The following is a 67,025-nucleotide window of genomic DNA, read 5'->3' on the forward strand; positions in this document are numbered from 1 at the left end:
GATTCTTTCGGTTGCATTTGTTACAATGCATCTCCCTGCAGGCTCCATTATGATGGAATTTGCACTTGTTGCATTTTGGAAGGTTTCCAGCATATGGTCTCCTGGTTGCTGGTGTAATAGGGGTCGTGGTCGCATGAAAAGCAACAACACGTTGCTCCCTTGAGAACCCTTGAGTGTGTTGTCCCTTTCTCTTACCTTCAGACCTCAGCTTCCTGCTCTTAAGCTTGGGGTTTGGAGTTCCTTGACAGGTTGTCACTTGTTGGTTTCCATGTTTGTTCCTTTGGCTGGAGTTGTCAATGCTATTCCTGCCTCCATTAGGGTTGTTTGCATTGATCTGTGCCATGGCAGCGGTTACTGCTGCCATTACAGCAGCTTGAAATGTAGCAGAGTCCATCTGCAAGAGTGGTGTCTCGCGGGTGCGCTTGTTATTCTTGCGGGATGGCATTTTCCTGATTCACGTTGATAACCCAGATCGTAAGTAATGATCGTCATTCCTGGTTGTACTCTATAAATTTTGCATCTTGTTGTATAATTCTTACTGCCTCCATCTACATCCCTATGATGTATTTGCGGTAATAGGTGATCACAGATTTGGCACGATTGTTACGTCTATCCTTAGATTATATGGGTTGTTTTAGTTTCGAGATCCTTAAGTATCTAGTGGTTTCGAGGGTTCGCTTGTGCATATAATTGAGTCTTTGCAGTAATATGAAATCAATATAGCACATAATTATTTCAGGGGTAAGTACCATCTCAGTACACGAAAGGGAGTCATGTCGGATAGTAGGGGAAAAAGAAAAGGCTGATCCTAATTGTGGCGAGAAGTGTCTGGTAGTGGTGCTGATGAAGTGGATGCACCTCGGAGACGAGCTACTTGTTGTTCGGTAGCTTGTAATCGTACTTCTCACACTAACTGTCTCGCTCAGGAGTCTCAGTTCACTTCCAATGTTTGCCTCTCATCTCCCAATAGCAAACCGCATTTGTTCCGTTTGATTTGGGGTGTCCTGAGCTTGGTTATCAATACCTCGGGTGTGTCGGACCACGACTAGGAGGGCCCGGTCAGCTGGTCCTCTGTGGCTAAAATTAAAGAGACCTCAGCTCTTACTGTAGTGTAGTCGTATTCCCTACTGGTGACTCTATCCCCAAATATCGGGTGCCCTGGCTTTACATGGAGGGTTGATGTCATTGGATTCTACATCCGTGTCGTCATCGTCATTGCCCTCCGGCTCTTCCTTTTTGAGGTCCACTTATTGACTTGGCGGGTTCACCTACGAGTTCTACTTCGTGTTCCTACTGTGGTTCTTTCTCTGGGTCGTGCCACCCTACTATTCTTTGACTAGGGAGATAGGGTTTCCTGGCTAATGATACTCGTCTACAGCGTATTGCACGAAGGACTATAAATACTAAAATCAAATAGCATACCTATTACTCCTATAATTCTACAACTATTGCATAGATTTAGTTGAGGTTCCTTTCTTGGAGATTAAGGGGTATGTTTTTAGATTCCCTAGCTATCACGATTTCTTCAAGACATGTGATGGTTGTACCTTGGAGGGGATGTAGTTGATCAGGCTACATCCGCTCCTTGATACAACTAAGAACAATCCTGAATTAACCGAGATACTAGCTTTATCTTGTTTGGTTCGGTGTTAGGTTCCTGTTCCTAATACAATCAAGGGTGTTTTATTGTTATGTTTTACTTGTTTTGTTCAGAGTTATGTTAGTCCTTCTTTTGGTTTATAGTTGCATATCAATGTATGGTTCGATATGCTAGTTCACTATAAACAATGCTCTGATACCAACCTGTCACACCCCCGAACCAGACGGCGGAAACGTCCGGGAGCTGTTGTGACTCAATTGAATACCATCACAATGAATATACATGAAACATAACATCATTCATCACCAACATTTGAATATTACAACTGATAGTGTTTACATCCATTACATTGTCTCAAAACATTACATTCTCAAAAGTAGATTGTTCGATACTAATTAACACACAGCAAAACATCATTGAGTACAATTCTTCCTTCACTTTATCTGTTACCTGAGAATACAAGTATTTTGAAAAACGTCAACATATGAAATGTTGGTGAGTTCATAAGCGGTATTTGAAAAACAATGTTTTGTATCGTTTTGAAAACCACCAGAAAATCCGATATTTTCTGAAAAGAGCTTTTGAAAACATTTGTGAAGATCCATAGGTATGCTTGTTTGTTTCTATAGTTGTAAGAAAAATGTTCATCAAAATTGTGTACGTTTTGAAAATCGTGTGTATTGAAAAACCCTAGGAAAACCCGATGTTTTCCTAATTCCTTGGATTCCATGAAGTTAAAATAAAACCATTGCAGCGCGCGAAGTCATTAAGTCCAAGCGACGTTGGATTATTTTTACGCATGATTAAATTGCTATAAACACGCGTTACACAAACGACCCATTTATAACTATACTAACAATCCCGTAGGCGTCGTTCGTACTAATCACGTTATCCAACCGCCCTGACTTCTTGTAGTCCCACATCCGAAGAGAAAAAGGGCACGAAGACCACGATGACTCCATTAACCGGTTGGGGATAAAAAAAAAGGTACGAGGGGTCCTTGACCCGCCTCGCATAAAATACCGACTTTACTAGCAATACCATAGGACCCTTGGGGACCAATAGTATATAAGCCATTGAAAGTCCTTTTACGCTGTGTCAGATCATGTAAGACCCAACAACTTGTAAGGTAGAAGTCTTCGGGCCTTAAGATCAGGTCATTGGGCTAGCTAGGCCCAACAAACAAGATTTTACACTTCGGGGCCCAAAGATGGTGCGTAGACGTCTGTGCACTCTCACGTGTATATTGAATTACCAAATGTTTTCGTGTATGAATCGAGTTATTGTCGTGTTAGTATTTTCGGATTGTTATTGATTCGAGACCGAATCAATTCGTTTAACAACGATTTTTGGTATTGTTGTGTATGGTATTACGTAGGTAGTCGCAGTTCCAATATTTGATCAAGTTGCGTGCATTGAATTAGCCTTGAAAGTTTTCTGTTTTCAGCCCCTCATTGTTTGTAAAATTTACTCTTTTCAACCCTCTAATTAAATAATTTTTCCGGTTTGGTCCTTAAATCATTTTTCTTGACATTTTACACCAAAAATTATTGAAATTAATATTTTCAGCATATTTTTCATTGAAAATAGTTTAAGTCCCTGAAATTGCAGTTTTCTCGGTTATAGCCCCTCTTTTTCGCAGTTTTTACAATTTTGGCCCAAATTGGAAATTTTTTGCAACTTTGGTCCTTTTTAAATTGGAAAAGCATTTTAAACCTTTGAAAAGTACTTGGAACCTTAGTAGTCCACTGTTTTACAGAAAAACACAGTTTTGGCCCTCCAAAACAGAAAATTTCGCATAATGGGCCCTATTGGGCCGAAATTGTCATTTTTAGCCCATTAAGCTTGAAATTTATATTTTTAATCCTCCAAATGAGTATATTTTCAGAAAATATTTCATTGAAACTATTTTGACACTCCTCATCCATCAGAATTCGTGATATGACATTTTGGGCCCTTTAACTTTATATTTTTTATCATTTTATGTCCAAAAATTGAGTTTTTAGTCCAAATAAAATGTTATTAAGCCATTTAGCTATTTTTCTTGGAACACTTTGTATGTAGAAATATACTTGATGCTAGTATCATTAATCATAAAGTATATCTCGGTTTTTAGGGGTTTTAAGGCTAGATCCAACATTATAACACACAAAAACACACATATAAGCATAGAAATCATACAAGGCATACAAAACATATATAGATCTACACTTTCACTTGTATTCCCCCCCCCCCCCCCCCCACAAAACTCATAAAAACAGAAAATAGGGGGTATGAAGCTCACCTTGGAGTTGATGGTTCGTTTTTGGATGAAGAAAGTGAGAGATTTCGGCCTAGCTTGCTTCTTGAGAGGATCCTCAAAACTATGATGTTTCTAGTAGGATAATCAAGAGATTTGTGATGTTTCTAGGAGGATTTGATCATAGATGAATTTATACAACTTGAGGGTGAAGTAACTTACCTAGCATGTGAGTTTGATGAACTTTCTTGTGCACACACACCCACTCACGGGTTTTTAGAGAAAATGGAGGAGTTCTTGAGGTTTTTGGGAGTGAAAGGAAACATGAATGATTTTTGGTGAGGGAGAATGGCCTTAGGCCGAGATTAAGAAGGGAGAGAGAAAGGAGATATTTTTTTGCATGGAAACATGGGAAATACATAGATACATGATGTGTATTAGACTTGGTTATCCTCCATACAATAATGAGGTGTCATGTTTAGATTAGTTTGGTCCTCCTTGTTAAGATATTTATTTATTTTTACACACTTGGGCCGAAATGGAGTAATCATGGAGGAGTTTGGGCCTTATCTTGGTCCTTACTCGAAATTATGAAGCCCAAAAATAAATTTTCGGCCCATTGGGGCAAATGAAATCTTTTATGGCCCAATAAGGCTCATTAGAGATAAGATGGATTATTTTAGGCCCACATGGCCCAAAATGCTAAAGTTTTATGAATGTGGTCTATTTAGAGCCCAATTAGGGTTTCTAGTCCCAAGATATTCAAGTTGAAGGTTTATTGGTCCATTAGGCCCAATAAGAGAATCCTAGTCCATAGTGAACTTGAATCGGGATGTCTAGGGTTTTCAACTCTTATTTGAGCTTATGAAATATATGTGGATGAGAATAGAGTATAGTATTCACTTAGAGTACAAGTTATTACCCTAGGTGAACGATTGCATGAGCGTAGAATTTCCTAGCAAAATTGCAAGTTGTGACAATCTGAGGGTATGGTTCGCTTTGAACCAGCTCCGCCTGGGAGCAAAGGATTGGTGGAAGTTCGTGACAACGAACTTCACTCTTGCAGAGATTTCAACAGTGAATTGGGAGAGGTTCACTACCATGTTCAGTGACGAGTATGTTCCCCCAGTGGAGAGGGAATGACTGAGTCAGGAGTTCTTGACCCTTAACCAGGGTAATGATTCAGTTGTTGTGGTCACCCAGAAGTTTCATGAAAGGGCGATGTTCTGCCCTGAGCAGGTGTCTACTGAGCAGGCACGGATGAGCCGATATTTGGGTATTCTGAGGAGGGACATTCGACGTACCGGACATTTGCTGAGCTCCAGGCAAATGCCCGGAAGAGGGAGATTGAGTTGGAGACTCAGGCCAGGGAGGAGGCCGAGTCTTAGAGGATGGATAGGCGGCCGACTCAGTCTCAGCTGGTAGCCAAGCAGACCAAGTCCGCCGATTCGAGGACGGGAGGCCAGAAGGGCCGCACTTGCGGAAAGTGCGGCAAGGGTCATGAGGGGGCCTGTCGATCGGGTGCTTGCTACAAATGTGGCAAGGAGTGGAATATCGCCAGGGATTGCCCCAAGGGATTTATGGTTTGCTTCCATATCAACCAGACCGGCCATCGGAAGGTCGAGTGTCCTCAGCTTCACCAGGGATGTGCGCCTGCTGCTAGGGTTACCGAGGCTCGACCGGCGAAGGCCGAGGCTCCAAAGGCTCGTGGGAGAGCTTTTCAATTGAATGCGGAGGAGGTCCGCGTGGCACCCGATGTCGTGGCTGGTATGTATTCTTTCATGTATTTACTTTCATGTTGAGATATTGTGCTTATATTATGATATGCGTAGGTACTTTTATTGTGAATTTTGTAGCTGCCTTGGTATTATTTGACTTGGGTGCGAGTCGGTCTGTTGTATCTTTGGCTTTTAGTCAGCACATCGGTATTGATCGGGAGGTGATGAGTTGACCCCTGAGGGTTTCCATAGCTGATGAGAAAGCAATATATGCCACCGAGGTGATTCGAGGATGTGTGCTCGAGATTTTTGGTGTCAAGTTCCCAATTGGTCTAGTTCCTATCGCGATGTGAGATGTCTGTGTCATCGTGGGCATGGACTGGTTGAGTAAGTTTGGAGCGGTTATTGACCGCAAGAGACAGCTGGTGACCATACGAGACCATAGTGGGGGAGTGCTTACTGTGTATGGCGAAGGGACCCGGTGTGGGTCAGCGTTTTGTTCGGCTGCCAGGGCGAGACAGAGTTTGCAACAAGGTTGTAGTGGATTCATAGCCTATGTGATGGACACACGAGTGGCCGCGGGGAGGCAAAGTTCGATTGACGAGGTCCCGATAGTTTGTGAGTTTCCGGATGTTTTTCCCGAGGAACTGTCGGGCGTGCCTCCGGAAAGACAAGTGCAGTTCCGTATCTATTTGGTTCCGGGAGCAGCACCTATCGCCAAGGTGCCTTATCGCCTCGTGCCGCCAGAGATGCAGGAGTTATCCTCGCAGCTTCAGGAGCTGTTGGGGAAGGGGTTTATTCGACCGAGTAGCTCACCTTGGGGAGCACCGATCCTTTTTGTCAAGAAGAACGATGGTTCACACTGGATGTGTATTGATTACCGGGAGTTGAAGTTTATGCATCCAAGAGATAAACAAAAAAAGGAGAGAGAAAAATCGTTATAAATTAAGCCAATAATATTTTTTATTAACTTTGTAGTGGCAAATTATGTGAATAATCTAAAACCTTCGTTCGGTGTTATACGCAAGAGTTTCAAAAGATAGTAAGTAGTTTTATTAACTAAGCCAACCAAATTTGAAGATTGTTGGATTCTAATTTAAGATCCATTCATTTGTAAGTGTTTAACCCCAAGTGATCACCACTAGCCTGTCTATTGGGGTTAAAACTTTTGAATTTTTTTTCGGTTTCATTATATGTTTTCTTTATTTGTTTTACAATGCATCTAACCCAACATGGATACCTAGATAAGCTAGTTGAAACACAAGAAGATGAGTTGAAAGAGTAATTTATTGATTGATTAAACACAACCTTCGAAATTGCAGACAAGAAGAAAGAAGTCAAATAAGATGGTATTGTTGAAATTAAAGAAAGATGCTACATGGGTCTAAGTCAAACCTTGTAAAAGCTGTTAATTCAAATTAGTGTATAGCCCATTTAGTCAATTTGATCCCCGTTGTTTGGCCCTTTTAGTTGTAATATATATATATATATATATATATATATATATATATATATATATATATATATATATATATATATATATATATATATATATATATATATATAGAGGATTACATAAAACTTGTAAAAATTGTATGATTGTATGACCGATTCTTGTCCATTAGATTAAAAAAATTAGTGGTTAAGATGACAATGACATTATGGTAATTAATAAGAAAGAATTTAATTATTTTATATTTTAAAATAAATGATATGGGTAAATATGACAATTTGCTCAACAACAATTTAAGAAATTACTATTAATAAAGGATTTCATTTCATAACCTCCATTCTTATTAAATCCTTTTTGCCGTTACCACAATTACTAATGCTTTTTATAAACGAAAAGTTCGAGTAGTTGTAGAAACATAACAAAAAATGGTTTGTTAATTTGTATTCTTTATGAATGCGACAATTATTATTTAAGAACGAAAATGTTAAAAATATTTCTCTAGTTTATATTCTTAATGAATTATGTATTCATGATCAACGTTTTGGTTATCGGTGACCATAATTAATCGTCACACAAAAAAGGGTTTTTGTTTTTATTCTTTAAGAATACAATATGAATATCTTGTTAGTAGCCATATTCTTTAAGAATCTAATAGTTAAAAATTGATTTTAATATGTGTTCTTAAAGAATTACATATGAATCTTGCAATTAATTGAAAATTTTTTAAAAGAATGACTAACTATAAATAGTTGAAAATGAGAATAAGATGATCATGTTTTACTTTGAATTCTTTAAGAATGACTAAAACTTATATGTAAGAATGTTCTTCAAAATAAAATGGTTGAAAATGACTTTTTTAATATGTATTCTTAAAGAATTAGGTTATATACAACCTTATTTAATGAATGAAATGATGAAGTAAATTATACATTATATAATTGGTCCACAATGATTAACCCAATCATATATAACAGTATTCTTCAAAATTAATTATATATGAATTTAAAATATATAATAATTAATTTAGTTAACTAAATTACTTTAACACCCTTATCATATATATATATATATATATATATATATATATATATATATATATATATAATAATAATAATAATATAAATAGTATGATACCTGATAATATTATAATTTAAATAGTAAATGATAAAACAAAATGAAGTCTTAAAAAATAAAACTTAAATCTTTAAGTATATTGTTGTTTATATTTTTTATTTATATACTTTTGTATTTATAAAAAAATGATACTAATTTTTATTTCATTTTATTTTTATAAAAATAAAGTCACCATCAGTTTTCTTATTGAACGAATGAATGAAGATTAAATCCTCATACATAATATATCAACAACATAAACATAAACGTAATAATAACGATAATTTCATTTTATCTTTTTTACAATCATATTCAACTCCTCGCTATATAGTTTATTTATTTATTTTAATTAAATCAGTTTTAGCATTAATGCCCACAAAACAACATAGGCTAAAATTCCTGAAATATTAAGAAAAAATCTAAAATTCCAATATTTATTGATTGCATAAATATTTTGTTGATGGATAGCATTAGGAACTTTAGTTTTAACATGTCATTAGGTTGTGAGTTGTGTTGATCCATGTATGAACCTCAATAAATTGATCACTCTAAACATCCCATAAAAAAATTCTTTAAAAACAAAATCACAAAACCATTACAGATTTTACACATTGAGATCCAGTTTGCTTAAAATCATATAACGTTACAATCAAATAAAACAAACCTCCAAAAACAACTAGTTATTAACATCTTACAAGATACCAAAAACCAGATATTCATTTTCATCTCAACATAAAGATGCTAACGTTTCTTTTGGCGCTTGCTGCTCTTATGATCACTCTCACTCTCACTCTCCGACTCTGACCCCGAACTAGAATCGGAACCGAAATCAGAATCAGAACTAGAATCAGAACCGGAACCGGAACCGGAATCCGATTACGACGCAGACTTTTGTTGCATAATAAGACGAGGCATGTTCTTGATATACTCCCTCAAATTCTCAGTAATCCCACCAAGCCCAATGGAAGTAAAAAATTGATTGAAAACCGTGTGTTCTTGGGATTATCTCTCGGGGAAATCGACTCAAAAATCAAAATCCTCGATCTTGCATCACCGGCTCACTCAACCGCTCGGGAAAATAGACTCAAAAATCAAAATCGTCTTGGGATTATTACATACAAACCACTCCAAAATGACTACGAAACCAAAAAAGTCACTGTTTGAACGAAAACCCCAAAAATTTGCATACCACAGGGACCATTTTTGCAATTTTGTCTTTAATCTATTCTTTAGTTTTACGTTATTTTAAATAATTGTTACTTTTTAGTAATTAAAAACTACTTATTTGAAAATTTTCATTATTATATTAAAAAAACTATCATACTCTTTTATAGTACTTTCATTTTTTTCCTGAAAGCCATGAAATATTGAAAGAGAATGAACGATCCAAAAAAATGGTGATTTGAATTTCTAAATTATAGTACTTGTTACGTATATATATATATATATATATATATATATATATATATATATATATATATATATATATATATATATATATATATATATATATCACTACAAGAAAAATAACATTTTTATGATGTGCAAACCACGACACTCATTGATTTATGTTACGCAAAAGGGAGTGACATTAAAAAAGTGTCATCTCTTCAAAAAAAAAATTAAGGATTCAGGTCACGCATTATTGCGTGCCCTTAAATTAGTGTCTCATGTAAAAAAACACGGAGGGCACTTTATCTAAAATATGCGTCCTCTGTTAATGTCGCTTTATAATTTTTACTCAAAACACGCGTTCTTATTAGGGGGAAATGAAATCCTCTTAAAATTCTAAATTTTTTAAATACCCCACTTCAATATCTCCCTTCTCCCTTCGTTCTCTTCTTCCCTTCTCTCTCTGCAAACCCTAACCACGATACCATCTCTGCTATAAACCTCGACAACTCATATAATCGTTCTATAATTTTTTTCTTAAAATGTGGCGTTCATTCTTGAAGATCACAAAATGGCGACCAACAACTAGGGTTTTTATTTCCCACTTACATATAATCGTGATTTTCATCAAGACTTTCAAAAACACTTCCTTCACGTACACTTTTCTTCTTCAATCTCACATCCATTTAGCATACAAGAAATCTATTCGACTCATCACACACCAACTATTAAGGGAAGACGTCAAAGCATTCATAGACCGGATGTAGCAACAGTCAAAGATTCACCTCGTCTCACCTCGTCTCGCCTCGTCCATTCGAAAACCTCTTTGGTAACCTCTCCTCAGGTGACCTCGTGCTCACTTCTCCTCGTCGGAGACCCTGGCATCTGACCTCGACAGAGACTAGGACGATTGCTCAAATTTACATGCCCTAGTTTGACTAAGGTATGTTTTGTTTTTTCTCTCTTCCTAATGTTTTCGTTCTTCTATCCTCACTCCTCCATAATTTCTAAAAAATCCCGAAGCTTACTGGTTTTCTCATGATAAAAATTAGATTTTGGTTGTTTTAGTCGATATAGTTTTCATCGCAACATCTCTCTCTCTCTCTCTCTCTCTCTCTCTTTCTCTCTCTCTCTCTCTCTCTCTCTCTAAAACTATTACCCTCCATGGCGACGTCTCCATTTCTTTTATCTTATATCTTTCTCAAAACTGATCCCTATCTATTTTTGGTGGGTGATTAATAAAAAATTTGAACTCCCCATGTCAAATATCTCACGTAATTAGCTTAAGGTTCTTGGGTTCGGCTCCTAGTGTGTTTGGCGTCCTTGGTTGTGTGGAATTTTACAAATGAGGTTCTTTCGTAGCTGCATACTTTCAATTTTCGTGTTGAACTCATAATCTCATAAGCTTTATCCTCGTATGAGGATATTGCCTTCCCACTGTAGCAATATGTGTATTGTTCCATGTATTATTGTCCACAATCACAATAAAAAAAGATTCTCACCTTAGATAATCCCTTTATATTCCCTGTTCCCTTAGAAGATACGATTTGAGTGGTTTTTCCTCTAATTTATGGGGTCAAATTCTTTGTCTAGTCGTAAAGCTACTTTGGAGGGTTGTTTCCATGAACATGAATTAGTTATTGACGCCCACAAGGTGCTCAACACAATGTTTCTGTTAGGTCAGTTACTGACGCCCACAAGGTGCTCGACATAATGTCTCTATTAGTTTTTCACCAAGATGAGACCAATTTTGCTACTTTGTCTATCTATATGCAACAAATGGACTCGAGAACAAAATAATTGAACTATAATACTAGGAATTTAGGTTCACTTTTACCAATAAATCAATGTTTATTAGTGATGGCTTGTTAGCAACAAGTCAACTTGTTAACAATCTTAGCAAAGATGGTGAAATGTATTTTGTGTTAATAAGGATACCCTTAGTAATTAAGTTTGACATCTTTCTTTGTTGTTGTTGTAGGTTTGACAACCAAAGCAGAAACTTTATTTGGCATGTTATTGAAGCAGGGTTGTTAACTTCATATACAAAATTTACAAAAATCTCTTTTAATTTCTTTCCTTTATGAGCTTGTTAACTTCATTTTGAAATATAATAGACAACATTTTTTGTGTAGTGGAGCTGACATGTTTACTTCTGGTACCCAATCACCTACCTATCAGAAGGAATTTGGATTTAGTAGTCTCAATAATTTAACTAAATATGTTCAGCAGTCTTTAGTCAACATATTCTCCAGTCCAAAGGCTAAAGGAGAATCTAATCAGGTTATAAACTGTTATTTCTATTATATTTCTATATTATATATTTATAAATTCTGATTTTATCTTCTGTGTTTTTTCTGATTAAATATTATTATTCCAGATTGGTATTAAAGCAGACTAGCGAGGTCATAAAGGCCACCTTGTCATCTTTTTGGGAAACAAAACTATTCGATCAAGATTCCAAAGAATCATGTGAAATAATATTTCCATGTGATGTCAATGATTTCTTAAAAAGGTTAGAATGTGTTATTTATATTATTACTTTCAGTATTAAAGTGTTGAAATTAACAGAATTTGAATTATATGTTTTATTGATCAAACAGATTCAACAGTGAAGAACGTGCATATGTTTCCCATTTAATCCATCAACGGGCCAAAAAAGCAGCATTCAAGGAACCAAAGAGGTTGCTTAACAAGGTTACTTTATTTTTTTGTATATTTTTACCATCTCATTCAAAATTGGAGGTCTCACCAGTACCCTAAGTTATACCTTGTGCCCATGTATTAAAGCTATAATAAATATTTAAAAATTTGGTTTCTAATGATTTAGGTTCAATGCCCAGTTGAAATGGTATTTCAGTACTTATCACTTGTTATTTACACTTTTGTTGTATTTCAGTTGTGTATACCCAACCCCTCCCTTCAAAACCTCTTAGTTTTCAGTGTCAGAGAAGGTGAGGTGAGGTCTCGGTGGATCTATTTATCAGTTTCATGTAAATAAAAAAAATACACCCCTCAATTTTAAAAAAGGAAAAAAAAAAGATAAAAGTATATGTTGATATTTATTGCATAAAAATGCACGTATCTCTACAATACAACAGTGAAAAGCTCTAAAATGCACTATTTCTTCAAGTTTTTCTTTCTTTGTATTGAAGTGTTTATTTGGTGTTATGTGTCGGAACACTCAGGTAAAATTTAGTATTTAAAAAGTCTTTGAGAAGAAGGTTATATCCATCTTTTATCTTTGTTTTTGTGGTCAAACCAAACTCTTCCATAAACACCGATGTATGAAGCTACATATACCCGGAATTGTAATGGTCGATCCACTCCAAAAGCCAAAAATCAGTTGGGAAAAATATATCCACATCACCCTACAACAAATATAAAAAAAAAGATACGTAAATTTATTTATATTTAAAGAGTGCAAATATGAAACTATACATTGGCATCTAAATATGGATGTGTGTGGTGATTTATGCAACCTTTTTGATTATGGAGTTTGTTGTGTTGTGCGTGTGTGTTATATTAAAAATGATCAGCACGTCGTTATCGCTGGTGTTCCTCCCAGGTTCACCACAGGCCACCGTGCAAGGGTGGGTGTGGGATGTGTTGTTGCAACCTGTTAAGAGTAAGGGTTAAGGTTGTTAAGAGATGTTTCTTTTTAATTAGTGTAACCATGATATTTGATTCTGATTTTTGAATTGGGCTCATGTATCTGACTCTTTTGGCTCTTGCTCCAACTGTATCTCACTATTTCATCTTTGGTTCTCATTTTTTCATGTATCCTGACTCTTTTGATATGTTTTTTTTATTGTTTGTGTTCTTTGATATATGTTATTTCATTACTTTTTTTCGTTAATATTATAGTTGTTGAAAATAAAGTAATAAATGTCGAATTACCCTTCACATAAAGATTATTATAGTTGTTGAAAATAAAGTAATAAATGATGGGTAATGGAAAGAGGTTTGCTCCTTTTGGTCTTAGTTGGACAAAATTGCCCGTCTTGGAATTACTTTGGTCAAAGCCTTTTTTTACTAACTTTGTGGGGTTGTGGTCTTAGCTCATATACTTAAGATTGTTTTGTCCCTTGTTTAGTTTTTTTTCTTGATCTATTTTGGTGTGTAGCTACTCTGTATCTTTCCAAAAAATGAACTATTAATTTTAGTTATTTGATTATAATATTTGTTTTTTTTACGGGGCCTCATTTTTACTTTCGCCCTAGGCCCAAAATTAGCTAGGACCGACCTTGACGAATATGTTGCTTGAAGAAAAAGCACAAGGGAGCCGCTTGAAGAACAAACGACCCTGGTTGCAGGAAGCCTTAACAGGTCTCTCTCTCTCTCTCTAAGTTCAAAAAAAAGATGATAGTTAATATCTGATATGAAGTCTGTATATATCCTTCAATTGCTATACATACAATACTCCCAATAAACAGAATAACAAGTAGTAATATAAATTGATAATGAATAACTGATCTAAATTTCAAAATATTTTAGGTTGAAGTAACACATGCAACTCTTCTTTCCTTGATAGAAAATTACTGTAGAGAAGCATGGGTTCGAAATCTCCAGAAACAAATTGAGAAAATTTACCGTGAGGTTTGCTTTGCTGACTTCATATTTGATCATTTTAATGTGAAATAGCGACTTACTTTCACTAGTTTATTTCATTTCTTCCTATTACATTTACAACATTGTACTTTGAATTATCCACCCAATTATAGCAATATCATCAAAATACTAAGCAATTTATAGTTCAAGAGAACACGAAACAAGCCTGGTTGCAGGTTTGTTTTTCTAGCAAGTAGGTTAAAATGGTCATTTTACCTTCTTCATATTCAGATCATTCATTCAGTCCCAAACTATTTGATAAAATGCTAAAGAGAATATCATCTACCAGGTAAATTATAAATATTAGTATTGCTACTAGAAAATAAACTATGAAGAAGCTATACTTTTTTTTTTGCAGCTTGTTACATGGATTGAAGCATTGAAGACAACAACAATGGTTTCGACTTTGGACTTACAAATATATATATATATATATATATATATATATATATATATAATATGTTATTTTCCAATTTGAATGAATGGGTATTAATTAACTTTTTTGGTATTTTCAGATGTACCAAAGATGTAGTCAGCATGAACGCATTGTCAGCATTCTAGATGATTATTTGAGAAAGAACCCAAAAGATGCTGATCTGAGTGTGGTCCATTTATTGGCTTCAATGCATATGTTGGGAAATGCACATGACAAAGCTCTTCAACATATTTAGTATGCACAACAGAATTATTCTGCTGCTAAAGACTTACCTGTTGAGTTGTTGGTTCAAGCAGGGATATGCATGATTGTGACATCCCTATTTTCACGTCCAGAAAATACCTATTTTGTTTATGCTTTATAAAAATCAGAGTACCTCTTTTAATAAAAATATTGCGGAATTTGTTCCCAGTAAAACATGATAAATACGTTATCAAAACATTTCCGAAGAAAAATATTTTTAATTCGTTTTAAAACATTTGGGATGTCATCGTCAATACAGAAACATAAGCATAAACAGAACTTATATTTATTTACACTAGTGATCTATATCTCTTTAATCTCTCAGTGTAATGTGACTTAATCTCAACACCTGTAATATAAATAAACTGAGTGGGTCAGGTTGGGAAACCTGGTGAGTACATAGGGTTTTCAACCCACAATAATATAATTATTATGTTTAAACAATCAAACAATCGACCCAACTACCCATCCCCATTATCTTCTTTACTCTTAAGGATCTATCCTAAGAGTCATCTATCCCGCATCCGTTCATTCTGAAGTCCTTTGCTTCCAGAGTTATAGGATTGACACTAAATCCATAGTTGCCAATGCTCGTTCGTAAAACACTAATTCCATAGCTGTTGGGTACTAAATCCATAGCTACCAGTGTTTATCTAATAGGTACTAAGTCCATAACTACCAATTCCTAACAGGTACTAAGTCCATGGCTACCAGTGTTTGTCCAATAGGCACTAAATCCATAGCTGCCGATGTTATTTGTTATACACTAAGTCTATAGCTGCCAATGTTTACTCACATCATCTTTTATCTCTCATCATTCATCTACCCATATCATACCCAACATACTTGTATATTTAAAATACGCATACAATTCAAATCATTTAAAACATGTATAAAAAAAACGTTCATTCAACATAGACATGAAGTATTTAGATAATATGCACACATAACACGTAGTTTATATAAAATACTTCATATATATATGTGTAAGATGAAAGTAACTATGCACTCACCTGAGAAGATGGTGACTCGGTACTCGGACAATGCTTCATTTACTTTAAAATAATTTCTTTCGACAAAACCTAATATCATTACAACTAGATTTTAGTCTAATATTTACCGTGACTAATTATTAGTCTTATTATTATTATTATTATTATTATTATTATTATTATTATATAAACGTTTAAACAATACTTTCCAACAACTATGTACAGACAAGGACCAGACATAAAACACCGGAAGGCAGGACCATTTTGACGTATAACACTTCTGAAATCCAACAACCCTATGTGGCCCTTTAAACCAGATTCCCCGTACCGCGAGTAGTTAAAAAGATATTATAACGACACTTATATAAGTCATAATAATAGCTCAAAAATTTATTATAAGTTCATAATAACAATATTAATTTTAAATATAAGTTATATTAAAATATGGTAAGAATAACTTATTTACAAGGAGATTTTAGCTAGGAGTCGGGCTCTGTAGGGGCATAACTTCGTCGCTGAATCTTTTTAAGAAAGATTCGTGCAGCGTTTCAGCGCTCACCTTACTATACTAAAAACTACAGAAAGAGAAGTCGAATCACGAGGGACCGAAATGCTCGGGGGATAAGGAGAGAAAGACTCTTGAATCAAGAGAATGGTGCAAGAAATATGAGAGCCCAATGCTCTTATTTATACTAATTAAATTTTCAAAAACTACCCTTCATAATTAATTAATGGCATTTTAGTTATATAAACAACTAAACACCATTTTATAATACTATTTTAAATATATTTAACGATATTTGTACTAAACTAATGTCGAAAAAACTTAATATTAGTCTTATAATGACCGCATCGTCGATATCTTTCTAATGATATATACATATGTATATATATGTGTACGCATATATGATTTATACTTTATTTTAATACGTAAATATGCTATTATAACTTGTAACTCCTTCATACGAACTCCGTTTTTGACGTCATTTATATCCACACATAGGTGGAGACGTACTTTACAACTTTCATTTAGACTTTGTCGGCTAATTTTGACTTTATTTTTTAAGTTATATTTTTAACAAGCCGGGACAGAATTGGTCTGTTAAAATCTCATAACTTCTTCATCCGATGTCCATCTTCGTCCGTCTTTTTATCGTTATGCTGCTAATAATGAGATCTTCAATTCTCATTTAGGTTGTGTCGACTAAAAACCGCTCGATCTAATATTCGAGTTTCGAGCTGTACACTGCTAATGCTGAAACTTTGAAAAATCATAATTGCCTCATATGAAGTCATATTTAGACGTTCTTTTTATGCACGCTCTTGGTTTAACATATTCTACGACTTTCATATAGATTGCCAAGACTAAATATCGCTCTAACGTAAATTCACTATTTACGTCGCGTTGTGTCGTGCCGGTTCTGTCACGAAACTTCGAGAGATCATAACTTCTTCATTATAACTCGGATTTCGGCATTCTTTATATGCACGGAAACCTTATGACATATACTACAACTTGGTTATTATTATTTATTTTGAACACCCTTATATCAAAAAGTCATTTTTGATGCTTATCGTCTCTAAATTGACTAATCCGGATCTACGGGTGTTACACCAATCACATAAAAATTTCACAAAGAAAACAAGTCTAAAGGTTTTGTGTTAAAACTAATGAACAATAATTTTCAATGATAATAACATCAAATTAAAAATTACATAATGTTAGCTACAACTAAACTGTATTTTAAATAAACATCATTAATGAAATTAGAAAATAATTGCATAAATAAAAATTTAAATTAATCAATCATAACAATTGCTAAAAATAATACTAAATAGATAATTATATTTAATTCTGTTTATGAGAAATGTGGGTTGATGTCAATGAATATTATTGTTTAAAATAGATGAGATTATATATATATATATATATATATATATATATATATATATATATATATATATATATATATATATATTAGTGTACAAATATTATATCAAAATTACTGTCAATATCATAACCATTATAAAGATATATCTTTGAATATTCTAACAATATATTTTAAACATGTGTTGCGCAACGCGCGATAATTCGTCTAGTTCTCTAAATAAATTGGATAGATCTAAAACCAAAACAAATTTGACTAGAAAAACTTTGGTTGACTTACTTTGTAATATTGAAACAACTTAGTCGAATAGGTTAAAACTCTCAGGTTTGCTTTTCTCTTCTTTACTCAACAGTGTCTCTTAGCCACTGCGTCCCTCTAATGACCTCACATCTCTAGCTTCCAAAACTCCGACTCTTTCAACTTTGTTCTGCAGTGGACATACCCGTTATGATGTAATCCATGAAGAACTAACCTAGTATGACATTTAACATCCGATCCCGGCAACCCATTTTGACCAGATTATTTGATGAGATCAGCTAGGGTTCCTCCGGAGCCATACTCGACCAACAAATTGTAAGCCATTTGTCCATCCTTTCCGGTTGTAATCTCTTCCCAATACATCTGATCACATTACGACACCCTCAGATATTATTCAAAACCTCTCTCGTTTTAAATTAAAGACGAAGCAGAGACCTCAACCGATTTCACAACCATAATTGAAAGGTAAGAGTTGTATCTATATTTGGGTTTCTTCAAATTCGCAAGAAATACAGGCATACTTGCTTTGTTCAAGCACCTCATGTTCTTACTTCCTTCTCTTTCTATCATCGTTCATTGCCTAATTCTCGGAACTAATTGAACTCTTTTTTTTCTCGTTACCTTTCTTCAAAATTGAATCCATTCCCAAGTGATGTGGGTAACTTGGTTACGAAAGATAGGTTGAAAACAAGCGATTGAAACCGATAAATTAAGCAATTGAAACCAATAAATCATAAGGGTTTATAGAGTTAGGCTATTTTGTTGTTTCGATCATGATTGACGGGAATCTCCGATAAAGTCTCGATATTTATGGTCAGTCTACGATTTAATGTCAACTTTTATTTTTTGAATATAAAAGTTCCGATTATTTTATATTTTTCCCCAAATTAACGAAAGAGTCCTTATTTTTTTTTCTCAACAGAAAATGACAGGTTGTCGTATAAAACTAGATAATCGAGACTTTCTATTCAAAAAATAAATGTTAAGATTAAACCGTAAATTGATAAAAAAAACATTGATATTTTATTGGAGATTTCCCATTAATTAACTCAAAAACTATCAATTTGGAGAAAATATCATTATTGCAAAAAAAAAAAAATAGTTTTTAGTTAACTTTTTAATTAATTTCACATTTCGATTTTGGTTTTACATTTAACTTTATATTAAGATCATTTTTGTAATGTTTAAAAACAGACTTTGAACAATTTTCATGTTTATTTGACGTAAATCAATAACTTATAAGGATATATTATTTTGAAAGTTAATTAAATAGTTAGCACCAAATTCAAAATTATAAATGAGTTTAATGTACTAAACACACATCCACTCCCACCTCACCCACCTCTATCCACCCCTACCTTATCATCCCTAACCTACCACACCCTTACCTACCCACACCCATCCACTCCCAAGCCCACCCCTCCCCCACAAACACACATACACACACTCCCACAAACACACATACACCTACACAAACATCCACCCACATAAACACTGACATTGACACCGACACACCCGCAAACATAAACACACACAAACACAAACACATATGCACACCTAGCTACCCACCTACCTCCTCACACATGTCTACAAACACTCACACACACATACACCCACACCCAACCGCGCACACACACACACACACACCCTTCCACAAAAACATACACACACATAAAAACATGCACATACACCCACCTACCCAACACCATTACCACAATCACCAACCTACCATCATTATCATCACCATCACCACCACCACCACAACCGCTGCCATCATCACCACCACCACTATCCCATCACCACCTGACCACCACCAGAATCGCCACCGCCATCACCACCACTGCCACAATTGCTGCCGCCACCATCACCACCCCCCCCCCCCCGCCCCCACCCTCACCCTACCAGTGCTACCAATTTCTAATTATGAAAACTAGTAGAAAAATAAATATCTAAACACGTTTTCTAATTTTCTAAAACTGGAAATGAAAAATAAATAAATTTTACTTAAACGTGTTTTCTAAATTTTCCAATGACAAATGAAAAACGAAAACCGAAAAGGGAAAAGGGAAAATGAAAAATGAAAACTGTTTTTTTGTAACTAAACGCAACCTTAATTATTTTTGCATTTGTTTGTGTGGTTACGAATTAATAAAAGAGAGGAAACCACAAAGAATATGTGTGTGTGAGAGATGTGAGATGTGAGGAAACCACAAACTATTTGGTGTTGGAACTGAATCGGAATTGTATTATTATATGCTTTTGTGTTCTAGATTCATTGAAATCTCATTTTTCAGTTTTGGTTCTGGGCCGGTTTGGTCCAATTCCAGATCTCATCCCCTAGATTTAACTCTCATTTGAACTTCCTCAAATTTTAGCTTATTTTCATTTTAAATTAATATGTTTTATTTAGTGATTTTATGATTCCTATGAATCACATGATTATTAGCCATTTAATTTCTATAATTTCCATCAATTTTAACTTTTGAAAATACCCATCAAATTTTGATCCATCTTTATAAAAGGTCGAGTGTATTTGTGATTGTTCTTGGAATTAATAAGCTCTATTTTTTTCGTGTGCTTGGGGCTCACAAAAAAATAGAGGGGCATATTTATCATATAGGGCGTGTTTGGCATAGAGCTTTTGGAAGCGTTTAGGAGCTTCTAACTTTTAGCTTTTGACAAAACGCTCTAGTTTAAACAAAAAGCTTCGTTTGACAGTACGAGCGTTTAGCTTTTAGTTTTATCAAAACGCTCCGATTCTAAAAGCTACTTCATGTAGCTTTTAACAAAACGCTCCGGAGCTTTTAAAATCAATTTCCATAATTACCCTTAAAAATATATTTATATACTTTTTTATTTTTAATTAATTTTCCTTTTATGTAATTTTATATATTTTAAAAGCTTCCAGCTTCTTTTGTCAAACATTCATATAAGAAATAAAAGCTACAGCTTCCCGCTACCAGCTACCAACTACATTCTACCAGCTACCCGCTACCAGCTAACCGCTACCCGCTTCCAACTAACAACTATTTTTGCCAAACACGCCCATAATATTATTCTATTCAGAGTTTGTCTATTAAAACAACAAATTTATGACAATATATTTAAAGAGATTACCCTCGGCAAAGTAGGGGTAATTCATTAGAAAAAAGAAACAAATTACTTGAAAAATAATCAAAAATAAAACCTTTTCCCTTCTTCATGACAAAGAGAAATGTAAAATAGTCACACATTATTACACCAAGATTCAAACTTTGACACTTTACCTCCTCTTGTTTTTGCTTCCCACCAATAAGCATAAATAGAACAGAACCCTGAAGAAGAACCCCCATGCGACTGTTACCCACAAGCAACCCCATTTGCTCAGGTCGGTGATCCCTTGTTGCTTCAATATATCGACGCCGGTGGTCAGGCAAGTGCTGCCGCTGATATTGATGCCGAGTGATCCGCTCATGCTTTGCAGTAGTTTTGCTTTCACGGTGTTATCCACGGCGGCGAGAGGGCTGTTGTCGAAGATCTGAGTTCCTCGGATGAAGCATTTGATAGGGTCGTCGAATTCATTCTGTAGAACAGCTTCGTAAGGGTACTTGACAAGAGAAAGGTAGTGAAACCAGATCCAGTAACCTGGGATTCGATCACGAGTGATGAAGAATCCACTAAATAGAAGGAAGTAAGCTAGAATCGCGACGACAATGGTGTAACCGAGCATCACTTGAGGAACGACGCCGGAGAGAAATGTAACGAATGAACTTCCTGCCCAGAAGGATGCTAGTATCACAAAGAAGTAAAAGATGAAACCTGAAACACCACCGGCTAGTCCCACCGCCCAAAAAGTAATGGCGGCGAATGCGAGTGAGAGGAAGATGAGTGATGGGATTGAAACGAGTGAGTGAGATAGTACGTATGAAGATCGCCGGTAAGCGTTGTAGGCGGTTTCTCTCATGAAAATGTAGCGCTCTTGGAGGAAGACCGGTAAGGCGTCGGCGCAGGTGTAGAAGGTTGTGGACATGGCGAATGCGAAAAACCCTAATCGTTCTTGAACGCCTCTTGGGGAATTATCGAGGTTCCAGAACACGGTGGCGAGTATGAAACCGGTGATTGTCACCGCAGCTAATCGGATTCCGAATAGCTCAGGCATTCTTCGTGAATTTGTAAAGGATCGTTTTGATAAAACCGCCATTTCCATCCACATTGGATTAGCAAATGTTGGGACCATAGCAGTCGGATTAGTCCCGTTGTTGGCGCCGGCGCCGGAGACTAATTTGCCTCTGGATATGCTTGCACTAATTGCTTCTTTCAGAGTTAATCCATGGGTTGGGGTTTCGTTTCCGTTGAGATTTTGCTTCCGGTTTAGCCAGGTTTTGTTGAATTCCACCAGCCTTTTGGTTCCTCCAGGAGTCCCTTCCAGTTCTCTGATCAAATCGAGCGCAAATTCCGTCCGATTCTCCTTATCTGGAATCGGACGTCCGAAATCAGAGAAGAATAACGGAAGTTCCGCCGGAGATCCGTTGTAGACGGGCTGTCCCCGGGATAGAAACAACAGGCGGTCGAGTAATCCGAGAAGACGGTAACTCGGCTGGTGTACGGACATCATAACGATGCTGCCGCTCTGTGCAATCCGTTGCAAAACTTTGACCACCATGTAAGCACTGGTTGAATCAAGCCCTGACGTCGGTTCATCCAGAAACAAAATAATCGGATCATGAATGATGTCGATTCCGATCGAGACACGGCGGCGTTCTCCACCTGAAACACCTCTGTGTCCTTCATCACCGATGACTGTTTTAGCAGCGTTTCGGAGTCCTAATTGGTCAATTAACGCTTGAACTCTAAGCTTCTTCTTCGATTTGGAGAACGTTCGAGGAAGACGGAACTCGGCGGCGAACATGAGAGTTTCCTCGACTGTTAACATCGGAAATAACAGATCATCCTGCATCACATAAGCTGAAATCACCTTAAGCAACCTGGATTCCAATTGCTCGCCGTTCAACGTTACAGTTCCTTTCAAGCTTCCTTTCGCGATCCGATTCGCCAGAGCATCGATCAAAGTTGATTTTCCAGACCCACTCGCACCTAACACCGCTACTAACTCGCCGTCCCTCGCTTCACCGGAGATATCATTCAACAGAATCTTGCTTCTGGAAAACAGATGCTCACTTCCAACAGAAGAATCACCAAGCCTCTCCCGGCGACCAAACAGAGAAGGAACCTCCATCTTTCTCCGAACTTTCACACTGTAAGTCAGATTATTGAACTTCAAAACAAACGGCAACGATCTAGGCTCGTTGCTGGTTTCGCTCATCTCCAAAACACGATGCGCCGGAGTCTCATCACCGTTCGCCTCCTTCCTTATGTCTCCGACGAACTTAAGAAGCTCTCCGAGAGACGGAGAGGCACCCACCTGTCCTCTTTGGTAAAACGCCGCCATGCTATCCTCTTCATTCTCCGCCACTACACGAGGCATGCTTCCCCTGCAACCAAACTAAAACCACCGTCACTCACTCCGCCGATAAGAAACTCGCTGAGAGATCAAGTGTGGAAGAAGAATTTACTGTTTAGAGAGAATTCTTGTGTTGATGAGTGTTCTGAGAATGCATGGAGATGAAGAGTGTGTGAGCGTGTGTTTATGATGGTGTCTGTTGTGTGTGGGTGGTGACCTACGTCGCCTAATATAGAAAGTCTACAAGTTTTGTAATAAGAAAATACAAATATGGAATCGTGCAGGGGTTAACGTGGCCATTTGTGGATGGTTCTTTATCCTAGAAGAAATGTTTTAAAACCCGGGTCGATCCGGCCGGTTCAACCGGTTGGACCGTAATCCGGGATAGAAGACGGGTCAATTGAGAACGATTTTTTGTAAAAATACGGATTGAATCGAACCGATCAGGTTTTTTCCCTAAATCGCGGTTCAACTGCTTATGTTGAACTGGTTAAAACCGGATTGACCCATTTTAATAGGGCTTGTATAGTTGGATACAAGTAGCGAACGTTAAAACAACGAGCCGTTTGCGGTTTTTTCAATGTTTAAACTTTGTGGATATCAAATTATTGGTTTTATATGTTTATACATTATGCTAAATATAAAAATATATAAAAATAGAAAAAGACCATAAACCGGGTTGACCCAACAGTTGAACTGGTTAATCCGTGAACCAATCATCACACTGGATCAATTAAAAACCCGGGTTTTAAAACATTACCTAGAAGTAAAATTAAATAATAAATAAACTTACAAAAATCAATATCATTTTGTTAATTGCTATATTTTAGGACTATATTTATACTTTTATATTCAAGTAATAATCTTATAAAACACTTTGTCTAATTTTTTGCCTCTACAATTTAAATAAAGGTCGTACTTTATTAAATGACTTATGCTCGCATGGAAAATAAAAAAATAGTGTTGCTTAGAAATTAGGTGCGGGTGGTAAACTACTTTTGCATGTAGTTTGGTCAAATGAAACAAAAGGGGCGGTTTTGCATGTTTACGCCGTGAACGTTGCTTCATGCTTGTTAGGCACCCCACACCTAAAAAAAGTGTGGTTAAGACCATTAGTAACATATCACATGTATACGTACATACGTTATCTATACATATACAAGCCCTTGTGATATTAACATAGTGATTGAAATATTTAATTCCATACTCGGATAGCTTGGGATGCCCCTAAAAAAAAATAGTGTAATTTTTTTTTTTTGAAAATTTCGTTTATAGTTGTGGTGATACCTGGAAAAAAAACTTGGGTTACTCTAAAAAAGTTAGGTTATTTTTCAAATTCTAAATGCAAATACAAAATAACCTAATAAGTGGTCTAAACTTGTTAAGCCCAAGTAACCAAATGTCCAACACACAAAAAAGTTTAATGAAAAAAAAAAAATAGCTCAAATATTGCAAAATCGGTATAAAGAAAACAAATCAAAAACTCAATCGACGTCCCTGCTTGCAACTTGAAGTTTCGACTGATGTTACCACTACTTCCTTATATTCTGTCGTTGGTGATTTGTTGTTGTTGCCGCTTGTCGTGGGCTTATTCCGATGAGATACTCCCGTGGTGAGAGATCAATGATCAAATGGCACAATGAAACAAGTAAAAAAAAAAAAAAAAAAAAAAAAAAAAAAAAAAAAAAAAAAATCTGTTATTTATTGTCTGGTTAATTCAAATTCAATTTTTTGCTATTGTGTTGAAAATTTTGAAATTACCAGTTACGTTTGTTAGATAAGGGACTTAGGGTTAACAATTAGTGATTATTTGTTGTTTAAACTTGAAATCAAGTTTATGGTTGATATATTTTGAATTTTTTATTGTAGGTTGCTATTTGTTGTTGAAATTTAAGTCTTGAAATCAAGTTTATAGTTGATATATTTTGATAGTTTAATTGTAGGTTGCTATTTTTTGTTGAAACTTGAAATCAAGTTTATAGTTGATATATTTTGATTGTATATTGCTATTAACAATTTTTTTCAAAAGCCAACTAGATGTTGGTGTAACTCCCGTAGATTCGGGCTAGTCAATTTAGAGACAATAAGTATCAAAAATGACTTTTTGATAAAAGATTATTTAGAATAAATAATCTTAACTAAGTAATAGTATATGTCACAAGGGTTTTGTACATATAAAGAACGTTGAAATCCGAGTTATAACGAAAAAGTTATAACTCGTCCAAGTTTACGGCTAAATCGGCATGACACTGCGTGACGTAAAAAGCGAGTTTACGATAAAGTACTTTTTAGCCTTAGCGATCTAAACGAAGGTCGTAGCATACGTTAAACCGAAAGCATGCATAAGAAGAACGCCCAAATATGACTTCGTATGAGGAAGTTATGATTTTTCTAAGATTTGACATAGCAATGCTCAACCCGAAATTCGAATTTTAGATCGATCGATTTTTTTGCCAACGCAACATAATTGAGACATGAATATCTTATTCACAATAGCGAAACGGTAAAAAGACAGACGAAAACGGACGTCGGATGAAGAAGTTATGAATTTTAATAGGTTTTTCCTGTCCCGACCTGTTAAAAATATAACTTTAAAAATAAAATCAAAATTAGCCGACGGAGTCTAAACGAAAGTTGTAGAGTTCGGAATCACTACCTACGCGTGGATATAAAGAACGTCAAAAATGGAGTTCATATGAACGAGTTATAAATTATAATAGCATATTTACGTGTTAAAATAAAGTATAAATCATATATACGTATACATATATACATATGTATATATCATTAGAAATGTATCGACGATGTGGTCGTTATAAGATTAGTGTTGAGTAATTTCGACATTAGTTTAGTACAAATATCGTTAAATCTATTTAAAATAATATTATAAGGGGTGTTTAGTCGTTTATATAAGTATAAGGTCATTAAGTAACTAGTTTTTGAAAATTCAATTACTATAAATAAGAGCCTGTAGGCTCTCATATTTCTTGCACTATTCTTTTGATTCAAGAGTATTTCTCTTCTTATTCCCCGTACATTTCGGTCCCTCGTGATTCGACTTCTCTTTTTGTAGTTTTTAGTATAGTACGGTGAGCGCTGAAGCGCTGCAAAATCTTCTTAGAAAGATTCAACGACGAAGTTCTGCCCCTGCAGAGCCTGACTCTTAGCTAAAACCCCTTTGTAAGTAAGTTATGTTTACCCTACTGGCCTACTTTAAGTATAGCTTATATTTTAAATTAATATTGTTATTATGAACTTATAATAAATATATGGGCTAGTATTATGACTTATATAAGTGTCGTTATAATATCTTTTTAACTACTCGCGGTACGGGGAATCTGGTTTGAAGGGTCGTCTAAGTTGTTGGATTTAAGAAGTGCTTTAATGCCAAAATGGTCATACCCTCCAGTGTTTCATGTCTGACCCCTGTCTCTAAATAGTGGTTGAGAAGTATTGTTTAAACGTTTATATAATAATAATAATAATAATAATAATAATAATAATAATAATAATAATAATAATAAGACTAATAATTATTCACGGTAAATATTAGACTAAAATCTAGTGGTAATAATACTAGGTTTCGTCGAAGAAAATTATTTTTAAGAAGCGAAGCTTTGTCTGAGTTCGGAATCACCACCTTAATAGGTGAGTGCGTAGTTGCTTTCATCTTACACATAGATACAAAATATTTTATATAAATTACGTGCTACGTGTGCATATTATCTGTATACTTGCTATCTATGTTGGATGAATGATTTTATACATGTTTTAAATGATTTAAACTGTATATGTATTTTATATCTACAAAATATGTTTGGTAAAAGATGGATAGACTAGAGATGAGATAAATGATGAGCGATGAAAGATGAGATGAATGATGGGCGATGATATATGAGTGGTAAACGATAGTGAGAAGCGATGAGTCAAGCGATGGCCCCGTCATCTAGCAGAGTATAGATGACAACCACAGACTATTCAAGTTTTAGATAGTCCAGTGGAACACTAGCAGACTCGCAACCTGCAGGTGTTGTGAACGACGTGTTCACCCGGTGTACTCTAAGAACCCATTGACATGTATTGCGAGTGGACTCTCAAAAATAATATTGTCGATAAACGAGATAAACCTTGACAACTATGGAATTAGTGTCTGTTGTATAAACCCTGGCGACTATGGACTTAGTACATGTTGTATAAACCCTGACAACTATGGACTTAGTGCATGTTGTATAAACCCTGGCGACGATGGACTTCGTGCCTATGCCTTAGGATAATCCTTAGGAATGAATGAACGAGCAATAGCTGATTCTTAGGGTATATCCTTAAGAGTAAAGGAGATAATGGGTATGGGTAATTAGGTTGACTGTTTGATGTATAAACATAATAACTATATTATTGTGGGTTGAAAACCATATGTACTTACCATGTTTCCCAACCTAATTTACTCAGTTTATTTGTATCACATGTGTCAATATGAAGTTACATTACACCGAGAAATTTAAAAAGAGATGTAGATCACTAGTGTAAATGAATGTAAGTTATGTTTATGTTTATGTTTATGTATTGACGATGACATCCCAATGTTTTGAAAATGAATAAAAATACATTTTTTCGGAAATGCTTTAATAACGTATTTATCAGGTTTTTTGGGGAACAAATTCCGCAACATTTTTATTAAAAAATGTACTTTGATTTTTATAAAGCATAAACAAAATCGATCTATTCTGGCCGTGAAAATGAGGATGTCACAATTGGAGAAAACAATGGTAAGGAACTTCCAAAAAAATAGGGCTAATGATAGTACACAAGAACCATAATTTAATGAACATACTCTAAAACCACAAGAACCACAAACCAATGAACCTACTTCAAAACCACGAGAACTACAATCTAATGAACCTACTCAAAAACCAAAAGTGACACAATCTTTTGATTTGAATGATCTTCCTTCGGATCTAGGAGCAGACCAAATATTAGGGATGAGCAAAAGGACCGAACCGGTTGGAACCGGCCCGAACCGGACCGGAATCAGGAACCGGCTTCGGCCAAAATCAAGAACCGAACCGGCCCGATGGTTCTATCGGTTCCGGTTCTACCGGTTCCCGGTTCTTGTCGTGTCTTCAAATGTTGGAACCGGTCCTTGAAAATAGCATTATACATTTCCGGTTTTTGCCGGTTCTATCGGTTCCGATTATATCGGTTCCGGTTCCTACCGGTTCCCGGTTCCAAAAATCCACAAAAATAACGTCCCGGTCTCGGCCCGACCGGTTCCATCGGGTTCCGGTTCCGGTCCCGGTGCCGACCGGTTCCCCGGTCCATTTGCACAACCCTACCAAATATTACATCTTATAATCCTAATCAAATGGATGGGTTAAGGAGGACATATTTGATTAAAGGACATTGTCAACCAAAGAGTCATAATTATGAATTTATCTTTTTGGTAAGAAGTCAATACGTTATGTTGTGGAATGGTTTAATGATTTTCCATGGTTATAGTATAACATTAAAAATAAGAAGGCATATTGTTTTTTTGTTACTAGTTTGGAGACATGGTAAGGGAAAAGGTGGAAAACACGCATTTATAACCGAAGGCTTTAACATTTGGAGTAAATAAAATCATTTCCGGAAACATATGGGTAGTATCAAAGTTATCACCATAAGGCCCAAGAAAAGCGTGATTTGCTATTGAGAAAAAACCAATCTATTGGTGAAGTCTTTCATAAGCAAATAGAACTTGAGCAAAGTAATTATGAAATTTGATTGCATGCTACAATTTGTAGTTGTATATTTTTATTAAAAAAATACATTACCATTTCATTGACATGATGAGATGGAAAAGTCTAATAATAAAGGACTTTACATTGAAATCTTATCTTTGATTAGAGAAGATAATGAGAATATTTTTAATGTACTCTAGAAAATGCTCCAAAAAATTGAATGTTGACTTCTCTGACGATTCAAAAAAATATTGTCAATTGCTTTTCAAAAGAGATAATCAAGCCTATTTTTTATGAAATTGGTAAAGATGTGTGAGAAATATTAGTTGATGAGTCTAGTAATGTTTTCAAAAAAGAATAAATGACTATAGTTTTAAGATATATTGATATACTTGGGATTGTAAAAGGAAAGATTTATTGGATATGTTCACGTGTTAGATACATCTTCTTTAACTCTTAAATTTACCATGTATTTACCAATAACAACTTGAGTATGGCTCAGGGGAGAAATCATAAAATATTTATTTCTTTACTGTGATATTAATTTAATTTTTATTTCTTAGATCTTTTTATTACTTTTTTTAAATATACAGGTGAGGGGGCAAGATTACAATGGAGCAAGTAATATGAGTGGTGCATTCAATGGTTTGGAATCTTTGGTATAAAAAATAAATAAATAAATTTGGATGGAGAGTGTCGAATACCAAGAGTTTTGCATGCTCTCCCTAGATGTATGAATGGTCTTGATAAAACACGAGAATATGAGTAAAATAAATACTCTCCGGTCATCGGTAGTCGGTTGATTCTGTCATTGAAAACTGACCGAACAAGTACCAAAGTAACAATAAGAACTCTGGATGAAAAATCTCTGCTATGCTGAAAAATGTTGATGTACCCACACTGTGATGCCATAACTCATGAAGCGGTCTTCAATACATAAAGTCCATTTGGTTAAGACACATGGTTTGTCAACCGAAGATCAAGAGCGACAAGTCATAAAAGGTCTTCGTAGAGAGAAGATTGCAAAACAATTTTGTTGATTAGAGTAACTGCAGTGCAATCATCGTGAAGAAAAAATATGATGTCTAACTACGGTATGGATGATAAATGGTCTTAAGACACTGATCCAATGAATGTTGGGCGACAGACCTTGATTAAAGGGTAATCCGCATAGAAATAATAAAATTATTCTAATATAATCAGCATGAAGTAATCCATCGTGACGATCGAAGCTTGAATAAATATCTGATAATAATCTATTTTGAGAAGACAATAAACTGAGTCTTGTAAAAATTATTCTTCACAAAAGTACTTCCGATCATGGGTTGCGGTGATGGTAAAAATTAAAGAAAATATATATATATTTTTAAATGTTGTTAAAATAAAATTTGATACCAAAGGGCTTCTAGCCCAGCGGTATCTGGTGGTGCCCTCCCTCATTGAGGTGAATTTAGGTGAATTTAGGTGTTAATTTAGGAGTAGTTTATATATATATATATATATATATATATATATATATATATATATATATATATATATATATATATATATATATATATATATATTATATTTGTCGGTTCAAAAAAAATGGTGAAAAAGATGAGTATTAAAAAAATAATGGGTTTAAAAAAATATAATAAATGAGTGTTAATTAAAAAAAATGGGCTGAAAAAGAAAGAAAAAAATGGCTGAAAAAATATTGCGGTATAAAAAAATGAATCAATGATTAAAAAAATCGGGTGAGAAAAAAAAGGCTTCAGTATGAGAAGGTTTGGCAAAGGCGAGGTTTAAGAAGAAGGTAGGAAGGAGGCAAATGGTAGGTTGAGAAGAGGACGGAGGAGGGTGTTACATCTCCAATTTCACGGCCAGAAAAAACCGATTTGTTTATGCTTTGTTTTATAAAATCAGAGTAATCTTTTGATTAAAAGAGGAATTTGTTCCCAAAATAAAATATGATAAAATTTATCAAAACATTTCTCAAAGAGAATGTATTTTCATTAAATAATAAAACCTTGGGATGTCATGTTCGATACAGACCAAAAGCATAAACAATATAAAATAAACCTTACAACAGTTATTTATAACTACTGATCTATAATCCAAAATCTCTCGTCAAGTCCACCAACTTATACTCTTGTGCCATCACCTGTAATGTAAAGAAAACTGAGTGGGTCAGGCTTGGGAGCCTGGTGAGCATATAGGGTTTTCAACCCACAATAATACATTTATTATATTCAATTATCAAACAATCAACCCAAATACCCATCCCCATATCTCCTTTATTTTCTCGAGGGTTGACCCTAAAAATCCATTATCCTTCATTCATTCGTCCCTAAGGATTTACCTAAGGAATTAGCACAAGGTCTATTTGCTACCACGGTTTATACAACAGGCACTACGTCACATAGTCACCAGGGTTCATACAATAGGCACTACGTCTCATAGTCACCAAGGTTTACGCAACAGGCACGAAGTCACATCGTCACCAGGGTTTATCAAACAGGCACGAAGTCGCATCGTCACCAAAGCTTTACTTAATAGGCACGAAGTCACATCGTCACCAACTATTCCATCTACCCTTGTTCTACCCAACATTTTTGTAGATATAAATACAAGCACAATTTAAATCATTTAACACCCGTATAAAAACATCAATTCCAAGCCCATCTCAAATAGACAAATAATATATAACACATAGCACGTATTTCATAGCTAATACTTTATATTTATGTGTTAGAAGAAAGTAACTACACACTCACTTGATCAGAAGATGATCGGACAACAAATCTGGAAAATCTCTACAAAAATCGAACTTCTCGCGGACAGAGCTTCGGCTCGGAAATCGCACTTCTCGGGATATTCGGGACTTCGAAACTTGCTTCGGGGCTCGGGAATATTACCGGGGCTTCTGGGTACTTCTGGCACGCAAATCGATGCAAAACGGGAGAGAGAAGAGAGAAAAATAGCAAAAGAACTCGACAGCCTCGCATCCTATTTATAGGAGGCTGAAGCCTCGGAGTACGCGGGGCATACTGCCTCCGAAACGTTACTGCATGCGTCATCCGAAGAACTCGAGTGTGAATGTCGACATACCTCGGAGTACGCGGGGAGTACACGAGTATGCGGGGCGTACTTCGGATGAGTCCGGTGACTCCTCTTCGGATAATGTTGGATTTAATAATTAAATTTAATTATTAATTATTTAATAAATTTCGAAAGTTCATTACTTCTTCATACGAACTCCGTTTTCGACATTCTTTATATCCACGCGAAGGTGAGACTATGCTCTACTACTTTTGTTTAAACTCCGCCGGCTAATTTTGATTTATTTTTATTATTTATTTTTAGTAGGCCGAGACAGGAAAACTCCGTTATAAAATCATAACTTCTTCATCCGACGTCCGTTTTCGCCTATCTTTTTATTGTTTTACTACAATTAATGAGATCTTCGATTCTCATTTAGATTGTTTCGGCTAAAAACCGTTCGGTCTCAAGTCGAGTATTCGGGCTGCATATCGCTAAGTCGAAACTTCGATAGGTCATAACTTCTTCGTTATAACTCGGATTTCGGCGTTCTTTATATGTATGGAATCCTTGTAGCATATACTACAACTTAGTTAAGATTATTCAGTCTAAATAATATTTTATCAAAAAGTCATTTTTGACGCTTACCGTCTCTAAATTGACTAGCCCTGATCTACGGGCGTTACAGAGGGTATCAAGGACATGAGGTCTCTAGCGAGAGGTGGAAGGTCCGCAGTGAGGCCGTGTGAAGAGGGGTGAGTTATGAGGGTCTGCGTGAAGGGTTAGAGGGTTAGGCGTAGGGTGAAAGGGAGCACCGAAGTATGCATTGATAAGGAGTGAAGTAGCGAGGAGTAGGCGAATGTTGCTAAGGGAGAGTGTCATGCTTTAGTCTTCGTTACACGAAAGTAGTGACTAGTCTTCGGGGTGAGGTCTTCGATCTATGAGGGATAATAGTGACTACGCATAAGAGGACCTTCAACAGACTTCAGTGTTGCTTATCTTCTAATGTATTCGGTCAGACTTTAGGTCTTTTGTGCTGAGCAGCGAGGATGAGAGGGCAGATGACGAAAAATGCTATTTTTTCATGAAATTTCTTCTTCTTTTTCTTCAACAGCAATATAAAATCTTTGTAAAAAAAAATTTTCAGCAGAAAATTGTAACAAACATCAACAAAACTTATTCTTGAAAGCTTGAAAAAGCTTTGAATCAACACTTCAAAAACTGAAAACTCATCATAAAGATTTCTGGTTGTGAACCCATAAATTCTTGGTAGAAAAATCGAAAATTACAAGATCGGGAGTCATTCCCTTGAAATAATCGCTTAAATCTTCAAGGTACGAATCTGATACCAATTGTAGGAATCCATTTTGACGATCGACTTGTGCGGAATAATATGATATTTAGATTTAACGATAACAAAATATATAAAGAACAAAACAAATGAGTAATCCGATGATTATAATAGAAAGATAGGTTACAACTATAACTATGAAGAACACTTCGGTGAGAGAGATAGCAATCGAGAGTTTCTCTCCGACTAAAACAATATACTACATTTTGTGTACAACTAAAACAATGACCACCCCTCTCTATTTATATAGAGAGAGATAACTTACAATACAATAAAGAGAATAAGATAACCTATCTATCACTCATAATTTGTAGAGCATTTCCATGCTCCAATACCCAATGTACTAGAGTGATTCACGTCTTCTGTAGTGAGTACGACTAGCGTACTGCATGGTGTACGCCCAACGTACTAGATAAAGTCCCGCTTTTCATTTAAATTTCAAGCGACCATAATTTCTTTGTTTCAACTCCGACTTTGGCGTTCTTTATACCCACAGAAAAGTCTTGAAAGGTTCTAGAGCCCTATCTAGTTGCTTTTGACTTAAAACACCTCGAACAAAAATATTTAATTCATAAAAGAAGTATGAAACATCAGTTTTCTTGTTTTACCCTTTGACTCCAAAGCACAAACCAAAGGCTGAGATCGGATAACCAATATTATCAACATCCAATAGTGCCTAAACCTTATTCCCTTGAAGCTAAAAACCTTTACTTGATCCATTTATTATCCATAATACCAAAATAAGAAACTTCTCGAAACAAAATGTTACATTTAAGCTGTAATTTGAATAAATAAATTTATTTTTAAATGAAAATTTTGGTTTGAAATTCAGGACGTTACAATATTAATATTGTTGATGCAATATCATGTTAGTGACATGAAAAGTAGAGAAAGTTTTCTCTAAGATTTTTTCATCATTTATTGTCTCACTATATAATTTTAGTTGGATAGTAATTTTGAACATGACTGAATTATACCCACTCACAGATTTAAAATATAGTATTCGAAGGTGTAACCAATCAAAACGAGCTTTAGGAAGTATCGTTGTTTTTTTTAATGATCATACCTCTCTTTGAGATTATTCCAAAGATCAGCTGAATCTTTGATAGTGGGGTATTCAACTTTCAATCCTTCATTAAGATGGAGACAAATGAAAATCATCGCTTTAACCTTTTCTTGGCTTGATGCTTAATTTAAATGATTTACATCTTTTATAGTGTTTCCAAGACCCATAAAATCACGGTGAATTTCAACATCAAGGATCCATGATATATAACTCTTTCCACTGATGTCAAGAGCCATAAACTTAAGTTTACTAAGGTTTGCTATAGTGAAAGTACTAATCAAAATAAAAAGTTCCATGTTTAAAGATTATTAGTTAAGAAGCTTCATAAAATTACTTGGCGTGCATCATACTTGTAAACTTATAAAATATATATACTTGACAATGACAATAGCGACAAAAAAGTTGAAGCACTATGATAGAGTCGTGTTGATAACATATTACTATATATATTAAATGCAAAGTTCTTAATAATAACATATTACTATATATATTAAATGCAAAGTTCTTAATAACAGTGTTGTTTATGAGGTTTATAATTTTGCCAACACATTTTAGTTAACTTTTGTTTGAAGCCCATTAGTTGATATTGCTTTCTTTTTTTATTTTTAAAATTTTTAAAATGTTTTACTTTTTTTTTTAACTACATCCTTAAACATGTTTTTCCTTATTTATTGGACCTTTTTTTGTCATTTTTTTTTCTTCATCCCCATTTAAAATACAATAAACAACCGGTCTATAAGGAGCGGACAATATGCAATCTCTAATTAAAAATATAATCACATAACAAGATAAATTTCAAAGTAAGAAAAGATTGAGAGTGTAAAGAACATTTATTTCAATACTTATGATGAAAATTACTAACTTTTTAATATATATGATTCACTATTTATAATATCAAAATAAGATGAAATATGAGTTATAATATGAATGCGTATATTATTACATCCATAAAACATATTAAATTGATTGTTACTGATTTTAAATAATGACAAGATTTAAAGGAAAAATAAACTAATATTATATTAACAAACTAATATTTTATAAAACTTATATTTTTTCGGTATTTTTTTAATTTAATTATTTTTCGGAGTTGAGACCCGGAAAAGACATAGCCTTATTTTCGGCTCTTTTTTGATGTAAAGGTAAAATTGATAGAAATCTAATAAAAAGAGAAGACCAAAATTCGTACTTCACTTTAACCCTCACTTTCTCTCTCTAGAACTCGATCCAGTGTTCAGCTTGACGGCATCGACAAGGTACGCTATCTCTGTTTCTAGGGTTACCGTTTTCTTCTTCACGATGGCTTCTTTCTCAATTGCCGTTCGTGCTCGATGCATATGAATAATTCTCATACTTAGTTAGGGTTTTAATTCTTTTCTTCTGAATCTATACCAGGTAAAAATTTAAGTACATACGTAGTTTATTGTTACTGATCTACTCGGATTACGCTCTCAAATATGAAAGAACATGAGGATGATGTGTTGCCTACCGTCAAGGAATCTACTACGACTGTCGATTCTACTACAGCTGATGAAACTGTAACCATGAGAGGGAAAATTGAGGGGCTTTTCGGTGAGAGAGACGAGGGAGAGGATATGGTCGTGGATGTTGTGGGAGCCGATGTGGTTGTTGATGATCGTGGGGGTACAAGGGCTGATTTGGAAGGTAAGGTGGGTATTAATGGCTTGATGGAAGAGGGTTCTAAGAGAGAAATTCAGTCTAGTGATATGGATGTGGACCAAGTTGATGTAGTTGAAGAAGTTAGAGTTGTGACTTTAGAGAAAGTTGAGGTAGTGGTGAATGATGAGGGTGTGAAGACAAGTGTAGAGGTCAGTAAAGAGGTTATTCAGGAGAATGTGGTGACTACTGCTGTGAGTGCGTTGGATTGTGATGCTCAGAAGTCAAGTGAAGAGCCTGAAACTGGTGGAGGTGAAACCACATTGAGGGATAATAATAGAGATTCTACCAAAGAGATTGTGGATAAGGCAACTGGAAAAGAATCTGATGTTTCAAATTCCTTAAATTTTCCAGAGTCATTCACTACAACAGGGCATCCTGGTTCTAGAGATGCTCATGTGGCAGCTGTAAAGGAGGGGTTATTTGGTAAAGATGAAGGTGAAGATGGTGTTGATAGTCAAGTTTCATCAACAGAGGCTGTCAATGCAGGAACCAGTGCAGCTAATTCCCATGTAAGCCCTAAAATCTTGGAGCAGCAATCTGGAGATGATGAAACAAGGAAAGATATTTTGCAGCCAACAATTGAAGTTGCAACAAATGATGTTCAAGATTCTGGAAATGGAACTCAGGCAGGAGATTCTAATGCAGCTCTTCAGTCACTGGGAAGAGAGGCTCAACTTGCTGGGGGAGAGGGTGAAGTAGAAAGAGGTTTAGCAGTGGAGACAGTGGAACAGGGTATGGAATCTGCTCAAGAAGTGGCTGATAAGTTTTTAGATTCAACAAAGATTCAGGATTCAGCAACTAAAGTTGATGGGTTGGTTGTAGAGGAGGGTTTAGCTGGAAAAGGTGAAGCTCAAGATGGTGTCTCTAAGGATCCAAGCTTAGAATCCACTGATATTCCTAATGTACAGGAGGGTTTAACAGAGAAACAGGCTACAGAGTCTGTTCAAGAAGTTGCTGATGTAGATTCCACAAAGATTCCGGAGTCGGTTTCCAATGTTGATAAGATGATTGTAGAAGATGTTTTAGATGGAAAAGATAAAGCTCAAGATGTTATTTTGAGTGGTGGAGTCGATGCAAATACAGGTGAAGGCAGTGTCCATGAAAATGCTGGAATTCTTGACCAGAAATCTGAAGTTCAAATGAGCAAAGTAGAGACTTCACATTCAACAACAGAAGTTAGAATAGATAATGATCAAAAGTCTGGAATTGATACAACAGATAAACAAGAAGAACCGGAAAGAGGTGTGGAACAACCAATGAGTTCCATTCAAGAAGTGGCTGATAAAGATCATGTGATGGATGAAAAGACTGAAAAAGAGGTTGAAGTTTTAGAGTTATCAAAGGTTCAAGAGTCCTCCACCATGGTAGTAGACATGGTGGTTGACCAGAAAACTGAAGTTGACCCAACACCTAAAGATGAGAGTTTGCACACAACGATAGAAGTTATGACAGCTGAGGCATCTCATAAAAGTTTAAATGTAGCCAATGAAGTGACAACTGCTCAAAATTTACCAAATCCCGAAGTGCAAGTTTCCAGTGTAGGTGGGATTTTGGTTGAAAACCAGATCTTGAATGTTGATACTGAAATGAAAGTATCTTCCCAAACTTCTGTGGAAACTTTTGAGGAAGTCAACCATGCAACAAGTCATGCAGATTATGGAGAGGATGCAGGGATGGACATTGATGAAGTACTTGGATGGAAAGATGAAATCCCAGGAATTGATTCCTTACATGGTCAAGAAAAAGATCAAGATTTCAAGATTCATACAGACCCAGAAGCTAATTTTGAACATGGACTTTCAAAACCTTTAGTCTATGAACGCCGTGTGCAGGTAAATGATGATGTTGAAGAACATACAGATTTCTGCAGACAACAAGAAACAGAAACACCAGAAGTAGAACAGTCAACATTGACCGATGATGTCAGCAATGAAACTTCTGTTTCTTTCCATCAATCATGTTATTTCCACCCACCAGAAAACGAAGGTGAGTTCTCTGCTTCTGATTTAGTCTGGGGTAAAGTCAGAAGTCATCCATGGTGGCCTGGTCAAATCTTTGACCCATCTGATGCATCCGATAAAGCCATGAAATATCATAAAAAAGATCGATTTTTAGTCGGGTATTTTGGAGATCGAACATTCGCGTGGAACGATTCAACAGTCTTGAAACCATTTCGTGCAAAATTTTCCCAAATTGAAAAACAGACAAATTCAGAAGCTTTCAACAATGCCCTCCACTGTGCTTTGGAAGAAGTCTCCAGAAGGGTAGAATTGGGACTTGCATGTTCATGCACACCTCAAGACATCTACAAGAAAATCGAATGTCAGATTGTCGAGAACGCGGGAATCAAGAAAGAATCAAGTAAAAGACACGGTATGGACAAAACTGCCCTTGTGACCTCATTTGAGCCTGATAAACTTATCGACTACGTGAGACTACTCGCAAAGTCTCCATATGATGAAAATGACAAAATGGACCTTGTAATGGCTAAAGCTCAGTTGTTATCATGTGCACGTTACAAAGGGTATCGCCAGCTGTCCGAGTTTCAGTTCTGTGGAACTTTATTAGAAGATTCTTCTGGATTGACCCAAGGGGTTGACCAAGTCATCAAGAAAGAGAGAATCTTCTCAGATTTAAAAGTAGATCCAACATACTACCCCGGAAACAGCGAAGAAGGTTCTAGAAAACGAAAGGCTTCCGATTCCAACTCCAATTCCAATTCCAATTCCGATGTTTCGGTTCCAGAGAAACGACCAACTCTGGAAACAGTAACTCCAAGCCCTAAACCCTCTTTCAAAGTTGGCGAACTCATTCAAAGAGTAGCAAACCAACTGAGTGACAAAAGCATCGAACCTGTTGACCAAACAGTTGGACTTTCTCATTCTGTTCAAACTCCAGTCAACATGGTCAACCCCCAAGCAAATCTACCCGAAATGTTATCACAACTCCAGTTAACTGCTCAAGATCCAATGAAAGGGTACACCTTCTTGAACACTATAATCCCTTTTTTTTACAGCCACAGAGCTGCTGTTTTTTCCAAGTCTTTAAAGCAAAATTCATCTACTACTGGAAGGGTTAATAACGAGACTAGAAAGAGAAAGCCATCGAACGAAAACGATCCGGAAGATTTCGAGTTTGATGATGTTAATGATTCGTATTGGACGGACAGGATCATCCAGAACCATCCGGAAGATTTGCAGCTGCAACCTGCGGTGGTGGTGCATGATAACAACCAAAACGGAGGTGTGGAGCATCCACACCAGATTGTAGCCTACGAAGAGAAACAAAAACCTGTGAAACAAAGCCGTAGGTCGAATAAAAAACGGTTTTTTAGCAGCAATCATGAGATTGAAGCAAAGGAGCAATCAGAGCTTATTGAGAGAAGAAGGTTAAATTTGGCAACTGAGGTTTTAATGAAGTTTACAGAGGGGATTTACTTTCCTTCCGAGATACACTTGAATAAAATGTTTAGAAGATTCGGGCCTTTAATGGAATCAGAAACTGAAGTTGATAGACAAAGTGGGCGTGCTAGAGTTGTTTTTAAAAAATGTTCTGATGCTGAAGTTGCTCATAGTAGTGCTGGAAAATTCAACATCTTTGGTTCCATTGTTGTAAATTATGAGCTTAATTATACTCCATTGATTTCTTACAAGCCTTTGCCTCTTCCATTGGCACATGAACCAGCCGCTGATGCATGCTAGTAATGGTAAATTACCCTTTCGCCCTTTGTAAATAAAAAAACATTTTGTTTTGTTTATAAATATTAATACGAATCTGTTTGTGTGTTTCAGGTGAGATCATGGGAAGTTGGATTCATACAAAGCAAGCAATGAAAACATGATATACAATTAGAGACTTGAGTGAGAATCAGGTTCATCAAAGTAAGTTAACATTTTTTGAATTTGGTTTTGATTCTTGATTGCTGTTTTGTGAAACGTATTTGATTAATTTGGATTTTGTTAAAAATGATGCAGGTGGATGGGTGTAACGGATAGTGGTGATGATGTGCAAGATATGGATGTAAGTTATTTAGAGAAGTAAAGTAGGAATGTTAAATGTATGATTTTCTTGTTGCCTTGAATAAGATAGGTATTAGGTGAAGAAACTAAACTTTATTCTAAGATTAGTTTTTAGTTTTTAGCATGAGTTGTTATTTATAAGTCTGCTAAAAATCCCATTTAATTACTGTTGTGTTGTGATGGATTGTATCTTGTGGAAAACATGTGTTTTTCTTGGGTGGGTTGTTTCTTTTTGACTTGATCCGTAAAGAAGGGCTTAATGGGTTAAGCCATGAAATACACAAGCATTTCTTTGTTGGTGTTGGTTGAATCCACGAAAAGATTCATTTAAAAATTGATTATTGATCTACTTAACTTTGTCAAGTTGAGGAGATGGAATTGGTCCTAGAGTAGTGGATTGATTGTTTATGCTTTCGATTGGATTTACAGTTAATGGAAAACATGAAAACACCAAATGTGCATAAGTCAATAAGGAAAAGGGTGAACACCCAACCATTGTTGTGTGGATTGATCCTAATACACAACCCCAACGCTTCATGACCAAAGACAAGATTACATAAAATACTCAAAATAGGATGAATGCGCAAATGCTTTGGATGAAAAAGGTCTAAGGCAGACATAGTGATTGATAACAATAGACTTTGAAGGACTTGGATAAAAATTTGAGAAATATATTAAAATAGGTTACAAATCCCTTGAAATGTACTAAATTTTAGCTTTGGATGAAAATCAACAAAGGTCTAAAAAAGAAAAAAGCTCTTAAAAAAGTAATGGAAAATGAGGAATAAAAAATATACTAGGGCTAAACGCAAAGTGAGACGTAAATGTTAGGTTAAATGCAAAATGGAAAAAATTTTCAACTCAATCAAATTGATACGTCATCATATTTTATTGGTGACTAGTTAAACGTTAAAAAATAAAATAAAATTTAAAATAAAAAGCATATACAGAACAAAAAAAAAGGTTGGAGCTAAAATAGAAAAGACTAAATATAGATTTTGTCAAAAAAAAAAAAAAAAAAAAACCAAAATTAAAATTTGTAACAAAAAGAAGAGTTTAAGAAACAAAAATGTAAAGGATAAAATCTAATTATGCTTTTAGGTGTGAAGGACAGGGGAATGAATTTTGTCTCAACCAAGGGAATCTAGATGTAACCAACACAAATATCACCTAATCTTCTTCCCAAAGTTAACTTACATAAGTAACTTATCTCATAAATATTATAACGTGTTTCTCATAAATTTTCATATTGAAGGTAGTTGTCATGAAAGTTGTTTATAATCATAATTTGCCACTCAAATCAATTGGGAAAAAGAAACCTACATGAATGTACACAACTTGGTTTTGGAGAATATAACATTAAAAGTTGCAGTGTAGAGTATAAGGCCTTGCAGACAATATGAAAGGTAAGTTTGTTTGTTGACATATTTGAGTAGGACATGTTTTAGATGTAGTGCGATTTTGACCTCACATTGCAAAGAGATAAGCACTAACGGGTTCATCTGGGAGCTTTTTAAGCCGAATGTATGGTGCTAAGTTCAACCCTTTGGAAAAGGAAATTAGTCGGTAAACTCGAACGTGTAAGTTTTAGGGCGAAAGAAACCGTAAGCTTTTTAAAAATATAAAATTATATGAAAATAAAAAACAAACGCTCATAAAAGCTAAAAGTTATTAAAATCTATTTAACATATATTCTATATTACAAGATTTTTATTCAAAATAAAAGTTTTAAACTCGTATTTCTGAATAATTTTTTCTTTACTTTGTGTTTTTAGTTGAAAACTAAAATCTAAAAACTCTTAAAAACTAGCTTCTCAAGACACCATCGGTTTTAATTCGGTGGATCGTAGTTTGCGGGGATAGAGAGTTTAGGTGAATATGTACATATGTCATATAATCTTTGATGTGGACCCTCACAAAATTTTTTAGTTGACTTTGTTTTTACAACACAATGGGTAAAAGTAAAATCTTCTAATTATTAAGATATTTGTTCAACCCTTAAGGGAATGGAAGTTTCTTTGTTTAGAAAGTGTGATTAAGCATCACTAGTTGGACAAACCTCCAATAATAATTACGGTTTTTAAGTAGTAATTACAATGGGGTCACTTAAGTTGAAAAGTTGAAAACAGAAGGATGAAAAAAGAACATGCATGGAACAAATTCAAAATGATGGCACAAATTTGGTGTCAATTCAGGATCAATTTGACATGTTATGTGTCTACTTCTTCTTCTTCTTCTTCTTGTTGCGGCGAGTATATCCCTATCAAATCATTCAAATCAATAATATTTGCTCGATTTTCTGTTTAGTATAATCACGTTTGACTTTTAATTTGTTTTGATTTTTAGTCAATTAATTACTTTTAATTTGTTTTGATTTTCAGTCAATTAGTTTTCTGTTTAGTATTGTCCTGTTTGACTTTTAGTTTGTCTTGAACGGACATTTCTTGTTTACAATAATTTCACGTGACATGCAACAAATATGTTGAAGATTCTACGGTGTTTTTAACATGATTTGTATTAATCTTTAGGCTTCATCATTATGCTTTTGAAAATTATGATGATTTATATTGATTGTGAATTTGCAACATAACTTTTAATTAAGAGTATTTGAGTTATCATTAAAGACATTATGCTTTTGAAAACTATGATGGTTTATATTGATTGCAAGTTTGCAACATAGTTTTTAATCAAGTTAATTTGAGTTATCATTAAAAATAATATGTAGATTTTTGTTTTCAAGATTCATTGTAAGGTTATCCAATAGTTGTGGTAAAGTTATGCAATGTAAGATCGACATGCATATATATAATACGGCCAAAATTTACTTGATATTTATTCTTTATACGATGAAAAGACAAAACATCGATTATAGGTTTATGTTTACTTTTTAATTTTTATGTTTAGTGGAATATGAGACCCATTAAAAGATTTGCTACCAAAAATGCTTTTATATTAAAATTGGTACATTTGAGGTGATGTTCGTACTCTCTAGTCTCATTATGGATGGAATAAACGACAGACGTAGTTAGTTGGTTATGGTGGTGGACCTACGTGTTCATGATGTCCATGTGGAAAAACCTTTTGTCTTGGATTGTAATTGTCGGCACCCCTTTAATTTTTACTTTCATTGCTGAATATTTTTACCCTTGATACACTAACAAAAATATAAACTTTGAGATAATAATAATAATAATAATAATAATAATAATAATAATAATAATAATAATAATAATAATAATAATAATAATAATAATAATAATAATAATAATAATAATAATAATATATTAAGAAGTAACGCCTAAAAATCACTAGATGACACAACACACAAGATTCAAAATTTTCATAATATAACCCATGAAGAATTGAAATTGGAGTTTCTAATTGTTTGATAAGAAGTAAACTTTAAAATTGACCTTCTATGGTTTAAAAAAAAAAGAAATGACACAAATGTTCTATGACCATTTTATGATTGATTCTTTTAGTCTCCAAACTATATTCGTGGCTTTATGAGAGAATGAACTCGTGAGCAACTTGTCTATTCAGTATCCTAGACTTGTTTTAATTGGTTTCCTTGCTACATCCACAATATTTGCCACATCAACTATGATATGGCAAACACCTTCCTATTACACATTTATGGAACAACGTCATAATGTGTATAAATCGTAGGGCCCAAGTCAACACTGTTCATACCTGCGTCCATATAAATAAACAACATGGTTCCTTAAAATGGGAAAAGTGCAAAGTTTCTTACCCTTTATGCATACTTAAGTTCATACCTTAATCGCTAATCGCTAAGAACATGTTGTCACTTATATTTCCCCTTGACAACTGGTCCTTTACCGACCGACATCAATTGGAAGAGAATGAGTCCAATGGAGTCTAGGAAGAATACATGGCCATCAACCTACTACAAACATAGTTAAAGGTGTCATTAATCCGAGAGAAGGTTGCTACTGACTTGTGCGAGCTACACGAGAGGGTGAGAAGACAAAAGGATGCTCTTTACGATGTGGTGGATGATGTCCGGTCAGGGAAAATAGACGTGTCCAATATGGTTTCTAATCTCAAAAGTCACTTCTACTAGCTTCAAACTCGTATGCCAAGATGATGGTAAAAAACAACAACTTCAAGAAAATGAAATGTGTTTTGGGACATGTTTCTATCGTTGGGGTTATGTTTTTAAGCTATAAGTTCTTCCAATAATGGAAGAACTTTAGGTTATATGATTTCTTTCTTGGGATTGTCTTTTAGGTTTTTTGAAGCTTGGTTATTTTGGTGGTTTTAACTATTGTGGTGGATGACGTTACTGATAAGTTTTAGTAACGTTTTATTTTGTATTTAGTATAAGCTGATGGAAATGTATGAAACAAACATGATGTAACACCCAGTTCCAGGTAAGCATCACTTCTGAGTTATCAACTAAGTCTCAATGGATGAAAACTTTGGTAACAATGTGAGCATCTATGTGTCACAACATGATGGTGCCCGGGAAGGAACACGCATTTCATTGGTCTTCACGACGTATGTAATATTCAGATTCTTGGAGGTATTTAAATTTAATGTATTTTGGATTTTGGACGGGATCACGCCATGGTGGAGGCATCCCATGACATTGTGATGGTTGATGTATTGCATATTTTAAATGAACTCCATAACGTGACAGCCTATGGCCACGATCTGACGATTGTTTAATGAGAAACCCTAATATACGGGGTTCGCTTCGTTATTTAAGGAAATATGATGGCTAGGGTTGCTCATCCTCAACCTCCATTACACTCTCAAAGCCTCCAAGAAAAACCTAACCTCCATTCTTAGTCTCTAAGTTTATTTATTTATTTATTTATTTTTTTGTGTTGATTTTGGGGATTAGAAGAAGAAGAAGAATAAGAATAAGAAAAAGAAGAAGAAGCTGTTATTTGGACTTGGATTCAATAATAAACTCTTCTCATCATCTTGTTGTGAATCATCTAGACTCTTGTAAGTCCCCAAGTTCCAAGCTTTTTGGTTTTCGTTCATAGATCTAGGTTTCTATGCCTTATTCTTCATGTTAGGACACACTGGAGTGTTGGGGTTCCATAAAGTTTCCAACTTTATGGATCCCTAGAGTCCTTTTGTGGCTAGGAGTGTTGGATCTGGTGTTTTATAGAGTTTTGAACTCTTGCATGAGATCTTGGCCCCTTTTTACTCTATCTAACCTAGCTTGAGTTGAAGACATGCATTAGACATGCATGTCTATAAAGAAACGATCTTTTATGGTCCATTGGATTAGAGAATGCCTTCTGGGAAGATTGAATGGTTAGTTTTATGGATTAATAACTTGTTGGATTAAGTTGCTCTGAACAATCCCCACAACATGGCAAAGGTCACCACGAAGTGGCGAATGGCAGCCTTGCGACTGTTTTGTCCTATAGTCCCCTCGTCATGGCTAGAGGCTAGCCACAACGTGGCGATTGACTAAGTTGACTAACCAAGATTTTTGACCAAGTTTGACCTAGGGGTATTTTGGGCAATAGTTTGAGACTAAATCACTGTTTGTTGTACAAGTGACCTATAGAGTTGGTATCCGAAGCCGTACTGTGTTCAACTATCTTTTTCAGATTGAGAGGTGAGTTTTCCTCACTTTACTTGTGGGGTCAAAGGCACCAATGCCGACCTACTAGATTATGTATCCTGGTATATAGAATGTTATTATACGGTAGTGATTTGTAGATCTATCTGTTAGTCTGTTGACTGGCTATATGATTATCTATTTCCTAGATATATGTTATCTATTATTATATGTTGGCATAGTATGGTTAGGTTGAAGCAATACTGCTCTATATGGAAGCCAACAAACATGGGAGCAAGACAAACATAAGGTGTGGGCCAGGAAGGGAAGCCAAACTTATGTTGTGGGCTCGTGAGCAAGCCAGACTTATGATGTGGGATTGGGAGCAATCCAGACATGATCTGTGGGCAAGGAAGCAAGCCAGACTTATGTTGTGGGCTCAGGGTAATCCAGCTCGATAGCTATGGACCCAATATGCATGCTGCTGTATGTTTGTGTGGTGTTATTTTTAGGGAAACTCATTAAGCTTCGGCTTACGGTTTAAGTTTTATGTTTTAAGTACTTCAAATGACCCGAGGAAAGAAAGGCGTGATCATACACATCCTTCGGTGACATGTTTTGGAGATGTTACGATACATTGATTTTGGAACATTTGTATTTGATCTTGAATTTTTATGAATTGAGTTTGTTTGAAAATAATGATTTCTCCTTAATTTAAAAATGAAAAATTTATTGTAATTTTGGGATGTTATAAGTTGGTATTAGAGCCCTGATTTGAGAGAATTGGATGAGCATTCGTGTGAATCTAGACTCAAACTAAGGATCTATAAGAGTTTTCAAAATTGTTTTCTAAAGGTAACCAAGGAAAGATGAGATGTGCACAATCAACCAGAGAAAAAAAGTATACCCAATAAACCCACATTGTTATTCTCTTATGATAGAACTACATGCTAGTTGTATGGTAGGGATCTTCAGGAATTGCATGATAGAATTTCCTGAATTATGATGCCGTATTCCTATAGAGTTTTTCTTCTCGAATGCTACTTGCTTGTTTCTTGTAGGATTCTTTCACATGTAAATTAATATGTTAATTCACATGCTGCATGGGTTAAATAATCTTAGAGTGAAGGATTTGGTCCTATTGTGTAACTCTTGTCTGAGTTCAATCGTTATAGGGTTGGTGTAACATCCTAAAAATACAGTCTAAAATTTTCATCGAGTTCTCATACAACAATAGTTATCACACTAGCATCAAAGTTGCTCCGTTTGATTTGTTGGGCAGAAGTGGTTGAGAGCTTGTTTGATCGATTTCAGTAAAGCTTGGGACACACACTCACCTCTCATCGAGTTCTCATACAACAATAGTTATCACACTAGCATCAAAGTTGCTCCGTTTGATTTGCTGGGCAGAAGTGGTTGATACACAGCTAGCAAGGGGGAAAGTACCTAATAGCACTATCACTAGCCCAGAGATCATATGTGAGACAACAGAGAAGATCGTTTAAATTTGTGAACGACTGAAAGCGTCTCGGGACCGGCAGAAGATTTATGCGCATAAACGACGAAATCCCAGGGAATTCCAAGTTGGTGACCACGTACTACTGAAGGTATCACCTTGGAAGGGAATGATACATTTTGGAAAACACGGGAGACTAAATCCAAGGTATATCTGGCCTTTCGAGATCCTTGCCAGGATTGTCTCGGTAGCTTACAAACTTAATCTACCACAGGAACTCTGTAACGTACATCCCACCTTTCATGTGTCCGACTTAAAGAAGTGTTTGTGCGATGAGACTCTCATCATTTCACTTGATGAGGTTGAAATCAACGAAAGTCTCTACTTCGTCGAAGAACTAGTGGAAATCATGGATAGAGAAAACAAGAGAACAAAACAAAGACGCATACCCATAGTGAAGGTCCGTTGGAACGCCAAGTGAGGACCTGAATTTACTTGGGAACGCGAGGACCAGATTAAACAAAAATACCCACATCTTTTCCCTAACCCTTGAGGAACCGCTCAAAATGCTAATTTCGGGACAAAATTACTTCTAACATGGGGGTGATGTGACGACCGTCAATTTTGGTCAAACAAAGTCAACCAAGTCAACACAACCAGCATTAAGATTTTCAGACAAAAGCTAGGTTTCCTAATGTACAACTTGCAATTATAATTCAAAATATACCTCTCTCTCTCTAAACTCTCTTTATCTTAAATCTCTCTCTATATCTCAAATCTCTATCAAATCTCTCCTTATACCTCAGATCTTTCCCCAAATATCTCTTGATAACAAAAACGACATTTCTAACCTTTCCTATAAAAACGGACATCACCCCACCCATTCTCTTGTTGAAACAGCTCGAAACAGAAGGAGAAAATCCTAAAGAACAAGCTAATATCGGAATACACTATTTATTCTCGAAGCCTCCCCTCTCAGTTCGGAACCCTCTTAGTCCGGAAACCTCTCAGTCTGGAACCCACCCAGTCCGTAACCCTCTCAATCTGGAACCCTCTCTGTCAGGAACCCTTTCAGTCAGGAACCCACTCAGTCAAGAACCCTCTCACTTCAGAATTTTGACAGCTTCAGACTTTTCTTCATTTTAAAGATTTTTGACGTTAGGATTTCAGTCAAACTCGTATTTTTCACAACTTAGACTCTCTAAACTCATATTTTAAGCCCATCTTGAAGCTTTATTATATATAAAACATATTTCCATAAAATAATATCTAGGATTATAAAGATACTAGGCGAATGACCGCGCGTTGCGCAGAAAAACCTATACAGTTGAAGTCTTTACAAATATATGTTTTTTTTAATATTGAAAATAACGTTGTTGTCAAATTTTATATAATAATTTTTATACTAAATTGATATAATATATTGACTCTTTTGAATTATTATAATATATACATCTATTATAATTTCATAATCTCAATCGATTGAATGACTTTTACCTGCGAGTTACACACAAATAAAATTAAATATAATATATGATTTAATGTTATTTATAATTGTTGTTATTGTTAATTAATTTTTTAAAATTTATTTGCTTAATGTTTTAATTTATATCATTATAATTATTTAAAACATCAAACATTGTTTTTATTATTTTTATTTTTTTTATTTTTTTTATTTTAAAGCTAACAATATAATCATTTATATAGAGTTATTTTTAACTATTGTTATTATATTTTATTTTAAGCTACTTATTTCGAAACTTTTAATGATTATAAAAATATATTTAAATTAAAAATTGAAGTATTTTGTCAAAACTGTTCAAAAGTTGTAGCATTAAACTGATAATGGTTTACAAACAACAACATTTTAAATCTAATTAATTAAGCATAATATGTTAAAATTTAAAGACATAACTTTATAAATAGAAGTAAATATATTATTTTAAAATTGAAATCTAATCTATTTATGATTACACTTTAGGTTTTATATTTATTTAACCTTATTAACCAATTTATAATCATTATCAGAAAGATACTACAATTTATCAATTTTAACTATTTATAAAATATTCTTTGAGTTGTTTAAGTTAAACTAAAATTTATATTTAAGTTGACACTGTAATGTTATATTTAAATTAATAATTGAAGTATTTCATATAAATTGTTCCAAAATTATAAAATGATAATTGTTTATATCCAACAATATATTAAAACTAATAAATTAAGTATAATATGTTAAAAGGTAAAAAACATAATTTTATAAGTATAAGTAAAGATATTATTTTAATATTGAAATTTAGGTTATATATGATTACACTTTAAGTTTGATATTTATTTAACCTAATTTACAAATTGTCATTATTATTAGAAAGAAATTGAAAAATCATGGGAGTTTTAAATGAATGTGGTGAAAGGAAATAAGAATGAGAGTTTCAAATAAATGTGGTGAAAGAAAAAATGTTTCCTTTATAAGTATATAATGATAATGATTATATTATCTTAATCATAAAATATTAGTACAAGTGGCTCTCTAATCTTTTCCCAATGCACCTTTATGTCATTTCTCCTAGCCTCCATTGGTTAATTCATTGTCCCCCTCATAACTCATCCCATACACTTGCTTCACTTCTTACTTATAACCCATGATTCACTAGTTTGTTCTTCATTTTCACCATTTCTCCACTTTTCACTTTTTCGCTCCAAGAAAAGCTCTCTCACTCTCTCTCTCTCTAGCAAGGATTATCCCAAGATTGTTCTTGGATATTTTGGTAAGCATTTTCCTTCAACTTCTAATATCTCTATACTAATCTTGAAACCCTTACCCATATATTCATGTATTAATTTCCATAGGACCATCAAATCTTTAAGTATTTTTCAAGTGTTCTTAACTTGAAACTCCTCATCAACAACCTCCCACTCGTCAAGAAAATACATAATGAGAGTTCATACCCCCACCATTTTTGAGTTTTTCCATATTTTAAGGGGGGAGAATACAAGCAAGATACTAGTAAAAAAATAATATACAAGTTGTTATAAATATTTACTTGTATGTTACGCAACAAGAGATTTTCTAGCAAAAATGGTCGTAACTCGGTTATAACACCATTTTTGTGGGTTTTAACCGAAGATATGTTTATTAAAACATATATATATATATATATATATATATATATATATATTCAACTAGATCTACAAATATCAAAAAGGAAAAAATAAGTTTTACGTAACCATATTCTCGTTATTTGTCGTTGGTAACGCTTAAAAGTCAAAACTAGTAAAATGGATGTTTCATGCTAAAACTCATTTATTTTCACTAAGTATAAAATACTTACTATTTAAAGTATACTAACCACTTTCATATGTGGAAATACATACTTTTGGGTACGAAAGACCTATACTATAACAAGCTATTTATAGTTTACGAACCGTTACACTTTTGTAACTCGTTCAGCAAAGTGTATAATTATATAAAAATACATATATAATTATTTCATTTTCATATTACTTTTATCGTGGTAAAATGATAACATTTCATAGAAAGGTTTTCTTTACAAAAACAGGTAAACTCGTTGAATCAAATTGTGTGAGACATTGCCTTCAAGTACCTACTAGGGTACCCACAAAAGTCCTGTTTTATAACTAGAGTCTCTCGTAAGAGAGCGTGATACTTGTGTATAGATCTATACGGGACTAACAATCTCACACCTAAGCTGCTTGCAACAACTAGACCGGATGGTCTGGGGTGAAAAATGTCATAACACTTCGATGCCTGAAGAACATCGTGACAGGCCATCCTCATCATAACACGGTTATAAAAACTCACATGGGGAATCAACGATACAATTAGTTTATGAAAAAACATTTATTCAAAAAGCTTTACATAAAATAAAACCGCATAGTACTATTTTAAGTATGGAAAATACTTGTACATTTTGGTCTTATAACATCTAAGACTAAAACTCATTTTATGGAAAATACTGGATTTTTTGGAATGAACACTATCATTTTACATGGAAAAGCTTACAACTCATTTTATGGAAAATATTGGATTTTGTGGAACGAACAGTATCACTTTACATGGAAAAGCTTACAACTTGTTTTAAGGAAAATATCGGTGTTACTGGGAACAAACATCATCCTTAACAAGAAAAAGTTTACGGTTACTCATGCAAACTCTTATGAACTCACCAACTTAATTGTTGACAATTTTTCAACCACTTGTATTCTTAGGGAAACACAAAAACAGGTAACTAAAAACTTTTGAGGATGGGACGTTATGGCATCAAACAAATCTTTTATCATCACATTGTAATTGACTTTTGAAACATGTAACACTTACAACGATGTAACCTTTTCAATCATGTATATGATGGTTGTATCGCTTTGATCATTATTATTCAATTGTTATGATACTGTACACGAAGGTAATCCACCCCGGGTGTTTCTACTGTTTCCTCGGTTTGGGGTGTGACATGAAGGGATAAGTCTTGAGATCCTATGACTGGTGAGGGATGCTTCCAGTATAGGTTGGACCACCCCTGGTACGCTTGAGATCATCTGTCTTAGTTGTTGAAGTTGATTGGCTATAATTGGACTTTTTCTCGCATCAAGATCCATATAGGTAGTATTAATAATGTTACTATTAAAGAAGTTACTAGTATTTATGTTATTAGGAGTATTGAAGTTCTCATTATGATCCTGGGCCATAAGAGTTTAGATGTTTAGGATTGGTCTTACATTTAGAGTAGTAACAGATGTTGGAACTATCGACTCTGGGTGTTTCCTTAGGGAGCATTGTCGAAATTCAGAATCCCTTGTTGTATGATTGAAGGTGTCGCCTCCCGAGGTTTGTGGATTCCTGTCCTTATCCTTTCCACTTACTTAAGAAGTGTTCTGTTGTCTTCCTGTTGCTAAGCCAACTGTTGTGTTAATGTCTTCATCGTGGAAAAGAGTTTGTTATTTGAGACTGAGACAGGGGGATCCTGAGATTCCAAAGATCCTAGAGCAACTAAAGGAGTGTTCTTATTTTGTACACCATATGTCTTCTTCTGAATAGGGGGTCCACATGGAGGAGATGTAGGGTCGGCCCTGAGATTTTGAAGGCCCTGTACAATTTTGTAAAAATAGGCCTTAAAGTATCTAATGTTTTATAAATTTTAAATTAAAATTAAAAATTTTCATTCATCTGCTATTATATTTATAAGAAAATGTCATTCAACAAACCGAAATGAAACAAATATATAACAATACCAATTTTTTAAAGCAACAAACAAGTCTTCACTTTTCATCCACCGATTAAAAAATGGCAAAGACATCATCACTTTGTATTTATGCCCCATATATATAATAAACACATCATCCAACCAACATAGAACAAGGACTAGATTCTTCAACAAAAACTAACAAAAAAGATCTCTGGCTTTGATGTTGTAGTAGTCAATGCCTTTGTTTTAGTTGACAAACTTCATAGAAAATAATTACTACAAGGGTAACAACCTTAAATAAAATACTTGTTAAATAGTTTTGGTAAACATTTGTGCTCCTAAGTATGACACCTTTTAATGAAAACTAAGAAATCTACTATTTACAATAAATGAATTCATAACCATAAACCTTCCTTAGATTGTACACAGTAACATTTTGAGCAGACATTTTATACTCTGCTTGAATGTATGTTCATGAGTGAAATTAGAATCATATTTCATCCACACATCACCTAAAACAAAGAAAAAAAACTTATGTACCAGAAAAGTTTACATATCACTGATAAAATAAGTAACTCATTTGTAAATCTACATATGTACGAAACACGTAGGTTTCTTTTCGGAGGAGTTGAAACCAAAATAAAGATTTTATGCACCATATTTGCGGGCAATCTGCTTTTTAAACATGTAGATTATTGTAAACAATAGAACCACATAAAGTAAAGGTAAAATTTTGATTGAGGCTTTGACCTCTTTTGCCAAAAGTAATAGAACAACAAAATTCATCATATATGTATAACCTATATAAACAAGGAAACCTAACCAATAATTGGACAACTGAAGTAAATATATAATAAATTAGAGAACATAGGAAGTGTTAGAAAATGAATTGAAGGCAGTTTCTGATCAAGAAGACAAGAAATGGCTACTGAGATTATCAAGAAGGCAAGATCGTTTCTCCAAGGCAATCTAGAAGATTTAGTTTAAAGAGATTGTTGATGCAAGGAGTCAAGAGGATTAACCATCATTAATTTGTATCTCATGCCTAAATCACAATCACTAATCAACATCGAAACTCAAGTTACCAAGGGGACATTTACTTTTCCCAAAAAAAAAATGATTCTCACATCAGATGTTGCATCATTTATGTTCCACTCATTAGATGTGTAGCATTCCCTAGTCTCGCCTGATAAACTCCTTGTTGGGTTTTGAGCATTCTAACACTCCTAAGTGTACATGCAACCCTAAATACCTTGGATCTATGTTTTCTCTATTATACATGCAAATATGAACATCCAAGGTATTATCCTAATCTAGCATACAAAATAATGGATATAACAAGATAGAATACATACCTCTTTGGTAGTGCTTGTCTTCATGAAGCTTGAGTGCTTAGTGCCCCAAGTGTGACACCTCAAATGGTTCACACAACACCATAAGCACTTGGAATAACTTAGAGAGAAATTAGAACACTTCATGAAATCGTGTAGCCCTCATACATACACATAGTGTTAGTCATAGTCACGATTTCTTGAGCCATGGGTTTCTTTTATATGGTGGCTATTAGGGTTACACCATGTAACTCATGACTTTACCCATTCCTTATGCTCCATGGATTTTAACCTCCATGGAGTATCCATGGGTCACCCCATGGACTTAGTCCAACATAAGGAATCTTGGATCACAAGCCCACATATATAAGAATGAATGATTTACACAATCAACCCATATATTTAATTAGTCTTCTTTTGACCACTTAATTAATCCTAGATTAATTCTTGATCAATACTAATTAAATAACCTTATTAATATATTAGAACTTATAATATATTAACAAACCTTAAGTGTTATTTCTCTCATTTTAGTCTATCCAAGTGCATGATGCCATGCAACCCAAATGGACCATGCCGGGTCGGGTCAAGTCTTACCAATTATAGTTATGGACTTAGACATTAATCCAACAGTCTCCCACTTGGATAAGTCTAAAACTATTATTGCGTATGACTTCAGGAACCAACTAGCAATCGTAGCTCTCAAAAGCTTCTGTCGAACTCTGACCTTGTAGATGAACTCTGATCTTTGTCAACGACTTGTCCATTAGATAAGGGATCATATATTCCTCCATTCTAGATATCATAAGGACTGAGACATGGATTATAATCATTCTCTCTGTCCATTTGTTGTTTCCCGATTTCCGATTTATGACGACTGACTAATTGAACAAATCAAATCAGTCCTGGCCCGGCCGAGCACTTCCATTTGTCATCATCAAATCATCGAGGGGCCCACAGATATCGCTTTCATCCCGAAGGTAAAAGGAATGGATAAACTTCGACTCATATGGCTTGTTCTACTACTTGTTGAATCATACACAAAGACACGTTTTATAGCACCGAGTTACCAAATGCAGTTTCGTGCAATCAATGTACAACCAACTCATAGTAACAACTCATATCTCTAGGTTTGAAGAATATAAGATATTATCGTCTCATGATCACTCGTGATAAAATCCATGAAGTGATTCCAATGAGCGCGGGTTGAATCCAATACTCAGAACTTATGAGCACTCATGAGTGTTGTAGCCCTTTGTCCAACAACTTAGACCTCTACAAGCCAACCCATGACAGTCTTAATTCATATCTACTTCCAACATATGACCGACTGTGGATGGTTTGAATAACTTAGTCATTTCGGAAGAATAACCTAGTTTATTCGGGAAGTCAAAACATGCAAAGTGAAACACAATAATAATTGAATCCAATATGGTCTCAGAACTTATGAATATAAATAAAACACCTTTTATTTATCACCATATGATTACACATTATTTATTGTATATTGTTTCAGCTATCAACATTATTCTTGAATTTAAAACAATAGTTGTCCCATGCTCCAAGCATGCACACTATGTTTTCTAAACACTAGTCATGCCATACACCAAGTATGCATACTATGTTTTCTATGATCTTTACTTTGTGAACTAGATCAATTGAACATAACTTCAATGATTCTCTTTTCACACTCCCAAATCCTTACTGCAAATGCAAGAATTCCAAATTCATGCTATTTACTGAAATCTGTTAGATTCTAAACTTATATGCATCGATCCTCTTGTAATGATTATGCACAAAGTCAGAAGGACTTAACAACAATCATTACAGAGCATTCCAAAGGAGATCAAGTCCTTGGAACCATCCTTCTTGCATTAAGTTGCCTTAATCTTACACAGATTGAAAATTCTAACTTTGAAACATTTCCAGATTCCATTTCGACTATCACTTCTGAACAAGAGTTGCCTCCTTACAGATTATGTCAATATGGTCCTTCCAGAATTATCACTATACTTCCAATTGTCCTTGAGAAACCAGTCTTTGGTAAACCTTAGATTGTCCTCGACAATTGTTTAATCCTTTTTAGTCATATCCAGTTCTAAACCTTTTCCCTTCTTAATGCCCCAGGCATTTGGAAATTTTTAGAAAGGATGAATATAACACATGTAATCGATCCTATATCCGAAGCATATGGGACACGATTCATGATGTCTCACATAAAGACTAAACCAGTCTTTTGCTATAACATTTCCATTTCAATTTGCCAAGTTCTCATAATTCAGATTATGAAAAGGGATGCCGTAATCATAATCGAATTTAAGAACGCAAATAATGGACCCATATACAGAATTTCCTTATGTTGAGCCATTCCAACATGAAATTCATATATATCCTTGACTAAATGATTAAAACCTCACGATCTAAGCTTATAGATTTGAGATGAAGTATAATTTCCTCTCCCTTAATTATAGCAAAACAACTTTTTCCCAATCGAAACCTTTTGTTTTTCTATAATTAACATTGCTAACTTGCAATACTTATCATAATTATCATGCTCCCACTAACATGATGATTATTAGCATAACACTTATGCTCCCACTAGCTTTGACATATACTCGGAAAGCTTGATTTCTAGAAATCAATACTTTATTGACTTTGTTACCAAAGTTCAGATTTCTGATACTAGATTGTTTTGATAAGACTTTATCAAAAATATACACCTTCCCTTAGATAGCTCATGGGTGTGTCAAAACAATTTTAAGAACTATGAAAAGGGATGCCGTAATCATAGTCTTGATCGTTTTGACCTTTGTCATTTCTCACAAGTCCAAGTTAGTGTGCCGGTAAACCACACACGCTCCACTAACGACTTTGAGAATGCAAATATCACAATTGCTATCTAACTAAAATCTACTTAGTCAAAGTGTTTCCTCACCATCATTTTCATGAATCAGAGAGAAACCTTATGACACTTAGATTTATTGGTGTATGAGTTCCTACCCATATGAATTTGTCAAAACCATAATCACAAGACAAGGGTAATGACAAATCCAAAACCATATGGATTGAACTCAATCTTGATTTCTTGCCACCTGGCAGCTCAAGGGCCTACCATTGCTTCCAAGTTGTTGTGTAACACATTGAGAACTCTAAGAACTCATATGCAAATCCAACTTTAACTAGAATGGGCACAGAATATGTCAACACGATAGGTTATAAACCTCAAGTCGTGTGCTAGTGAAGAACTTCAGGTTTCATTCTTGACTAGTTCTTGAGAATTTCAAGACCTTTAAGACTCCCACTGTCCTCTTGACCTATAAGACTCCCTTGTCAAACGTCCAAGAGATAGTGCGGATTCTAATCAAGACAAACACTTCACACAATTGGCCTTAGTTGGTCTTTGTTTTATCCAAAACATCACAACTTACCAATTTCAAATATACAAGAGTAGGAAACTTTTACTCTTACATTTGACACGTGTTTTAAACCTTCTTAAAGACATGTCACTCAAGTTACAATCTTGGAGTATGACTCTAACACTTGTATTGGAACGAATTATGACTCATCTTCTTGATTTAACCATTTCAACAATTCAAGATCCCTTCTTCTTAGTCATAAGAATGAACTAGGACTTCCTTAGAGAAATAATTTTTGATATGGTTTCTTAATCATTAAGATGATCACAAAACTGATACTAAAGTACTCTCCCATCTTTTCAGATTTGAGAAACTTTTATCCTTCTGCCTAATTTGATTCTTCTTATTCGCTCTGCCTTACATTGGAACCTTTTCCAATGTCTCAGAGTTACAGTTAAGCTTGTAAGTATAATCATATTTACTGAGCTTTAGTAAACTATGACGAATAGCCTTATATCTTTTGTGGTGGACTTAATCAGTGCACATGCCTATGTACTCGATCCCTTAGTCCATTACTTGACTCACACATCCATGTGAATAAGTAATTAGTCTTAATTTTCCAATACTTGGAAGTTCTCATTCATCATGCTATACAACTTGCATGATTCCAATACCCGGTCCAATTGAGACTTTGGATGATGAGAATCTTTCCTTGTTTGGTAAATTTAGACATTACCACAAATGAAAGAATCAATTTCATATTTCCACTCTTGCTATTAATGGAATCGTATAAGCAACAATTTTTCCTCAAATGCCATTGTAAGGATATTTTAAAATAAATAAAATCAAAAATTTTCTTTTATTTTAAAACTATGCGGAAAAACTTATCCTTACAATCCATATGAAAACTTGTTGTTATCTATTCCTAAACAATATCTCATAACTCCTAAGAAGTAGCTCAAGAATCCGATTTTTCAAACTACGCGATAGAAATCCATCTATGCGATCAGATTCAGCATATTCTTTCTTTAAGTTCCTTTACTTTTCTTTGATTCTTAAAACATTACCATGTGACCCAGTCACAACATGTATCAGGAATCTCAGAATAGAAACTTAACAGAGTTAGATTTGTGGACTTTTACCTGAAGTAGAGTCAATCTTATTGACTTTAACATCCTTAGGTAAATTAGGCAGCTTCGCAACTAATGACCCTTTCTTTGGCAATATAAACATATGGACCCTTTGATAATGGTACACAGGACTATTACAGACTTAGCTTTTCTCTTTACCATTTGTTCAACCGAGTTGACTATGGCCGATCCCTTTCCATTGGGAAGAGAATGCTTTTTCTGTATTTCCAGTGTCACCATTGTCAATGTCCATAAAGTTTCAGGAAGTTGATCTTAACAATAGATCAGATCATTAAGGGTCTTGTCATAGTCTATTTCATAGGTGTCCCAAAGGAACTCACTATGTGACTTAGAAAGTGATTGAACCACCAACTTTCTCAAGACTTTGACACCCAACTCTCCCGGCTTGTCAATATGTGACTACATCTCCAAGATGTGACCACACCAAGACCTTGCCTTGCCAATAGGGCTCGAGTGACTTTAAAATTTTAAAGAACTTGTGGGTTAGGGAGAATAATTGGAGGAGGAGAGAGAAGTATGATATCCATGGGACATCATCTTCATTAGGAAAGCTTGTTTCAAGAGATTTGGGAAGATCATAAATGTCTAATTCAGACATGTTATGGGAGATATTCAAGATAGTTGATCTTTGAGTCCTTAATATGACACCCAATATGAAAATATTAAGGCTAGGACCCAACAAACTATTTTATAACTTAGAAGAGGTATGCCGTAATCCAAGCTATAAAACAATTTGAAGGTAGGTGAATGACGATTCACCAATTTCCACCAAGATAAACGAAATGTATTATTAGGTTTTAATTGGTTTTTAAACTCCTAGATCTTTTGAGATTCATTGAACTGTTCAATGGCATGTTTCAATCTCGAGTGTGCCCTTCAGGTTTTGTGACTGGGATGCCGAGGATCACAAAACAAGGTGTGAAGTAACCATGCAAATTACTGGGTACCCTTAAGTGTTTATCCCTCAATCGATGTGCCGGTTAACCACACACGCTCCATCGATACTATGATAAACATTAAGTTACCCTTTGCCTACCTTGTTAAATACGAGTTAGTGTGCCGGTTAACCACACACGCTCCACTAACCGACTTAAACAAAGTGCAAAGTGTAATTTCATGGATTAGCACCTTATTCACATTTTCCTAAGTAACTAAGATTGGGTATTTTTAAAGAGTTTAGTTACTTAGTATTTATCATTAATACTTTTAATGAAGGGAGAATTAAAGTCATGTCAAACCCGTTCGGCTAACGACCCTCCACCAGTCAAGCAAGCGGTGGGTGAGAGTGAACACCCATTAAGTTGCCATTTTATAGGCAACAACCTTATACCCACCTTATAGACCGGCTTCGTGAATGAGGCGTACTAGCGGTAAGACCGACTTTACTCTTATACATATAAATATTATTAACTTATAATATTATAAAGTATAAGGGTTGAATTTTAACTTTTAAAATTCTAAGGGCTAACTTGGAATTAAAGTATTCATAAGAGAAAACTTTACAAATTCCAAAACTTGAGGGCAAGTTTTGAAACTCTTCAAAACTAATTAATTCCATAACTTATGTATTTAAAGTAGTTTTAATCCAAAAACTCTTCAAGTTCCATAACTTGTGGACAAATTATGGAAGACTTTAAACTAATAAAGAATTAATCTTTTCTTTATTTTATAACTTATGGAATTAATTAAGGTTACATATTTTATTTATTTATTTATTAATGAAGTGACTCTTGAACCTCCATAACTTAAGGACAAGACTCTTCATCTTTTTTGTAACCTTTGCCAACTTTATGAGTTTTATGAGTCTTTAATGTGACTCTTCATGTAACTTAAGGATAAGTTACACAAACACATTTTATACTCAACTCTTAGATTAATTTGGATTGAAAACAACTTTTTCACTCAACTTTTCTATTAATCTAAGCAACTCATAAGAACAAGATAATTCAAATCAAACTTTTTCATGTAATTAGTCTAACCTTTAAACTAATACAAAACATGAATCTATTGACAATTATCTTTGAAAATGGATTAGCATGAACATTACCACATTTAAAAACAAGTTTATAAGTTCAAAACAACTTAGGGTAATGTTCCTAGTCCATTTCTAGCCAAAAACCTCGAAGATATGCTGTCTGGGGTCCAACTCGTCGAGTGCATGAACACAACTCGGCGAGTTGGATGCATTTTGCCTTGGACTCGTCGAGTCCCTTTATGGACTCGGCGAGTCAGCTGGGCTGACAGCATCAAAACTCGATTTTTTAGCTTCTATTGCAGGTATAACAAGAAAACAAGCCTAGGCTCTGATACCACTGTTGGGTTTTGAGCATTCTAACACTCCTAAGTGTACATGCAACCCTAAATACCTTGGATCTATGTTTTCTCTATTATACATGCAAATATGAACATCCAAGGTATTATCCTAATCTAGCATACAAAATAATGGATATAACAAGATAGAATACATACCTCTTTGGTAGTGCTTGTCTTCATGAAGCTTGAGTGCTTAGTGCCCCAAGTGTGACACCTCAAATGGTTCACACAACACCATAAGCACTTGGAATAACTTAGAGAGAAATTAGAACACTTCATGAAATCGTGTAGCCCTCATACATACACATAGTGTTAGTCATAGTCACGATTTCTTGAGCCATGGGTTTCTTTTATATGGTGGCTATTAGGGTTACACCATGTAACTCATGACTTTACCCATTCCTTATGCTCCATGGATTTTAACCTCCATGGAGTATCCATGGGTCACCCCATGGACTTAGTCCAACATAAGGAATCTTGGATCACAAGCCCACATATATAAGAATGAATGATTTACACAATCAACCCATATATTTAATTAGTCTTCTTTTGACCACTTAATTAATCCTAGATTAATTCTTGATCAATACTAATTAAATAACCTTATTAATATATTAGAACTTATAATATATTAACAAACCTTAAGTGTTATTTCTCTCATTTTAGTCTATCCAAGTGCATGATGCCATGCAACCCAAATGGACCATGCCGGGTCGGGTCAAGTCTTACCAATTATAGTTATGGACTTAGACATTAATCCAACACTCCTAACCAAGCTAACCTAACATGCTTTGGGCCAGAAAATAGCATATAGGCTAATACACAATTCAAAATAAAATTAGGCCCTCAATTTTTACTGGGCCATGTTCAGTGGAACATTTTGAACATGCCTTGGCCCAACTCTGAGGAGATGGAAGATTTTTACAAGGAATAGAGGGAATAGAGGAAGAAGAGAAGGTTGGTTGTGTAGACATGATTTTCGAGGATTATAAACACCACGATCCCACGGTTGGGGCCAAATTGGTTTGGTCAAAAATCAAATGAGTAGATATAAACCAATTAATATGAGAGGTTATGGTGTTGTTGGTAAAGTGGTTATCAAAACTAGAACAAGATTGCACAAGTGGTTTACAAGAAAGCCCTTGATCCTTGCTAGGATCTCTGAAACAAAACCTTGGGAGGTGATAATCGTCACCTGACTTGATTAATTATATTGATTAAATGATTGATTACATAAATGAAAGTAAGCAAATGAGCAAAAGTATTGGAGTGCGTCGAGGTGTGTGTGGTGTGCGAAATACATGTGTATTTATAGTCTAGTCTAGATAGCAATAAGTCTGATATTCCTAGGATCCTCTTGAATAAAAATGAACATGTTGGTTTGAATTGGTATCCCTGAGTCTTTTACAAGTATTGTAGTGAGTCTAGGTGTGTGTAGAGTGCGAAATACATGTGTATTTATAGTCTAGTCTACGTAGCAGTAAGTTTGATATTCCCGGGATCCTCTCGAATAAAAATGAACATGTTGGTTTGACTTGGTATCATGAGTCTTTTTCTTGATTGAAAGAGAATGAATCTTATGTTGATTAATTTTGCACATATAAGAAAAAGACGAGAAATATACTCTTTAGGAATGTTAGGAAACCTACTATAATAAATAAAGATCTTTTTGCCACATGTCACACTCTAATTCATTTTGTCATATGTCATTTGTTGTTATTTTAAATTAATTTTTTTTCCACATGTCATTTTATGAATTTTTTTCTATTTTATTAAATTCTATATAGTATTTAAATGTAATGGTTGTAATAAATTTAATAATAAATGAATATTAATTTCATTAAATGGTTTACCTTTTTAATTCTAAATTTCTAAATTAAAGCCATATTAGTTTTATTTGTTTATTTATCTAAATTATTTGTTTAAATTTAAAAGAGAAAAACAAAAGATTTCAATTTTAATAATTTTTATCATTTTTCTTATAAGTTCAAAATTTTCAAATAATTAAACTTTAATGTGTGTATATACATGAGTCTCACAATTAGTAATAATAATATTAATGATCAATATCGAGAGATATGTTCAGGATCCTAAAAATTCTTGAGGATCCGGGACCTTTAACAGGGTTGACGATCTTTGCCCTAACACCTATTATGTTCATTCGGCCTCAAACTTGAGATGAATGTTCACTATCTTCTTGTGTTTAAATAACTTTTAGATGATGTGAAACATAACTAAAACTATTAATATAAGTAATTTACATAAAATCCTAATCAAAGATTTTAATAAATTAAATCTCAAATCCGATAAAAGATCAAAAGGTGTGAAAAAAAAGATTGACGTCCGCTCGTTTGGTCTTTGATATCGTGGGGACTCATTGTTGACTTTGAACACAGCCGCAAGAGGGTAACAAGCTTCCAAAGCGTTGATGTGAAGAAAGGATCCAATGAACCATCATTACATCATCACCACCACAACACACCTTGTATATGTAGTCTTGTACTCTTATTCTATTACAACTATATCTTATATATTAGATTATTATTCATTATTAGACACTCAATATTATAATAGAGAAGTCTCATAAGTGGTCTTGTATAATTAAAAGTATAATTTTGGTCACACTTAATTTGTCCCGATCACAAGCATTGTTAGAAAGCCATCCTGAAATGCTTATAAAATGATTATTTTTTTTTGTTACTTTCTTATTATTATTTGTAATTATTAATTTCTACTTCGACTTCGTGAGTGTAAAACATGCTAATCCATTCCCTTATTCCAACTCCAACACTCTACCCTAGTGTAAATGGGGATAGAGCTACTTATAACCAAAATGGACTTAGGACCAACCTAATTTTTAAATTTTATATAATATTTATATAATATAAAATTTGGGAAATTGCTACTAGTAAATATTTTTTTTGGGGGAAATTAAAAAAAATAGACACAAAAAATCAAATTTCCAGGTATAGACATGAATTCAACAGAGGTAAGCTCCGAGGGCTCTACGAAATCAACTTAATCTCCGAGAAATCGATGTGACAAAAAAAAAATCTTAAGATTCTTTACACGGAGCTACCTCCGAGGAATGAAGTCAGTCGCGAAGGTAGCACCAACGAATGAATCTTCAATTTTTTTTTTCTCACATCGATTCTTCAGGGCTTATACTCATTTCTCAACTAATATCTTCAAGGAAAAAATAAGACGGTATGAAATTTTCTTGACAATGTTTGGAATGAATATCTTTTAATCGGAGATCTTTGCATAAAAGAACCATGTGGAAAACAAATTCTGAAGATCCATTCCTCGGAGCTACCTCCGCAGAATGAGTTCATCCCTCGGAGGTAGCTCCGCGGAATAGATCTTCAGATTTTTTTTGCCACATCGATTCCTCGGAGATTAAGTGGATTTCATGGAGCCCTCAGAGCTCATCTCCGCGAAATCCATGTCTAAACCTGTAAATTTGATTTTTTGTCTCTATTTTTTGAATCCCCCCCCCCCCCCCCCCAAAAAAAATGTCTATTAGTGGTAATTTGTCACACCTCCAAACCTAGGATTGCGAAAACGTCCGAGGGTGGGATGACTTTATGTATAGTATCATAACAACGAGTATAATAGTGACCAAAGCAAACACAACCATCATAAATATGATCGAAAAAGTTACATGGTTTCATGAGTTACATGTTTCAAAATTGATTACAATATAATGATAAAATGAATTTTCTGACGCCTTAGCGACCCATCCTCAAAAGCTTGGTAGTTACTTGTTTTAATGATTACCTGAGAATACAAGTAATTTTGAAAGAGTGTTAACAATTAAGTTGGTGAGTTTATAAGCTTTTGTATGTAGAGTGAAAACCTTTCTTTGTAAAAGTAGTGTTTATTCCAGAAAAATCCAATAGTTTCCTTGATTAAATGAGTTGCAATATTAAAAACCAAAGACCGAATGTACAAGTATTTTTCCATACTTATGATAGTATATGCAGTTTTAAAGTAAATAAAACCATTTAAATATAGTAATTCCCCGTAAACTATATGTATCGTTGTTTCCCTATGTGAGTTATTATAACCATGCTAATGACATAGATGGCCTGTTACGACGTTCTTCAGGCGTCGGAAATGTTATAACATTTGTCATCCCAGACATGCCAGTCTAGCTATTGCAAGCAGCTTAGGTGCGGGATTGCCAATCCCAATATAGATCTATACATAAGTATCACGCTCTCCCTACAAGAGACTTTGGTTATAATACAAGACTTGGTAGGCACACTAATGTGTACTTGAAGACTTAGCTCACAAATTTGATTCAACGAGTTTACATGTAGTGTGAATGAAAAACATTTTCTGTAGTGGAAATGAAACCTTTCGTAGTGAGTTCGTAGTGTAAATGAACCATAAAAACTATACCTATTATAGTTTATCATAAATGTTTGTAATGATGAAAATCCCTATGTGTATGATGTTTACCTTCTTATGACAATGAAATAACATGAAACATAATCAACATGTAAGTATACTATTATTACACACTTTGCTCAACATGTTACACAATGTTAATGAACTTGTTAACCATTTTTCTAGTTTTAACTAATCTGTTCTTGTTCTTAGAAAAACTTATAGAAAAATCTTTGAAAGTCAAAATCTAAATCCGTAAAGACTGAGTGTTTAGGTAATGTGTCTACTTTGTTCATTATTTTTAGTATGATTTTTAGTGGTCTCAAACCAGTGTGAAAATGTTCATCTTCACAGACTGGTCCGAAATCATTTCTGAAATGATAGGCAGTTTTGTAAATATCGCCATAAATTGTATAAAAATCATATTAAACCATGCGAGTAGTCTTTAGAAAGGTATAAACCTAAACTATTTTCACCTTGTACATTTTTGATAAATATTAAGTTTACGATGGTCAAAACAGTTCGTGAATAGACCATAACTTTCCTGTTGAAAGATGATGTTTAAGTTCAAATTATGTTTTGGTGTTGTAAATTGTATCCCCCTAAAACTTGAAGAAAACATGAAAATGTAGGGGTATGAAATCACCTTTTGTGATTTCTTGTGGTGGAAGGTTGAAGGTGAGGAGTTTCTGATGGGTTTTATGTACTCTAACATTCCTATGGTGCACATACAACCCTAATGCTTTAGATCTAAGTTTTCTCTAATTATACATGCAACATTGTTTCAAAAGCATAAAGCCTAAACTAGCATGCAAAGTAACATTTAAATCATAAAAATAGTTCGAAGATTACATTGTGTAGTAACTTGCTTGTCTTTGACCTTTAGGAGCCTAGCACCTCAAGTGTGATGCCTCAATTGTCTAATAACAAACGAAGAACATGAGAATGGATTTGAGAGAGAGGTTTGGGAGATCAAAATCGGCTAGGTACATACTACTTGGAAAATAGCCTTTACGGCCCACAAATAATGACACACACTGATAGAGGACGCGCATTTGTGCGTGCCCTAAAAATTAATGTCAATTTTCCAAAATTTGAAAGATAGAGGACACACATTTGCGCATGCCCTAAAATTTGTGTCAAACAAAACAAAATTAAAAACACGGAGGGCGCTTATTTTAAGTGTGTGTCGTCTACAAATGTTGCTTTATATTGTTTTTTTTAACGAAACACGCATTATTAAAGTGGGATCTAAAATTCTAAAATTTTGAATACCTCGCTTCTCACTCTCTCCTCTGGATCGCCTTATCTCTCGTAAAATAGCACAAAGCCATTCTCTTCCTCCTCCTCCTCTCTCTCTCTCTAACCCTAGACACAACCACTGGCCATTCACGACGATGTCTTCTCCATTATCTTCTACTTGCTCCATATAATAAAATCGGTGACCAAACAATCAGGCTCACTTCTTATTTTGCTTTTTCGTCCCCCACAAAAACCCTAGTTTCCATCACCACTTCTTGAATTAGTTAATTTGGGGTTAAGGTTTGGAGTGATTTAGGGAGAAGATGGGATTGGGTAGTCTTCTTCCTCCCATAGTTGGGCCAGCGATAAAACTGCATGTAGGGCTTTGGAGGAAGTAGGCAGGTAGAGGTTCTTACAGGAGTAATTAGAAGCAAGCAGTCGGTGATGGTGAATCAACAGAGAGTCGGTCAAGCTTCATACATCGCACATTACTTGGGTGATACGTATAGTTTGGTTGCTCTAATGACTAAAAACTTCCCGGAATTAGGTTTGAGAAAAGAAGATTGTGTGGAAGGAAGTTAGATTGACTCCAGACTTTACTGGGCCAACTTCGACAACACAACCGTGCCGAAGATTCTCCTCAACAACCACTCCGACAACATCAACTTAGGAAAACGGAAGTCCGACTATGTCCAATGCCTCACTGCGCCGACAATATTTTTAAAATCCAGTATTCCATCGGGTGGAGCGACCTTGATCCTGCACTTGAAAGATACTGCTTAAAT

General features: G+C 34.7%; 1 protein-coding gene and 1 pseudogene across 3 annotated transcripts; one reads left to right on the plus strand and one right to left on the minus strand.

Moving 5' to 3' along the window:
* Positions 1-20,958: 20,958 nt before the first annotated feature.
* On the minus strand, positions 20,959-23,645 carry LOC145012336 (ABC transporter G family member 1 pseudogene; annotated as a pseudogene). Of its 2 annotated transcripts, none has more exons than XR_013664449.1 (2): positions 23,497-23,645; positions 20,959-23,426 (listed from the first exon to the last, which is right to left on the minus strand). The product of XR_013664449.1 is annotated as an ABC transporter G family member 1 pseudogene, transcript variant X1 (transcript). The 2 variants fall into 2 exon arrangements; XR_013664450.1 differs by having other exon boundaries at positions 20,959-23,415; positions 23,497-23,644.
* A 12,043-nt stretch (positions 23,646-35,688) lies between these two features.
* LOC145012104 (uncharacterized) lies at positions 35,689-40,455 on the plus strand. The gene is made up of 4 exons (XM_078970887.1): positions 35,689-35,798; positions 35,938-39,928; positions 40,014-40,103; positions 40,197-40,455. The coding sequence occupies exon 2, from the start codon at positions 36,000-36,002 to the stop codon at positions 39,921-39,923; it is 3,924 nt and encodes a 1,307-aa protein (XP_078827013.1). The 5' UTR covers positions 35,689-35,798; positions 35,938-35,999; the 3' UTR covers positions 39,924-39,928; positions 40,014-40,103; positions 40,197-40,455.
* The last annotated feature ends 26,570 nt before the right edge of the window (positions 40,456-67,025 follow it).

This window comes from Lactuca saligna, chromosome 8 (assembly GCF_052625555.1).
Source record: "Lactuca saligna cultivar CGN05327 chromosome 8, ASM5262555v1, whole genome shotgun sequence".
NCBI classification, from domain to species: Eukaryota; Viridiplantae; Streptophyta; class Magnoliopsida; order Asterales; family Asteraceae; genus Lactuca; species Lactuca saligna.

What these genes read in the sequence shown, in the direction of transcription:
- LOC145012104 (XM_078970887.1), top strand. Translation starts at nt 36,000, where the DNA reads ATGAAAGAACATGAGGATGATGTGTTGCCTACCGTCAAGGAATCTACT.